This window comes from Erythranthe guttata, chromosome 6 (genome assembly GCF_056151865.1).
Source record: "Erythranthe guttata isolate IM_541 chromosome 6, IM_541, whole genome shotgun sequence".
Classification (NCBI taxonomy): Eukaryota; Viridiplantae; Streptophyta; class Magnoliopsida; order Lamiales; family Phrymaceae; genus Erythranthe; species Erythranthe guttata.
Genome location: NC_142538.1, coordinates 12686290 through 12758378, shown reverse-complemented (window position 1 = coordinate 12758378; position 72089 = coordinate 12686290). Strand labels below are relative to the sequence as shown.

The 72089-nt window shown below is 33.6% G+C and overlaps 2 protein-coding genes, 1 long non-coding RNA gene and 1 other non-coding gene across 5 annotated transcripts; 3 read left to right on the top strand and 1 right to left on the bottom strand.

The window, feature by feature from the left end:
- The first annotated feature begins 17153 nt into the window (after positions 1–17153).
- Positions 17154–17226, top strand: TRNAK-UUU (transfer RNA lysine (anticodon UUU)). The gene has a single exon. It is a non-coding gene; the product is annotated as a tRNA-Lys (tRNA).
- A 4167-nt stretch (positions 17227–21393) lies between these two features.
- Positions 21394–24570, top strand: LOC105962586 (ternary complex factor MIP1 leucine-zipper protein (Protein of unknown function, DUF547)). 2 transcript variants are annotated; one of them, XM_012986899.2, is made up of 9 exons: positions 21394–21552; positions 21719–21844; positions 22318–22654; positions 22736–23123; positions 23216–23315; positions 23425–23484; positions 23603–23686; positions 23791–23904; positions 23983–24570. In XM_012986899.2, exons 1-9 carry the CDS (start codon positions 21484–21486, stop codon positions 24316–24318), a joined length of 1614 nt encoding a protein of 537 aa, XP_012842353.1. In that variant the 5' UTR covers positions 21394–21483; the 3' UTR covers positions 24319–24570. The 2 variants fall into 2 exon arrangements, with proteins under 2 accessions (XP_012842353.1, XP_012842352.1); XM_012986898.2 differs by having other exon boundaries at positions 23779–23904.
- On the bottom strand, positions 24371–33960 carry PAT2 (protein affected trafficking 2). The gene is made up of 11 exons (XM_012986897.2): positions 33539–33960; positions 33363–33439; positions 33028–33277; positions 31178–31804; positions 30340–30513; positions 28973–29099; positions 28777–28886; positions 27687–27887; positions 25999–26984; positions 25505–25774; positions 24371–24944 (listed from the first exon to the last, which is right to left on the bottom strand). The coding sequence occupies exons 1-11, from the start codon at positions 33752–33754 to the stop codon at positions 24590–24592; spliced, it is 3393 nt and encodes a 1130-aa protein (XP_012842351.1). The 5' UTR covers positions 33755–33960; the 3' UTR covers positions 24371–24589.
- Positions 33961–57559: 23599 nt separating this feature from the next.
- LOC148770185 (uncharacterized) lies at positions 57560–59586 on the top strand. The gene is made up of 4 exons (XR_016031564.1): positions 57560–57682; positions 58247–58301; positions 58404–58576; positions 59132–59586. It is a non-coding gene; the product is annotated as an uncharacterized LOC148770185 (long non-coding RNA).
- The last annotated feature ends 12503 nt before the right edge of the window (positions 59587–72089 follow it).

The window sequence follows — 72089 nt, the reverse complement described above, 5'->3', positions numbered from 1 at the left end:
TAAATTAATTAAATAAGAAAAACTATGCTTGAATCTTCGTTGATCTTCTTTGCTCTTGAATTTGCGTAAAAAGATGGATCCCCAATTGTGTGCTTGGCTTGGTCTTATATAGGGTGAAGAACTTGGGGAAGAAGGCAGTTTCCTTGTGCAATTAAAATTCCTTTACTGCGCAGCTTCGGATTCTCGGACGGGGGTCCCACGATTTGCACTAAAACTGGGACGGGGGTCCGCGCTTTACTCTTCAAAATTTTGATTTTTTCACTTTTGGCCCATATTTTCTCCAAAATTGCAGTTTTGACCCCATACTTTTCCAATTCTTCAATTTGTACCTAAAATACAATAAATCAACTTTTTAAGCACCAATTATCATTAAAACACACCAAAAGCGCAAATAAAAAGGTACGATAAAGTGTAAAAATATACACTTAACATTGGTATCATTGGGAAAATGTGTCATATGACGAGGCACATGTGATGAAGATAGCGTGGATAGTGGAAATCTTAAATTAAAATTTAAAACTGATTCACTAGAATAGATATCCATAATATAATGATAATATGGTGTAAATTAAAATATTCACCGGTGATACGAACCTCGTAAAAGTTCTTACGAGACCAAAGTATCATACGCCGACGTAAGAACGGAATATTGACCCCATACCTATAGAGAGCTAGGAACCAATATTATCAAGGTGAAAGTATTGGCCCCGTGATTATTGTAAATCGGGAAACCATTACTACATCACTAAGAATAGTTCACAATCCCGAAGAGTTGTTGAAGAACAACGACGGAGAATTTTAATCTCTCAAATTAATGCTTAAAAATGTCCAATTTTAATAAGGAAATAACCAAATAAAATAAATCTAGTCCAAATCAGACTCTAATTAGCAAGAAATAAATTGTTCGATAATAAAATAAGAAAATTAATAGTAATCATCTTTTTCAAGTCACGTCTTCTCGGTTGGATGACTTGACAGGCTCAAGTCCTTGAGCTCGGCTTGCTTGACAGTTTGGCCCGATAATTCGCTCCAATTATGTTCAGATGGGATCGAACTAGACTTCGTCAATTCTTCCTTTCGGAGCTCATGTTCCACTAAGTTAAGCATGATTGCTTTAATACGCTTGTCCCGAGCTCGCGTAATCAGTCCTCTGGGCACATGCAGCTCGTCCGAGTCATCAGCTGCTTCATGCTTCAATGTGGTTGGCCAGAGCACGCGTAATCGGTCCTCTATGCACATGTAGCTCATCCGAGTCATCAACTTCTTCATCCAGCTCTGCACTAGCTCGCATAATTGGCTGGATCGTATCATCCTACCCCTCTTGAAAATGTTTAGTCCTCGAATCTAAACCTACATTGAACGGAGATAGGTCAGAAACATTAAATGTCGAACTGACTTGATACTCGCTTGGAAGGTCGATCTTATAGGCATTGTCCTTAATATTTTCCAGCACTTGGAATGGTCCATCTCCTCGCGGCTTAAGTTTTGAACTCCGCTGATTGGGAAATCTTTCTTTGTGGAAGTGAACCCAAACCCAATCTCCTTGCCCAAATGTAAGTTGTTTTCCCCCCTAATTAGCTTTGTTCGCAACTTGCTCATTCTTCGTCACAATGTGCTCCCGTGCTTCTTCATGAATTTTCTTCACTAACACAGCCTTACGCTTCCCATCAAGACTAGAAATTTTATTAACAGGTAAAGGTAACAAATCCAAATGAGCTAGAGGATTAAAACCATAAACAATCGCAAAAGGTGAAAGTTTCTGGAAGAGTGCACGATCGAACTCAATAAACAGAATACATTCCTCCCATGACTGTAGGTTTCTTTTAAGCACAACTCGCAATAACATACCTAAAGTTCGATTAAGTACCTCGGTTTGACCATTGGTTTGTGGATGACAAGTAGTAGAAAAGAGTAGAGGCGTTCCCAAATTACCCCACAAAACACACCAAAAATGACTAAGGAATGTAACATCCATATAATTAACAATAGTTACCCCATGCAATCGCACTACTTCGCTAAAGAATATTGCTACATGCTTTAGCATCATAGTTTTATGACATGGAATGAAGTGTGCCATTTTCGAAAAACAATCTACCACAACAGAAATCTAATCTTCACTTTTACTAGACCTCGGCAACCCTAAAACAAAATCCATTAATACATCCGTCCAAGGATGATCATGAACAGGTAAGGGCATATATAATACATGTGGTTTAACCCTAGATTTAGCTCGCCTACATGTTAGACACTTCAAAAAAACCCTCTCAACATCTCATTTTATATGTGGCCCAAAGAAATGTTCTTTTAAAATATTGAATGTTTTAGAAACACCAAAATTCCCCATTAAACCCCCTCTATGTGATTCTCGCAGAAGTATTTCACTAAGAGAACAATTATGCATGCAAAGTTTGTTCTCCCTAAACAAATAACCATCATACTTGTTCTCCCTAAACAAATAACCATCTTCGACACGAGAACATATCTGGGAGATAGTGCATCGGCCACTACATTATCTTTACCTTGTTTGCACTGTATCAGAAAAGGACACATCTCGATAAACTCCACCCACCGAGCATGTCTTCGGTTCAACTTGCCTTGGCCCATAAGATGCTCTAGCGATTCGTCATCCGTGTGGATTACGAATTCCTCATACCACAGGTAATGTTACCAAGTCTGCAATGTTCGCACTAACGCATAGAGTTCTTTGTCATAAGTCGAGTATTTCAAGGTTGCGCCATTGATCTTCTCGCTAAAATAAATGATATGTCGCTTTTCTTGCATAAGAACTGCACAAATACCAATTCCAGAAGCATCATATTCGATTTCGAAAGTTATAGAAAAATCTGGTAAAAGTAATAAAGGAGTGAACTTAGCTTATCTTGCACAGTGCGAAATCCATTATCTTGCCCCTCGCCCCACGTGATGCCAACCTCCTTCATGATCACCTCATTCAAAGGTGTTGCGATTGTGCTGAAGTTCGGCACAAATCTCCTATGGAATCCAGCTAAGCATAGAAGCTTTGCACCTCGGATGCGTTCTCGGGTGTTGGCCATTCTTGAATAGCTTTAACCTTTTCTTCTCCACTTCAACGCCCCTAGAACTCACAACAAAACCAAGAAAAACAATCATATATAGGCAGAAATCACACTTCTATAAATTTGCATATAGTTGTTCTCGCAGTAAGGACTCCAAGATACACCTCAAGTGCTCAATTGTGCAAATTATTGCTATATACTAAGATATTATCAAAGTAAACAACAATAAATTTTCCTATGAAAGCTCAAAGAACATGATTCATAAGTTGCATAAATGTACTTGGTGTATTAGTGAAACCAAAAGTCATCACTAACAATTCATACAATCCATGCTTAGTCTTAAATGCAGTTAATTTTCCACTCATCTCCCTCTTTCATGCGAATTTGGTGATAACCACTTTTCAAATTAATTATAGTGTCATCTAATCAAAGAATGGGGCGTCGATACTTTACCGTAATTTTGTAGATGGCTCGATAATCAACACACATTCTCCAACTCCCATCCTTCTTCGGTACTAGTAAAACATGCACTGCAGAAGGACTCATGTTTTCTCGAACATTCCCTTTAGCTAACAGTTCATCCACTTGCCGTGGTTACTCTTTCGTCTCCTCGGGCATACTTCAGTAAGGTGGTTTATTCGAAATTTGCGACCCTGGAATAAAACAAATTGGTGCTCGATACCAAATTGGGGGCAGCCTCGTTGGCATCTCGTCCCGAAAGACATCATCAAACTCATGCAAAACAGCAATAAAAACACAAGGCAAAGAAGAATTAAGGTTAGCATTAGAAAAATAGGACTCCTTAGACACTAACAACATCATTGTTCTCTCACCCTTACATGCACTCTTAATCTCTCTTTCGTTTTCATAAAATCTCACTTTTCTCTCATCTCTCTTTATTAAGGATGTACTCTCTTCTTTTTATTTTCTCACTTCGGCTAACCTCTCTTGTTTTACCTCTCCACTATTACTAACATGTTCATTCTCATTTTGTTTTGATCTTGCATCAATGGACTTCTTGATGTGATTTTGCTCCTCAAACACCTAGCGTGGTGGTAAAGGTTTCAGTGTAACTCGTCTGCCATCCTTAGTAAAAGTATAGCAATTTTTGTAACCATCATGGTCACTTCGTCGATCAAATTGCCAAGATCGCCCAAGTAAAATATGACTTGCTTTCATGGGCACAACAACACACATCACCTCATCTTTTTACTGTCCAATACTAAAGGAAACCATGACTTGTTTCGTCACTCTCAACTCGCCACTTTCATTCAGCCATTGAAGTTTGTAAGGTCTCTGATGTTTGGTGACTTCCAGCCCTAGCTTGTCTACCATTAGCTTGCTCGACACATTCACAAAACTTCCTCCATCAATAATCAATCCACATGCTCGGTTTTGAACGTCGCATCGTGTATAGAATGTTCTCTCGTTGTATTATGTCACCATATTTTTCTACATGCACGTGTAGAGTTCGAAGTACAACAAGTGCGAGTCCATCAACAGCTTGTACCATGTCACCTTCCTCATGTGATGTTTTTTAATTTGACTCTTATTCTTCCTTCTCGGACTCAAGCTCGCCATTCTCAAATTAAATCATAGCTCGCCGGTTACACTTGTGGCGATATGACCAGCTCCATGACACCTATAGCATTTAATATCACATTTTCATTGAGGTTGTGATGAAGTATTACCTTTCTCGGGTGGTGCTCGGCTGATTGGATTTTCATTGGAAGGTTTCGGTGCCGATTTCTCCTTGGGTTTTGAAGTAGGATTCCATCGTGGTTTCCAACTTGATATCTCAGCCTGAGCCGTAGTTCTACCTCCTCGCTTAAACGGCCTCTTAACATTCATGGCCATGTGAACGACCTCCTCAATCTCAATGTAGTGTTGCAATTCCACTACATTAGCAATCTCCCAGTTCAGGCTGCATATAAATCTTGCCATCGTGGCCTCTCTATCCTCCTCATTATTGGCTCAAATCATTGCAATCCCCATCTCCTTATGGTACTCCTTGAATGATTTAGTACCTTGCTTCAAGCTTTGTAATTTCAGATGTACATCTCTATAATAATGTGAGGGCTCAAACCTCCGTCTCAGAAGTCCTTTCATAGACTCCCAATCGACAATTGCTCGTTCGCGAGTTCTGCATCTAGTCACAACCAATTCATCCCACCAAATGATAACGTAAGCGGTGAACTCTATAGCTGCAAGCTTCACCTTCTTTTCTTCCGAATAATTGTGACAATAAAAAACGAGCTCAACCCTTATTTCCCATTCTATGTATGCCTCAAGATCACTCTTCCCTTGGAAAGACTGTATAGTCAATTTGATCGAGTTCAGGTTTCGATCAACTCCCTCTCTTTCCCATCCCACATTATCTCGCATCAATCTTTCAAATATTTCCCCTATGTTCCCACGTCCTCTATTCAGTCGTCTGAAAGTATTAGACTCCGCCTCAGATTCTTCATCGAAAACTTCCTCATCAAATTCCTCTTTGTCACGATGATGTACATTCGGTTGATGGATAGGTTGCCGCATTGGTGGCACCGGTGGAAGTCTTTCCTTACACAACTCATCTATTTGATCTATCATTTCTCGAAGGGTTATATTAGCCGTTGAAAGTGCTGCTCTATCGCCCTCACCATAAACTGCTCGTCCCTTTCATCCCCACTCCGTCTTAGACATGGTGTACGAATTGCACAAGAATGTTAAAGAAACATTTTTTTCCTCACCACTCGCCTCAAGTGTATCACTCAAGATGATGTCCAACCAATTTCACTCGTGTTTCACACAATTCATCTTTTACCCTCTTTTGATCTCACACTTACTTGCCTTTTTGCACTCGTAAATTCCCTTCGAAGTTATACATAAACTAATTGAGAAAATATTAAGTGAATTTTGGTTTTTTTTTCAAAGCTAAATAGTATTTGATGAATTGAGAAATTATTTGGAGGAAAATGAAAGGAATTTCTAATTTAATGGTCAAAATAATCAATAGGGGTAGGAAACAAATAAATAACGTAGAATTCAATTAGTAGAGAAGCAAAAAAGAAAACAAGATCGTGATGGACTAGGAAACTAGTTTTATCATTCCTTACTTGATTTGTGTTTCCCAAATCTATTAAACTTCACAGAAGAAATTTCCATTGGCTGAATTTCGAATTTTGCTTTTTTGTTTTTAATTTTTTTATGTTTTTTTTTCTTTTTTACCAGCGAACTCTTACTTGGGCTGGAAGGAGCTTTAAAAAAATACAAAACTCGAATTTGTTTTTTTTACGACACTAGAGAACACAACTCAAGAAAAGATGAGATAGACTAGAAGACATAACAATAACAGACACGAAACAAATCGAATAAAGAAAACAAAAAAAGACACGAAAATAAGATAGGTGAAACCTGTTTTGGGGATTGGCTCTAGTTACCAACTAATATGAACCTCGTAGGACTTGTTACGAGACCCAAATATTTTAAGCGAAAGCTAGAACAGAACGTCCAAAGAAAGGATTCAATTGGTGGAATTCGGAATATTGACCTCGTAGCTATAGAGATGTAGAAACCAATATTATCAAGGTGAAAGTATTGACCTCGTGATTATTATGAATCAGAAACCAATACTATGTCGCTAAGAGTAGTTCACAAGAATCCACTCGCAAAATATCCCGAAGAGTTGTTGAAGAATAACGAAGGAGAATTTATTATGTCAAATTAATGCTTAAAAATGTCCAACTAATAATGACCCTAAAACAATATAAGTCTCAAAGGAACCTATTCTAACATGGAAAATCAACTAAATCTAGTCCAAATCGGACTCTAATAGTAAGAAATAAATTCTTCAATAATAAAATATGAAAATTAATAATAATCATCTTTTCCAAGTCACGTCTTCTCGGCTGACTAGACTGCCTCTAGTCTTTGAGCTCGGCTGGCTTCACAATCCGGCCTGATCATTCGCTCCAATTAAGTTCAGTTGGCATCGAACTAGACTTCATCAATTCTTCCTTTCGGAGCTCATGTTCCACTAAGTTAAGCATGACTGATTCAATGCGCTCAGTCCGAGCTCGTGTAATGGGTCCCCTGGACACATGTAGCTCGTCCGAGTTATCAACAACTTCATCCATCTCGACAGTAGCTCGCATAGTTGGTTGGACCGTATCAACAGATAATCCTAATTGTAGCAAGAATTTTGACATCATCAGAAGGAAATTTATGCTCGGCTCTATATGTGTATGATGAATGAGTTGTATTGTCATCAAATATGGGATGAGTTGGTACTTAAGCCTCCTAAATGTTTGTTTTCCTAATTGGCTTACATCCCTGAATATATTTGGGTATTTGGGGCCATCTATGGCCTCTAAGAAATGTCAAACATCGATGCACGTTCAAGTCTATACCGCAACATATCAACAACCCTATCAAGGCCCGGTAAATATACGCACTACCTACAACCGGGTGTGATTTAATAGACATGACCATGCATTCAAGTCGTTCAGCTTGAAATAAAAAGATATTATAAGCTCGGCTTGTATATTCGATACAACAAATATTAAAAAATATAATAAGTTTGTTTGTGTACGAGCCTAATTGGATACATATCTATTTATAAGAAAATAAAATCAAGTTATTACCAAAATGTACTATGGCAACATATTCTAATAACAAATTGATTTAATTTTTATCTTATTCACTAATCATATAAAAGCAATATTATTTCAAGGGCACTTTACAAATACGCCCATCAATGAGACTTATTCCTAAATGGGTGCAGACAACAAAAATCTTTACAAAAAAATCCACACATTGTCCAGAGGTTTGTAAAAGACTAAAACAGCCCCTCATATAATAATATGCTCCAATTTCATCATTTAATTTAATATAACCCCGATTTGACCCTAAATTTCACAAATTATTCGATTTGACTTAATACACAATTTTATGGACAGTTTCATCTGTCGCCGTCATTAACCGCTGGTTTCCGGCGTTGACTTTTATATACTTTTTTCCTTTAACATCTTTTTACACCAACCCCCCCCCCCCCCCCCCCCCCCCCCCCCCCCCCCCCGTTTTAAACAGCAATATTGTTGTGGTTGACAGTAATATTAACTATATTATTGTTAAACACAGTAAAATTAACTATACTACAGTTAAACACAGTAATATTGTTATATTAATCTCTAGCACAGTAATATTAACACAACAAAAGTCATTATTATTGTGTAATAGAGTAATATTAATATGTTGAGCATTCAAAAAAGGTAAAAATAATAAAAAGCCAAAAGAATTAATATTACTGTGGTTGATGGTAATATTATTGTTGTTAGTACTGTAACTACAGTAATATTACCGTCAACCATAGTAATATTATTGTGTTTACAGTAATATTGGAATAGTAGACAATAATATTATTATGTTACTCAGTCAACAACTCAAACACAACAAAAGGCCCAAAAAAATAATAATATTGATGTGGTTGACATATATATTATTGTGTTTACAGTTATTTTATTGTCAATGACAGTAAATTACGTTGACTTGTCAACAAATCAAACAAAAAAAACCCAAAACATTAATAATATTGACAGTACAATTACATAAATGTACTGTCAACGACAATACAATTTCGTTAATACTGTCAACGACAGTATAATTACGTTAATTTACAATCTGTGACAGTATAATTAATGTTAATGACAGTACAATTTCGGTCAACGTTTAGCGGCAAGCGTAAGAAACAGATAAAAAATTTATGACAAAAAAAAATCGCGAGATTCCACGAAGAACATTCAACTGTCTACTCCTAAGTGCTAGAATCTCACAACTATGTTCAAGCCACCCTACGCAGTCTAATTAAAGATTATCTATCCTATATTATAAACTAAGCTGAATTAAAGAGATCAAATTAAAAGGCAAGAAAGCTAATAAAAAATGAAAATTATCAAATTAAACAAACCTAGGATTTTATCACCCCTCTATGTGATTATTAATTCCCCAATTCTATCAATTATGCAAGTGATTAACCCGAATTATTAACATGAGATGCTAAATTAATCATAACCCGCTTCCGCGTGTATTATGATTCTAATATTCTAGGTTCAATTATTGTACTCCTACGCAATTAGATCTACAACATAGCATTAAGCATATATCTCAACAATGGCTACCTAAGAGGTTAACTATATTCCTATGATAGCACAACAAAGGTTCTTCTACCAAAGTTCTAATTAATAAACCGATCTTCTGATTCATACGTTTAACAATAACAGAAAAGCACATAAAGTGGCCAGTTTCATGCACTTAATAAAATAAGTAGAAGAAATAACCCGAAATTAAAACTTGCATAAAATTATAAAAAAGGGTTCATAAATCTCACATAGGGTTTCGAATAAAATCCTAGAAGAAAAGAGTTTACTCATAATTCTTATGATAAACAAACTAGAATAAATAAAATAAATAAGAAAAATTGTGCTTGAATTTTCGTTGATCTTCGTTCTTCGCTTTTTGTGGTGTAAAATTTCGTTCTTGGATGCAATGGAATTGTGTATATATAGTGGTTAAGACTTGATCAAAAGGAAAGAGCTTCCTTGTGCAATTAAAACTTCCAAACTGTGTAGAATCGAGGTCTCGGACGGCCGTCGGAGTTTGCAGACCATTTTGAGACGGTCGTCTCAATTTTCGTAGCCTACTACTCAACTTTGCATGATCGATCGTCCCTTATTTTAGTACAAAATTGAGACAGCCGTCCGAAGCTTTTTCTGCACTTCGGCCGGTTTTGAATCCGATTTTGACCATCTTTGAGTTCGAATTTTGGAATTTTTCGTGAAATACAAATTGTAGCCCTGTAAGTAAGCTTTCCAATGCCGCTTGAATCAGGTGCTCGAAATGGTGGACACTGCCAAAGCTATTGCGAGATTCCTTCTTCCAATTAGATTTACTTCCTTATTTGCAACGTTTTCCTTTCTTTTTGATCATTTGTCCTTCATTGACACGTAATTCTCGTTTTTCACCTATAAAACACAAAATCAATCAATTAAATCACAAATATAATTAAACCTAAACAAAAGATCCACGTAAAGTAAACGTATTGGGTGTAAAATCTACACTCAACAATCATAGACGAGAACTGTGAATGTAGTGATGCATTTTCTGAGAATGTTGTGTTTGATGTTTAGAGGATTTTTATGTTATACCGGCCATATGATTTTTTGCTCTAGAACTCACCGTAAGACTCTTCGAAGCGAAGTAGTGAATGACTTAACAATTAGTTTGAAAAATACTTTTTAAGAGTGACCTTTTGCTACACTTGTAGGGATGATTATTAGATGTTATGTGCATTTAAAATTAAAAGTTGTTAAATCCAAATTGGTCAGCGTTAAGTTCAAAACATTTTTTATTCGAGTAACTAAGCTTGTTGGGTGTTCTATACCTAGTCCATAAAACCATCTGGTCTGGAAGTCATTGGTCGAAAATTCATTTCATTGATCAATTATAAAAATCAGTGAACTACACATTGCACGGCAATAAAAAAGATTTAATCCCAACAAAAACAAAAAAAAATTAATAAAGGGCGAAGTGCCAATAATAAGCCAAAGGCTTTATGTATTTGTAAGCTTTTGAGAAGAGACATTGTATATTGTTAGTATTACGTGCTATTGGACTTGTGTTCGATTTCGAAAGTTAGGTTCTTCCATATTAGCAGAAGAGGGAAATTCGGTGAGCCTATTGAGTAGATGGTTATTGTGAAAGTATAAACTTCCTCCGATTTTAATTACAATGCTTGATAATTGAAGTAATAACAAGTTTTGTAATTCTTGGCATTGATGAACACTGGAGCTTTTTAAGTTGTAAGTTCGTGAAAATTTGGTCGTGATTGTGACGAAAGGAAATTTCTAAAAACGTTAAAGTTGGTCACTATTTTGTGTATTTTGCATGAGTCATTTTTGTTTTTATTTTGCTCGAGGACGAGTAAAAGTTCGTGTTTGGGGGGTGTTGAGTGAAGAAATTACACCCAATATATTTACTTTTACGATGATTTTTGTTCAGATTGATTTGTATATGTGCTCTAATTAGATGTTCATGAGCAAGAAAAGGGTCAAAAAGAAAGACAAAATACAAGTTTCGAAGTACAATCAACGTTTCGACGAAGAACTCCCTCATCAGCTTTGGTAGTGTGCACGAGTTTGGTCATAAGTTTCTCATAAAACTCCACATGACCTGATGTCATCATCAATGCAAAGCTAACTGGAAGTTCTACAACTTCAATTGTTGAAACATTGTCTAAATTCGGAGCCTAAGTCGGTCAAAACAAGGTCTAACATCGAATGATGCGCAACAAAGCTCATATGTCCATTCAAGAACGCTGTCCTACATAAGTCTTGTTTATGGGACCACGTTCCTGAAATTAAAACAACATAAGGTTCTAATGCATGAAGGAGGGTTTTTTTCTTCTACATCAAGTCTTGATTCTATATAAGAAACATCCAACACATTTTTCTACACATAAATTACACCCGAAAAAGAGTAGACGGAGCATCAGCAAGGCGTAGGCGTGACGAACTTCCACTTTAGTTTGTATTTCCTTTCTCTTTTACTTAACTAATGTTATTCAGTATCTTAATTTGTTTTTCATAAACTAGTTTTCTTATCTAGGATTTTATTCAAACCTTATGTGGGATTTGTGAACCCAATTTTCCCAATTTATGGAAGTCTTTTAATTCTAGATTATTACTTCTACATGCATGAATATGGCCAATTTATGTTCTTTGTTTTTATTATTTAATTTGCATCAGAAAATGATGCAGAAACTATGGTAGAAGAACCGAATATGTTCTTAAATAATTAGATCAGTTTAACCAGATATATGTTTTATTTAGCATGTGGTATCATAGGAATGTGGACAACACCTCAAACTTGTGTTAAATAATTTATTCTTACTTGAATTGCATAGGAATACAGTGATATGGTTTTGAATACTAAAATTGTAATTCACACGGAAACAGGTTATAATTAATCTAGAGTCTCATTTTAATAACCGTGATAATTTGCATACATAATTGAGTGATATTTGGGTGATCAATAAATACATAGGGAAAGAATAAAATCCTAAGCTAATTTTTATTTGATAAATTTCTTGTTGAATCCGGTTTCTTGGTAAATCAATTTCATTCGGGTGGTTAGGATCATAAGTTGAGAGAATTTAGAACTTAGAATTGAATTGTTTTGATATATCACGTGGGTTCGACATTCGACTCTTCTGAATCTAGTTTATCGTTTGTTATGATACACTTGCATATGTGTTTTTCGACTAACCTTTTTGATAGGTTTTGTTTTTGGGCACTTGCTATGTTTAGCATGTTAGAATAGGTGACCGGCAAGTCAACATGAAGTTGCGGTTTCTCCTCTACTTTACCAATGCCCCTTGTTTTATCGGGACATACGCGTTGAAGAGATCATATTGTACATTAACTACGTCAAACGATTCTTGCATACACTTCATTTTTATCTAGGGAATCATGATGCATAGTTATTAGACTCCAATCTTGATTCGTTGGGCACTCACCGATTTGATCGGTGGTTAATTTAAAATGAGTTTTATGTGAATATGGACTCTAGAGATGAGTCCGTATAAGAACAATGTGTTGTTAGAAGCACGAGGAGTTGTGAGTCCACGGCTAGCATACACCTGAACCATTGAGGGTAACACTTCTCGTGTACTAGAGATCCTTACATACAATTAGTTGAGATTAAGTTGTCAATCTCTACAAATTTGGAGGTCAATATGATTGAATCTAACGTTCATAATTGTTGATTACGGATTGAAATAAATAGAGAGAAAAAGATTCTGCAGAAATTTGGTGTACTTTATAAATTGCCGAAATTTCCCGATTTAGCAGGTGTAATGAATTGGGAGTTTCCAATTTACGTAATTGGAAAATTTCAAGTGGCACTCGTATCGACGATAATTCTATGATGGTCGCAAATATGTAATTTTTATAACTTTCTGAGCAATCGTTTATTACAAACGAGGCATGGCAGAGAGAGAGCCTAATAACTTAATGGACCCGATCCACTTAAGTCCAATAGGATTCTTAGATAACCCAGTGTAAAAGGGAGCTTTTTGTGAATTGAGAGATAATTCAACCCCAAGAAGCCCTAGTTGTCCCACATTCTCTCACTCGGGTTGCATACCAGTCGCCTCTACCTTGAGCCGCCGAGATGTCATCGATTCTTCTCCCTTCGTTCCCTCATGTTTAATTCCCATTGTATTTAACCTTTTTTATATATCTAATGCTACAGATTAAGTGCACAAAATTATACGAGTTGAAACCTATTTGGAGGAGGAGACGAACGAGCCATCGACGTCCGCACGAGCCACCGCAGCCCGTTGCATGCGTCTTCGTTGTCTCTGCCCCCGTGTCTCTTCAGTTAAAGACTCCGTCCCGAAGTCTCACACTTCGAATGTAGGATTCAAAAACCCCATAGATATTAATCATTAATACGATTGTATGATTTTATGTTTGGGATAAATTGTTTATGTGTATTTATTATATGAAGTCCATTGGAAGAGGTAGGTTAGATTTATGTTTAAATTCTAATTTTGTTTTGCGCAATTATTTATTCGTTCCTTCTTTGATAAAAACTTAATTTCTATTCATGTTTTGGATAAGAAAGATTACTCTTCGTAAGTTCGATTTTGCGTTGTTTATGAGGTAACACTATTATTACTCAAAGAGAATACACTAACAATCTATATCAACTAGACCTAAATGAAATTTGAATTCACTCAAACTCAACAATAAAATGAAATGTTGATAGTTTAAACCCAGCACGTATGTGGGCTGCTAGACTAGGTCATATGTCCTTACGACGGATGAATGAGTTAGCTCGTGAGAGATTGTTCAGCTCCACTAACATAAACTCACTACCAACTTGTGACTCATGTCTCAAAAAGAAAAATATGACTAAGTTGTCTTCTAAGGGGCAAATGGAATATGCCAAAGGTGTATTGTATTTGATCCATACAGACGTTTATGGCACACTATGTGTTAGTGCCAAGGGTGGTATCAATTTCTTCATAACCTTTACGGATGATTATTCAATATATGATTATTTTTACTTAATGAAGCACAAGCATGAAGTTTTTCAAAATTTCAAAGAGTTTAGGCAAGAAGTTGAAAAACAATTAGGGCTAAGTATTAAAAAATTGTGATTATGGGATTATCTCCCGGTGTATCCCCCCTGAAATTACTCAATTAAATGGAGTATCAAAGCGTCATAATCGAACTATGTTGGACATTAGCAAAAGGTTTGCAAACTCCAACGATCCATTTCTAGATTGAAACAAGCATCCCGAAATTGGAACATCTGATTTGATTCTACCATCAAAGACTTTGGTTTTGTAAAGAATCCGGAAGAGCCTTATGTTTACAAAAATGTTAGTGGGAGTTGTGTGACGTTTTTAGTATTGTACGTTGATGATATACTACTCGTCAGGAATGATATAGGGATGTTGCAGTCAATGAACGTATGGTTAATTATCCACTCGTTTCTCAATGAAGGATATGGGAGAAGCATCCTAAGTATTGGGAATATTGATCTATAGAGATAGATATTGCTCGTTGTATCTCAATTTATACACTAGGCGTGATATAATTTATGTAGTGAAGTGTCACTAGCAGATATCACTCTAACCCCAGCCCAAATTGTTGGAAGACTATGAAGGACAGTCTTAAGTACTTGTGAATTACTACGAACTTGTTCAAAGTCTATGGGGTGCCGAATTGAAGAGATCGTGGATAACTCAAAGTCGACGTCGCGATATATATTCATGCTAATTGACGGGGTGCCATGTGTTGGAAGAGTTTCAAGCAAAACACGATGAGAGATTCCACCATCGAAGTTGAATATATCACAACATTGGATGCTACAAATGTAGATGTTTGGATAAAAAACTTCATTCAAGAGTTTACTGTTGTTCAGATATCTCATCAGAAATTCAAGCACATATTGAATAAGTATTATTGAAATATAATTTTAAAAGGTGAACTTTAGATCAAGAGAGTTGTCTCGGTAGAGAACACATTAAATTAGTTTTTAGTCAATGGGTTACGTCAATAATTAGGATAATGTCCTTTCCCATTTGAGACTAACACTTTTTATGTCAGATAGTAGAGACACTAGCATACATTAGTGGATGCCCATAGTCGATGAGCTCACTGAACTCCCTCGTCCTAGAATCTCTAAGTGGTTGCAAATAATTGAGTAGAGGTTCTACGGTTATAATTGTACATTATTAGTCATTAAGACCCAATAAATCAATGCGACTTCACTAGAGGACCGCTCCGAGGGCAAAATCTTGCATAATTCAAAATTTAGTGGGAGTCTGTGTATTGTAGTTAGGGATTTGGCCGCTTGCTTTATTGCATGGATGTGCTATGTGTTCTTTCAGTTTATAGTCCAAGGAATCTTCAGCGGAAATAGAAAGTGGGGTGATTAGAGAAAAGGGTTTCTCTTAATCACACACGAAACATTCACATAGTTAGCCAGTAACATTAAAGGTCTGAATGGACCAACACCTCTAGCTCGATCGGGACATATGTTTATCAAATGGACCGTAGTGTAAGTCAGTGATAATTTAAGGTTGTTGCAGGCACTTCATTTGTATATGGGGAATCATGACGCGTAGTTGCTAGACGCCAATCATGATTCATTAGGCATTGAGCGATATGATCGGTGATTGAAATTAGAATATATTTTAATCTAAATTGGGACACTTAGGACAAGTCCGTAATCGAATAAAGAGTTACTCGAGTCACAGAGAGTTGTGGACCTACGACTAGTTTACCCCAGAACCATTGAGAGTCACACTTCTTGTTGAGAGGATTCTTTAACATGGTGAACTAAGAGTATTTAGTTAATCTTAGCTAGATCGGAGTTCATTATGATTGAATTTTGAAGTTCATAATAGTCGATTACGAATTAGAACAAAAAAAGGAAAGCATTTTTATAGATTTTAAGTGGAATTTATAAATTGAGATTTTTTATCAATTTAGCAGGTGCCCTTGAAATAAATGTTTCCAAAAGTAGAAAACTGGAAAATCCAATACGGTGCTTGAACTGGCAAGGAGATTATAATCATCGTAAATCTGTAATTGTTATATTTTCCGAAGTTACCATTTGGAAGATATTTAGGAATTAATTGATTAGATTTAATTATTGGTTGGGTTGGATCTCTTACTTGTACGACAAGTAGGATTCTTGTACTGTAAATTCAAAGTGCTAGAGATCCAAAAGATGCAACAACTTCATGAGCCCTAGTAGCCAAAGATTCTTTCTCTGAGAAAATTCGGCAGCTCCCTTCTCTTATTTGTCATCGTCGCGCCGCCGCCTGCCACCGCATCATCGGTCCTCTTTGATTCTTCCTTCGTTCTCTTTCATCTATTAACCCATATTTTTTTAGTGCAATCCCTTTCGTGGAAAAATCTCTGCAAGGTGAAACCTTATTCTGGAAAAAAAATTGGCGTGGATTGCTCTAGCAAGGACTTCGGTGAGACCACAAAAATCGAAGAAGGCAATTCGCAAAAACAAGTAATTGAATCTCATTTTAATATTTTCAATTGCATGCTATATAATTGTTATTAGATTAATTTAAACACGTGATAATTAATGCTAGTTGATTAAGAAAATTGATGAACTTAAATTCATAGAAACTCCCATGATAGAAAAATTCTAATTTCCTTTGCGTGTAAACATGTTGAATCCCAACAAAACCACCCCACAACCGTCCAAGCAACCGGCTCCTCCTTGGTCTATTCCGGTTTGTATTTTTTCACTGTTGGAGCCAGCGGTTCTGACCCGTCAACCGTGGGCATGTCTAAAATCTCATCCATACTTGGCAGCATTAATTATTAACCAAATAGGAAATTTAATCCAAGATAAAATAAAACATAAGGGTGAATACAACGGAATTTGGTACAAATTTATCTAACATAATTAATGGGTCTGAAGTCTTAACATAAGGGGTTTAATGTTGTTTGCCCACCAACTTCATTACTAAGTTTGCCATTAATACAAAAGTGAGGGATTTATTTATGTCTAAATATGTTTGCATTTTTTGAATCGAAGGCCGTCTTAGCTCAGCTGGTAGAGCGCATGGCTTTTAACCATGTGGTCGTGGGTTCGATTCCCACAGACGGCGTAGTTTGTAAGTTTTTTAATCCCACTTTATTTATACTCTTGAAATATATTATTTTGGCTTGCACCCTCGAAACATTTTCATTTTGCACCATGAATTGAATTTTTAAACTTAAGAAGGGTAATTTCAATTTGTATTGGTATTTTATTTCCGGGGTGCAAAATAACAATTTAAATTATTATTTTTTTCCACGTCCGACATAAATTCGAGAATACAAAATGCAAAAGAAAAGGAAATCGAGACGAATAACTGAACAATATGATAATTTATTTCCAAAAAAAATTTATCACTAAATTATTTGATTTATGGGTCTTTTATTATAATTAGTGAAAATATTTAGTAGAAATATTTAGATGAAAATATAATTTTCAAATAATTTAATAACAAAATAGCCGCAGAATGTTTGTTCTTTTTATTTTTTGTAGATTTTTTTTGTGAAAAAAAACAATTACATATAATGATTATATGTATTTTTCGCACATTTAGTTTCATGAATAAAAAAAATGATTTGACATTTGGCATCTTAAAAAATACAACTAAAAATATTAAATTATCTTCATTAGCTTTAAAAATTAATTTAGGGTGCATTATGCTTAATTTATTGTACTTCAACAGTGTAAAGTGCTATAAAGTTTTTGGGATTATTTTGTAAACCCCCTCATTTCCAAATTATATAGAACTAACTACAAAGTGGATTACACTCTAGGGGAAACCCCCCTCATTTCGAAAATATTTTGACATACCCCCTGGGCCACCCTGAAGTCCCTATAATACCCTTTTAAAATCAGCTTTAAACCCTAGCCACTACAATCGTCTCTCTCTTTCTCTCCCAGATTCAAAATTCCGCATCCACAAACCTCTCTCCGGCGAAATTGCTTCCCGGAGTCATAACTCTCTCCGGTGGTCGGAATTCAATGGTTTAACTACCGTTGGATTCCTCTCGTCGAGCTCTTTCTTTTTTTGGTGATTTCATTCAGTTTGGAGCACTGATCTATTTCTGCAATTTTTTTTCATTCAACGACGGTGGTCTTGCCGGAGGTGTATTTGGTGTTCCACCGGTCGAAATTTGATGGGCTACCCACCGTTGGATTCCTCTCGTCGAGATCTATATTTTGATGGTAATTTCGTTTATTTCTATATTTTTCAGATTTATTTCTATATTTTTTGCATTTGTGGGTGTGCGGAACCGTGGGTGGTTATTAACGGCGGCTAGGGATTTGGTAGGAGGCGAGGGGGTGAGGAGTCACTGTCTGTTTGATTTAAAATCTGTAGCATTTCCCAACAATAACCTCTCTCTATCTCTCGATCTCTTAGTGTTTGTTGATTTAGAGTATTTTGATGTTTCTTCAAATTTGGTTGATTTGCACTAAAGTAGTTTTTTTTTTTTTTTTTTTGTCTTGATTTTGCAATTGCAGCTTAATGAAAGCCATTGATCCTCCCCTTGAAGGTCTCAAAAATTTGGTTGAAGTTACACCTGCTTCAAGTTACAGTGTTCAACAGACTGTATACATTACTATACATATAGTTGCATGTGCCTATTTTTTCTGTATTTTCGATTTGTATTTTTATTGGTTCTGAGGTTATTTATATTAAAACTATTGATTTTTGTAAATTTTTGTTGGGCTTTATATATATTTTTTTTGTATAAGCCAGTATTCGTGTGTATACAATTGATCGACTAAAAATATGGGGTAAAAAAACGAACATAACTACGAATTACTACAGGTACTATAGTTACATGTAGTTATTTTCAATACAGTAAACATATTGTTTGGAAAATTAAACAAAAAAATTAATTTTTTTTTAAATTAAAAAAAAATTAATTTTTTTTTAAATTAAAAAAATTAAAAAAATTGAAAAAAATAAATATATATATAAATTTAACAAACAAGTTTATTAATTATTATAATAATAATAATAATAATAATAATAATAATAATAATAATAATAATAATAATAATAATAATAATAATAATAATAATAATAATAATAATAATAATAATAATAATAATAATAATAATAATAATAATAATAATAATAATAATAATAATAATAATAATAATAATAATAATAATAATAATAATAATAATAATAATAATAATAATAATAATAATAATAATAATAATAATAATAATAATAATAATAATAATAATAATAATAATAATAATAATAATAATAATAATAATAATAATAATAATAATAATAATAATAATAATAATAATAATAATAATAATAATAATAAATAAATCAGCGAAAATGATAAATGCAGGACCAGAAATGTTGAATGCAGTTTCGTCGAAAATTGCATATAAGGGTAGTATAGTACTTTCGCTTCTCGATGGGGGTATGTCAAATGATGATTTGGGCTTGGGTTTATCCCTAGTTTATTTGGTGGCTAGGGAGGTATGTAAAATAACCCCTAATTTTTTTCGACGCTGCAAAGTGCCAAAAAACTATGTTTCAAGGATGCAAAATAGGATTAAGCATTACTTTATGGGGTAATATGCTATGAGCCCCTTAAATCAAACTTAATTTGAACTAAATGACAAGTTTAAATCCAATATTTTACTTAAATCCTTAGTTTAAAATAATATATGACTCACATCCTTACTTTTCTTATATCTCTATTTTGCCCTTATTTAAATCATATAACTTCACGTATCTCAACTCAAATTTATTTATTTTCTTTAGTCTTCTCTCTCGTCTTTTCTCCTTCCCCTTCTCTCTCGTTTTCTTTCTGTCAATTTCCTCTCTTTTTTTTTCTCTCTCTCACCTCGCTACCTCTATCTCGCTCTATCCGGTAAGCACAAAGGCCAGGGGCGACAGGGAAGTGGTGGTGGCGGCGGCGGCGGCGGCTGCGTGGCGAAGGGAGCAGGGTTTTTTTTTTCTTCTTCTTTATATATATATATATATATATATATATATATATATATATATATATAGATTTGCTATTTCTTCATTTTTTGTATAGATCTGCTATTGATAGTATATTTTGATTAATTGCATATGATTTTGTTGACTTTTAAGAGATTTTGTTTGGTTTGTATCTGATTTGCTATTTTATTTGACTTGTTGCAGGTCATTGAGAACGTTCTTAGGGCGAGATGATTGCGGGCCGGCATACGTTGGGGTTCAACATGGTAGATCTAGGGTTTTCAAAAAGAGGTAGGTGACTATGGATGCGGCGGCTGCGTTGTTGGCTGCTGGGGTTTCACGGTGGCTCCGTTGATGGTTAGGGTTGGTGACGGCTGGGAGTTGTTGGCTGCTAGGGTTTGGAATAGTATATTATAGTAAACCATAGTAGACCGTAGTATACCATAGTAAACCGTAGTATACCATAGTACACCGTAGTAAAGTTTTTGTTTTGTATATGAACAACCATATGGTGTGCGATAAAATAAAATTCAAGTTTTAGATGTCGGCAAGCACGATAGTGACTACGATGACTATATATAACTACATTTTTTGATAGAAGATAAAATTAAAATTAAAAAAAGATAAATAACATGTTTTTTTATTTTTTGTAATTTTCAATGTTATGTAGAAAAAAAAAAAAAAAAAAAAGGTATTTTTTAATATAATAGTATATAAAATGATAAAATCACGAAAGGAAAAACAAACAAACCAGTATTCTGTAAAAAAAAACGTATGGAAAAATGGAAAAGTTAAATGCATCATAATAAAATGATAAATGCAGTTTGAATTTACTTAATGCAAATTTTGAATTTTGTACTGGAGAGGCATTTTTGGAATGAATTTTACGAAAAATGTGAAGCAAAGGTTTAGTTGGACTTGTTATTTAGTTCTAATAAATTTTGTCATTAGGAACCTACCGATATCTTAAGGCCCCTTACTTTATAGTGTTGGTTGACACTTTAGTTAGTTAATTATTTATAATCAAATCATTAATATACTCTAATGGAAAAAGTTGGACCCGTGAAAAGATTCAAGTAGTCGTCCACAATATATATGTATGTTCTCAGTCTTATTTATTTATGTTTTAAAAATAAAAGAAAAAAGACAGGTTGTGAATTGTTAGGATTTTTGGTAATGAAGAAGTAAGAAAGAAACAGTTGAAAGTTTTAAAACCAATCATGGGATTCACGTCTCTCTATAACCTCTCATTCTTTTCATTTCTCATCAACTTATAACTTAATTAGCTGCGGTGCTGACTCACGTTCTCTTTCATCTCCACCAATATATACATACATACATACATACATATACACACAAACACATTTGTGGATTAATTTGTCAAGTATGAAACTGGAAGATTTATTGATGCAGCCACGTGAGGATAAACGAACTAAACTTCAACTCCAACAACAGGTTCGATGGATTTTCGTGTTCTTGATGGATCAATAGTTTTTATTAGTTTCAATCATCTATATATATATATATATATATATATATATATATATATATATATATATATATATATATATATATGTATATATATTATATATATAATTTGCATTGATTTAATTAATAAAAGGTTGAAGGATTGGAGGAAGAGTTGGAAGAGGAGCTTCAAGTGAAAAGGGTTCTCAAATGCGCAATGAAGGGACCAATTGGCTGCTGCGGATCATGTTCTTCTCTAACTCCATTGCTCCCATTCAAGGTACCTTTCTTATTTTATATATATATACTATATTTTGTGTTTAGTGTGTGTTATTCTTTCACCAAGTTCCAAACATATCAATATTTATATACTGGAGATATACAATTAAGGGATGGCCTAGCGCGGTTGGGGCAAGTAAGTCTGTCACACAGACGCGCTAGGTGGAGTATCACACATAGTTAGCCAAGTGTGGTTTACCTTTCTCGTATGGTTTGCAAACTATTATACGAGAGTGTAGGTTTACCCAGTGCACCTATATGGCTGACTGCAGGTTCTTTCATTCCCCAAAAAAAAAAAGTTCACTTCGAATTAGTTTGCAAGCTATCAAGAGTGTAGGCTTACCCAGTGCACCTATGGTTTTGTTTAAGAAAAATGAGGATAATAAATTCAAATTTTGTAAGAAACTGCAACAAGGAAATAGCAAAATTGATTTCTTGAAAACTGAAAAGAGTATTATGATCATAAAAATGCAGGTTCAAATGCTATTAGGAGAAGTAGCAGTAGTGGAAGAAGAGATAGATTGGTTAGAGAGAAAGATCAATGAACTCAAGTTAGATATATACCAAGAGAAGAAACATATCAAAGAATGGGAAATACTCCAATTCAAAGGATTATTACATTTACACCAACAACAACATTGTGATCAACAACAAATCCAAAAGCTACGATCTCGACGACCAACTCAAATCGAAGAAAACAATTATACTGAAACACCATTACTTTCAACATCACATAACAACAAACAAAGGAGATACCGATTTTCAAGACAAAGAAGATCCTCTTTCAGTTCCTCCATCGAACTCGAATACAGTACGGTAGAACTTTGCTTTTTAAGTAGAATTTATACCTAAAAACGACAACATTACAATGAACTTTTTTTTTGTTTGGCAGTTGGAGAAACCGAAGAGGAAATTGAAAAATCGAGATGGTCTGAAAGTAAAGTTGTGGAGCCGAATAAGATCTCGGTAGAACTTATAAAGTGCTTGATAGGCATATTTGTGAAACTTAACCAAACAACACTTGTAAACACAAAGGAAACAAGGATATCAAAAGCCACTACATTCAGCGGTTGCACGACGCCCGTTGTATTATTTCCATTCAATAATCACAATAGTGAATCATCATCTCATGATATTGATCCATACGAAATATTGCCTGAATTACCTGATGTAATTAACAACAGAGATGTGGGACCATACAAGAATTTCATACAAATCACGACAAGTACATTGGATCCAACCCGTCTTTCGGAATGTTTACCAGCAATGCGCAGACTCAGGTGAGCTACTGAGTGAGTGACTATCTACCTAATTCCGTTTAATTTTGTAGATATTGGATTTATTGAATAGTGTTTTTTTTTTTTCTTTTCAGGGTTTTGATGCAGAAACTCAGCAAAATAAACATAAATTGTTTTTCACACAAGCAGAAATTGGCATTCTGGATCAATGTTTATAATGCCTCAATAATGAATGTACATACTACTACTACAACAACATATTCTTATGCCAATTTAATTTATTTATTTTTTTTATTTATTGAAGTACTATACTCATATAAATAATAATTGTCCCACATTGCAGGCATTTCTGAAACAGGGACTACCGTCCGCGCCGGAGAAAGTACAAGCACTTGTGAACAAGGTAACAACATCATCATAATAACAAGTTTTCTTTCTCATTCATCGTTTTTACCTAAAAAAAAGAAAGAAAAAAAAATAAACGAAAAACGAAATAGTAATGGTGTGTTGTGGTGGTCCAGGCAGCCATAAATGTTGGTGGTTTAATATTTAAGGCGTCAACTATCGAAAACTTGATCCTCCGCCATCCAACTGAAGTCAAACAAGTGAGTACTCAAGATCAAACATCTAATTAAAAGCATAACATAGTGTATATATATATATATATATATATATATATATATATGACAAACAATAGTTTAAAGTACAGGAGACGAGTAGAGAAGAGAAGGAGATGCTTATAAGGCGCAATACTAGTGGTCTCGACTATCCGGAACCCAATGTTGCCTTTGCTCTATGCAGAGGCACCTGGTCTTCCCCAGCAGTAAGTGCTGCCTGCATATATTATAAACTAATTACATTTGACGAATAATTAATTAATTAATTAATTAATATAATGCAGTTGAGGTTCTATACGGCGGATGAAGTGATGAATGAGCTAGAGAGAGCAAAAGTAGAGTATTTGGAAGCTGCAGTCGGAATAGTTACAACGAGAAAGAAGATTTTGGTGCCGAAGTTGATGCAATTGCACATGAAAGACTTTGCGGACGACATGGAATCTCTTGTGGAATGGATATACAGCCAACTGCCTTACAACAACTCTTTGAAAAGGTTGATGATACAATGCCTCAACGGAGGAGATAATATTACTAATTATGAATCTTCGTCGTCGTCATCGCTAAATAGAATTGAAATCCAGCCTTATGCCTCTGATTTTCGCTACTTGATTCCCGTATAATATTCTTTTTAATCAGAACGTGACATCTTATATTTCTTGCTACACTTCTTAATTTCTTCCATCGTTGGATATCCAAGAACTTGTAATTTCATGATTAGAGTTGGTCGTGGAAACGAAGATTTTACGCTTAGATCAATACGAAATCTTTGGTATATTTATTACATTACACAAGGCAAGAGAGATTAGCTAACATCAAGAAAAATGTACTGTAACAAACAAATTAGCACAATAAGCTCGGTTTTTTTTTTTTTTTCTGAAAACTGTAAAATCATTACAGGGTCGGCTCAGCCAAGAAATTTACAATCCTATTCAAAAGATTTAAACCAAAAACAGTTTCTTCGCAGTTCATCTTCACCGAAACCTCAAGTGGTTGAAAGCAAGAACCTTTAAGGGTAAGTGTGATTAAACAAGGAATGGAGTTACTCAACATCTCTCCACTTAACCGTAAGCATAAACCAGACACGTCGTTTGGTTTAGCTGCAACAGGCATGTCGACAGAAACGAGAAATAAATTTGCATTGCTTAGCATCTTTAATGCGAGTTTCTCACATATCACCAGGAATTTGTCTTTCGTCACCAACTGTTCTTTGTCAATCAGCTGGCTAATGTGATCGTTAAAAGTACACCTGTTGTTTACGGCAGGGAACATATTTAAGTGCATAATTCTTACACAATAAAAACCAAGAAGAAACATTTTGGAAACAGAAACTTATATTTAGAAACAGCATATTAACAGATACACAAATGTCTAAAGCTAACGAATTGGCAGCTAAAAAGAGCTCTCGGACAATCAGCATGAAAAAGGGAAGTAATTGCACAGTTAGTAAATTGATTCTCCAAGGACTCGAGAAAGGGAGCGACTAAAACGAATACCGTTTTTTTCTCACTTCAATGCCACCAACATAAAAAATAAAAAATAAATAGATAATAAATAGTTAATGACATTATTACCCTTATTGAAAATCAATACCACACACAAAATTTGTGTGGTATTGATTTTATGAAGGGTATTAATATCATTACCTATTATTTTATATTTTTTATGTTGGTGGTATTGAAGTCAGAAAGAAATGGTATTTGTTTTAGCCGTCCCCCTCGAGAAACTCAAAACTTGTGAAAAAAAATTATGTATTCAACGTGTGATAGCAGGAAGTTGTATGTGCATAAGCTAATTTACGTAACTGACCTTCTTATGTACTCAAACATCCCAGGAAGTTCAGATTCCTTCTTAACAAATGCTTCGATATCCATCGGAAGAGGCTTTATAAAGTAGCCTATGTCGGGTCGTAACTTGACTGTTTGCTTTCTGCCATTACACCATAAAACCAGCTTCAAAGGCAACAGATGATGTTCAAACCGAACATGGAGGATTCTGTTTGTTGTCTGATCAGGGTTGAGGCTGCCAATCTCTTCCATGGGAGCTAACGTTGCCACTTCTCCATGAGACGCCGAGAAACTGTAAATAAGGAAATAAAGATAACGAAAGCATCAATCCCGATTGTTTTGGAGACCATTAGACAATTATTAGACAAAGAACTGAATATATATAGTAAAAGACAATGATAAAGGGATGCTGATGGAAACACACATATATAATCAAGAAAGATAAGCTAATGGGATATGATGCTAACTCAAATTACAAAGCTCTAGCTCAAATTACAAAGCTCTAGCTCAAAATACCTTTCACTTGATGACACTGATTTTTCAGAAGAATCGGGACCTTGGTTTAATTCCTCTTCAGTAAGTACAATATTTGACATAGGCTCTGTGGAATTGTTCATGAAGGAAACCTGTAAACATACCAGTCGTGGAGATATGTTTGACACCTCCGATGAAAATCTATAATCCACACTTAACCCATTCCCGTTTGCAGGATCGAGAAGTGTATATAACTTGGGTTTAACCAGCTGACCAATTTCCTTAATTGAGATTCTGGCCAATGATCTCTGAACATGACCAAGATCAGACGAATTCTGGCTCGAACCAGGATTTTCATCCAACCACGACTCCAAAGCTCTTTTCGACATCAATTCACCAAAATCCGTCAAGCCAGAGGAACTATTCTCTAATGAACCTTCGATATGATTTCTGTAAGCAGGAGCATTATCTGAAAGATGAATCAATGAACCACCAGCTTCTTCGTCTACATCACCATCAGATGCACTATCATAACCACCACCAGCAGAACCAGAATCGGAACCCTGAGAACTGTAATCAGACGTGTTTTCTTCACCTAGAGATTCTGACATGGCATCGGAATCGCCGATTTCATTTGGTTCACTATCACTGACACTAACTCCCCCAGTCTTAGTTTCATCATCAACTAAGCTACAAGGTTCTGGGAGAGGTTCGTATCCTGGAGCAGCATGAAGTACAATCTGCGAAAGAGAACCGGGAAGATAAAACCGATAACTAAATGATTCGGACGGCACTTTTGTTTGTCTCCCGAATATGTATTCAGCAAGTACGTATGTCAGGTCTTTCAATTCTGTATGGTCCTTTACTTCTTCCAAATCCTGTGGTCCGATAGAGTGTGATAGAAAATTCTTCAGGACACGAGCACGGTCACGAACATCATAATTCAAGTCACACTTGGCTAGTTCGAGCATATACCCAACAGTTACTCGCAGTTCAGAAATATCTTTCCCTTTGGCACGTAGCAGGACCTAGAAAAAATGAAAACAGATAGAAGATTAATCAAGAACAAAATAATAAAATACATATACTTTAGTATATTAGATAGGACAAATTTATTCCAAGTCCTGGAGTGGCAAATAATAGGTAGTGAGATTGTTATGCTTTCCTTTCCCCACCCTCTCTCCTTCAATTGTATCAAATAAGAGAAGAATTTCAAACCCCTCGCCCTACTCTCCTCCATTCAACTCTTCCAAACTCAGTCGCAATGTAAACCGAGAAAGTAGAGGCTTAATCAATGAAGATCACAAGCAGAAGAATCCATGACGGATAAATTAGTAGTGCCCACCACAGAGTTTGAGTTCAAACATCATTTGAGATACTGTAACTTATCAACCCCAATACATTGTTAGGAATGATTAGAAATGTTTGCACGAACAGATAAAAGAGCTGTTTCATTGTTTGTTTGCCGGAAAGGAAAAGGCAAAACTGTGATGTGGACTACATGAGTCCACACATATAGGAAGGAGGAAAATTTAGGAATGCAACTCTAACGGGCAAATCCAGGTTTTTCGAGTATAAAAAGGAAAAATGCACCAGTGAAGAAGAACTTCTTCATAATCTTACGAAGCTAACGCCCTTGCAGAATTCAGTGAAAGATACAATTAAGTGATAGAGGAATCATAAAAATATAATAAATAAAATAAAATAAAAAGGTTACTGCTATAAACTACCTTGATGCAAGCATTAACAATTTGCAGCTTTGTTTCAACCGCCTCCATGGCAAAGCGCTGGGCAAGATACTGAAATATTGTGGGAATCATCTTTGAAATGAGACCCCCGATGTTGCTGTACTCACCCATCATCCATATCACCATTGCACGAGCTGCTGGTGCAGACATTGAATCCAATCTTCGCACCAAATGAACAATTACCTTCAATTAATGGTGAGTTTTAGAAAATCACTTGAATATAGAACTGCTACTAAAAAATAGTGACGTTCATTCAATTTGTACAAATAAATGAGGTCAAATAGTGAAAAGGAAGGCGGGCAACGACCTCAAGTAAAGACAGATGCGAATCAAGCTTAGAGATGAATAGGCTGAGACCATGTAACTGAAGAGCTCTAAACATGCATAACGACGACATACTAAAACATATAGCTCTTATAGACTGTTTAAAAGCATAAATGTCACTTCTAATTGAAATATAGATAAATTCAGAATCTTTCCTACTAAAGGAAGCCCACAAAGTAAGAAAGCACTTGGAACTATATTATTCCCATTGTTATTGCCTATTTTTTCTCAACAATTCTCCATTTTATACTCTATTCAATCAGTCGGGTTGTGAATATATTATATAGAAACACTAAGCTATCAACAAAGCATGAAAAGACAATATCCACCTAAAATCCAATATTAAGCATGACAAACATTTTCCGAGTCATGTCCACCTTCTATGAAGTTACTTCAACCAAGTCGGCACCAGGACTAACAATCAATCCTTTGATTTCAATCAATTTTAGGGTCCATTTGGATGGAGGGATTTGAAGGGGGATTTGATTTGGCGAAGGGATTTGAAATGACAACAATTTGGAGTCATTTAAATCCCCACCATAATTGCTCAAAAAACAAGGTATTTTAAAGTAAAACTGCTAAAAGTCTTTTGGGTGATTTACCATGTTTCACAGCACAGTGTGAAACATTAGAATGCGCTGATCTTTCTCAATTCTCAAATGTAAATACACACACGGTAGGGACTGAAGAAATAAGAAAGAAAATGAGCGTAAAAATCGACCAAAGAAAAAAGAGATGACAAACTTACTCTTTCATGAATAGGAGGATCTTGCTTTATGATTGCCATGATAGACTTAATTACTTGAACCAATACAATTTCTTCGTCACGCAAAGATGCAACGTCCCGATTTGAAGAATCTGAAAGGTGGACAAGGAAAATAAAGGGAAGTCTTATATAAAAACAATCTTCAATGGAAGTCATATGCAAAAAGAATGGCAATTACCAGTTAAAGCCAGAAACAATAGCCCTTCTAAACATGTGTTGGCGACATCAGGCAGTCTTTGGGCACATAAACCCATTGCAGCCACAGTATCGGCAGCAAACCTCCTGTCGGGATCTCTTATATAATCCTGAGAATTCACTAAAAGATAAGCTTTCACTTAACAAGAATTACATCAAGAATACCAAAACAATCTTTACAAATCGACAGCCACCAAGACATATTTTGAAGAAACAAAATATTGACTGGTAGACTAATCCTATTAGGACAAGATTTAACTAAGATGAACACGGAACGGAATGAACCAGCTAAAGAACAAAAAAATAATTCTATATATCAAAATGGAATTTAATAAAGGGAAATTTGTTGAAGGCAAGCAATAATTTGAATTGGCAAATAATACAAAATTCATTAACCATAAGCATGTTAGTACACCGAAGGCTATGTTACAGTTTTGTAATGAAAGGTGTGGGCCATCTAGGGGTGCATTTAGATTTACAACTTTAAATACAGTACATATCCATATTTTTATTCCATGATTTTGGACCACGACAAAATTCATTTACAAGCAAAAATCACAAATTTCAAGTCCTCAGCAATATTTGTTTTATAAGCAAGGAATTCAAACTAACTAACTTGATTCATCCAAATATTTCAATCAAAATGCAGTATGATAGATAGTTGAACCACTGTAAACAATCGAAGATAGTCGTAAATGTTAATATTTTGATGACAAGAAAACAGTTTGAATATCTTATTTTCTTTTTTGGTTTAAATAAATTTCTTAATCATCCGAATGAAGGAGCTCATAGATGGATTAGGTTGCACCACAGTTTGAAAACTGAAACCATTACTCAACCCAAAAATTTGACCAGGCTACAGATCATTAGTTCAATACCCTCTCTTATGTTTCATATTATTTCTCAACTTCTACACCAACAATATTTTAGTCTTGTTTATTTTACTTCTCGTAGTAACAGCCGCAAATGTTGCCGGTGCTCAACATTCTTTCTTGTTTTTCTTTCTATCATTTTATTCTCCATTTTGGTCTGAATTTTCACCAAAAAGATGTTTCAATGCCAAAAACTATTTAAATTTTATAAATCCAGAATCATTTTAGCAACCTATTTTGCTTCGACTTAAACAACTGTTGGGTCGAACAATTCATTACTAAATCGACTGTTTTATTGCTTGATTTTTTTATCTACTGGCCTTGCCCAGAAAAGCAGTCGGTATGCTGGTTCAAGCTGGACTTTCAAACCCTGAATTGGACAGATCGCCACTAAGTAACACCTTTGTGTCTAAGCAGCCAAATCATCTAGATTGTATTTCATAAAAAGAAGAAAAAATAAACTACAAGATAAAAGTACCTGAAACTCCAGAAAAACTGCAGAAATTGAAGAGGATGTGGCTATAGAGGAAAGTATCTCGAGCTTAAGCGTTTTTATTTGATATGAATCTGAGGAGCTGATGAAGAAATCTTCAAAATATGGACAAAATAGAGAGGGCACTGCTTTGGCAAAGACCTGAATGTTGCAAAGTACCTGCACACTCGAAATTGTGGAAAGGTCAACTAAAGGAAGCGAACTGAAATATGATGAACACAATATAACTGCAGTAATTCGAAAATGAGGTTAATCCATATCTTATGAACGACATAGATAACTGGACCTGATGCTGAAGACCTCAACAGAAAGAAAACTATTTCAAATCATGAAACTCTATGCTAAGATGCCTAAGTTTCTGTAAGAGTTAAAGCCACCAACATAAACAACAAAATACAAGAAACAGATTATGAAGAGAGATTCCTGACCTACTAAGTAAACAATATAATGGTCAACAGCACCAGCAGCCTAGCAGATATATTAAGGTAAAGGACCACATTTTTAATGCAATAAAATTAGGAATACTTTACTAAAACCAATATGTTCAGTAGCTTTCATAGCCATCTGACAGATCGTGTTACAGTTCCAGGCATATAAGTAAAGAAAAAAGAATACAATATTTCAGATAGCTAACACTGAAACACCATCAGACCAACCATACTCATATCGAGTATACATATACCAATAATTTATCACTAACCTCTTTGCAGTAATATTTTATATGTACAGTACAAACTGAAACAAGTGGAAGGAACTAGAATCAGAGAAAGCTCTATGATGAGGTTTTGTTATACTAATATCACAAAATAAAGGGGTACTTTACCACATATTTTGAGGAACTAGATGACCTCAAGAGAAAGAGCAGAGGCTTAACAATCTTTACAATATCCTCCTTCGGCGCCATAATCCAGTGAACCCCAGCAGCAGCCAGCACTACAGCACTGTTATAACTCCATAATAATGGCAATGTACACTGCAACAAGATCTTCACGTCATCATTGCTTTTAACCGATGTCACGCAGGAACCATCCAATCCAAGGGAATCTCGATTTACATGACCTAACTGAGATAAGTATTTATCTGGTCCTTCAAGATAACTTCGACAGACTATATTTACAATCTCAGTACATATGTCTAAGCTGGTCTCATCCGCGAGCTTTCTTACAGAAAGATGAGGCTCCGGATCCTCCTTTTCTGAACTATGCTTCGCTAAAGCATCAGAAAACAACATCAGGGATTCTCCAACTAGCCCATGTTTTGCAATTACATACCGTAGAAGAATACCAATCAAGACAATCTGCCCCCATTCTTCCACATCAGGAAGAGTCTCGCACAGTCTTTTGTAATTTCTTCCAATCAAAGTAAAATTATTGGGACATATTGAAGCAAAAGCACCGGCAGCAGCACCAACTACTCCAGGAGAATTGTCCTTCAACAACATTCCAATAATCTGCAAGATATAAATAATCAATTAGCAACTATAGCCTATTAAAAGAAAATACCAAGAGAACGAGCTAAACTAAACTCCCTATACAAAGTGATAAAAATCACTTTTAATAAATGAGTCAATTTCATCAAATCATATCCTCAACAGCATTTCCCATACTTGTCTGTGATATAATACATGATAAAAATATAGCAAGTAGAGTATGTACAGATATTTTTTTTTTAAATGAGTAGCATAGCAGATGCTGGAGTTCAGAATACTTATTTTCTTTAATTTCACAGATATAGAACTTTATTGCAAGTGTGGAAAATCTCTTCATGGACACAAGATGGATTAAATATTAAGAGTCACTACGCAAGTACGCATGCGCAAAGAAAAAGTTGTTTATTTTTTCATGTGGAATCAAAGCCCCTTCCTGAACTGTACGAGCTTCGAAATCATGTGGCTTCGTAGATTGTGATGGAAGTATGACATGGGCTGACATCTACATGAATTTTTATATGTTGAATCACTCTCTGGTATGATCTCATACATCCTAGGTGTTCCCTTTCCGTTATCTCGCACATTTTCTTGATATGGCGATCAGACTGTTTGACATAAAATAAAATGGATACTTCCACATTTTATGGGTATTAGTTAATAATTCGATGTAGTAAAGTAAAATATTAACAGATCTTTTACTCAAATTTGGCAGTCAGAAGGAAGTTAAAGAAATGCAATTTCAAGCATAAATACATGTTTACTTAAATGTGATAGAAATACAAAGAACAATCAAGAATTCAACTTGTAAGAAACCTACCCTGAAAAAGAGAGAGAGAAGGAATGATGTCAGAGAAGCAATATGAAAAAAAGAACCGAACATTGATTGACCATCACAAAGAATGGTATCACTTCCGCTCGGATAAACCTCACTCTTGATGATAATCAGAACTAATTAGTTGGATATAAATGAAAGGATTCATTATCTTAGGCTTTTCTTTTGAATTGGTTTCTTATGAAAGCTTTTTCTTTTGAATTGACTGTTTATACAATTAGTTGTTGTCTGACGGCTTTCAACTCATGCATCAACTTAATGAAACTCAGAGATCAAAGACATGAAAAATCATATTTGCTACATGAAATATTTTTCTTAGTACATTACGGGTAGGATGAAAGCTAATACACCACAAAAACAATAGAAACTTAAAAGCAAAAAAGGATTGAACGGAAGCCATTATTAAACCGACCTCTTCAATTGCAGATGTGTGTTCGTCCAAGCGCAAATCATGCAACTTGGGCAGCGCAGTAGCAGTGCACTTTCTAACATACACAGACGGGTCCCGAGCACATTTTCCCACAGCCACCAAAACAAGCGGTGCAATAACATGCAAGCGAATTCCCGCCATTGTACGAAGCGCCCGCGCCCTGACCAAAGGGTTCGGATCACCTAAATCCTTCTGAAAGTAATTAATCGACAGCAAGGCTTCGTTCGGGCGCCTACGAACACAGAGAAATCTCCATCATTCAATTGAAACAGAGAAACCGCAACTGAAAAAAAAAAAAAAAAAAAACTAGGGCATACTTTTCAGCATAATGCAGCAAGTACAAGTAGACAAGCTTCTTAACTTCCAGTGAGTGTGATGCCACATTTTTAACTACCTGTGATCCGAAGAAAAAATGAATTCATAAAGTGAAGAAAGAAAGACGAAATTCAAAAAAAAAATCAGCTGAAAAATTGGAAAAATTGGGGGTGGTGACCTGAGGGAAGTAAGTGGAGACATCGAAACCCTGGGCGATGAGGGCGAGGAGGCGCTTGAGGGCTTCGCATTTTTCGGAGTCGAATTTGCTGTCGAGAAGAGGGGAGATGCTGACGTCATCTGGATCGTCGTAGAGATGGGCGTCTGTGCCGATACGGAACACCATCGTCGACGCCTTACTCAGCGACTCCGCCGTAGCCCCGAATTGCGTCAGCATACTTTTGTATCTGCCGTCTGCCTCAAATCTGATCGGAGATGTATGGGGGGATGGGATGGGTCCTTTTTGTTTCACAGGGCAGCCAAAATGAATAATTGATTTACCCAATTTCTGTTAATTAACACGAAAGAGCAACTCCGATCTTGGACTTAAAAATTGAGTTATGAAATACTAAATTGATACTTAAAGCTAATAATTTAGGGGGCGAATGGCAAAAGGACCATCGCATGGAACTTAAATGCACATTGGTCTAAAAAAAACAGTCTCTCAATTAAATTTATTCCATGTCTTTAGTCTAAAATATTTTCCATAATATAATTCTTATCAATTTCATCCATTATGCGCTAACTTTCTCAATATTACACATTGACCCCGGATTTTAAACAAATATATCATATTAACCCCCAAAATATTTTTTTTTTCAGAAAATAATTTTTTTTCTGAATTTTTTTTTTCCGGCCAGATTCCGGCGCTGACCGCCGGTCTCCGACATTGACTATTTTTTTTGTTTTCCTTAAATTCTTTTCCGGTATGTCAACCACCGTTGACCGCCGGTCTCCGGCATTGACTTTTTTTTTGAATTTTTTTCTTACAAAAAAATATTTTAATTAATATTATTGTCTTGGCTACTAAATTACTGTCTCAGACTGTAATATTACTGTTTGGGACAGTAATATTATGAATATTATTTTCCCGAACAGTAATATTATTAATATTATTGTCTAAGACAGTTAAATTACTATTGGAGACAGTAATTTAGCAGCCAAGGCAGTAATATAAATTAAAATAATTTTTTTTTACGAAAAACAATTTCAAAAAAAAAAGTCAATTAATAGTTAAATAACTGCTGGAGACAGTAATTTAGCAGCGAAGACAGTAATATTAATTAAAATATTTTTGAAGAAAAAAAAATTCAATTAACAGTTAAATTACTATCTCCGACAGTTAAATTACTACTGGAGTAATTTAGCAGCCAAAACAGTAATATTAATTAAAATATTTTTTTTAAGAAAAAAAAATCAACGCCGGAGACCTGGCGGTCAACGGCAGTTGACCTACTAGAAAAAAAAATCAAAAAAAAAAAAAAAAGTCAACGCCGGAGACCGGCGGTTTCCGGTTGCGGCGGGTCAAAATTGGGGTCAAAATTGAAATTAGGGTTAAAATTGGTTAATTGATGAAATTGGGCTAAATGGGGGTGTAAATCATGAAATTGGAGTTGAATTGGGTTTCAATGAATTGGGGGTAATTTTGGTATATATAAAAGGATTTTCCTTATTTACAAATAAGTTTGAATGGGCTGGATTTATTTGAAAGACAAAAAAGTTGGATTTCCCTCTTTAATTAAGTGTCCTTATCATGGGCATATTTGTCATTTGTCCAATATTTTGATAGTGATTTATTATTCATTTACTCCAACTATTGTTATTAAGCTAATTATTAATTAAAAGTTTATGGATGTTTTATTTGTAATTGTTATGTGTCAACTTGTGATTGGATGTTTACATGGTTAAATTTTTGATAATTCAATTTCTAGCAGGTGTATTTACATTCAAAGAGGTGAATTATCAGGTCATTTGATGACCAACTATCACAGGGGGTTTTTTTACTCAAGAAAATTTTGCTCGTGCAGCCTAATCTCCACAGAAGATCAGTAAGCCTTCCTCTCAATTCTTTTCGCACAAATACAAAGTTTTTAGGCCAACCAAACGTAAACAAGAGTATGCAGCGGAAAACAACACACAAATACGTTTACGGGCAATGCTCAATCTTTATATTGATCTCCCAACAAAGAATACAAATGAGACAAGGTGCACACACAAAATCCTCTCTTAAAATGCCCACAATTGCAATTTGCTTTGTAATGCTAGATGGGCCAGATTTGTCCACTCATAACCCTATAAATACAAGGAATAAGGTAATTTATACATTAAACTACCTAGGGACACTTGGCGGCACACATGCCTAACACTTGGCTAGCTATTACAAGTAATAAGGGGAAGTTTCGCATACTTTCTAGGCCTTAACCGCTCCGCAACTTCCCTCCAAACTTCCCACATAGTCGGTTGTCGGGCGCTTGCCTTGCTCAGACGCGCACGAGCGCCAAATGGCCCAACAACCCGGCCGGTTGCTAGGCAGCCCGTCTGTCTTGCCTTGTCCGCACACTTTGCTTGCCTTGTCAATCACTTGCTAGTTCTTTCCCCACACAGTCATTAGCATACCCGCTCATTGGGCTACCTTCCTTGACTTGCCAACCGGTCGTGCCAACTTGCCCACACTTGTCAAGTCGTGGTCGATTCCCTCCGAAGGCTTGTTCGCCCAAGTTCTCGCCCACATGTCGATTACTCATGCTTGTCCTGATTGGCTGTCGAGCAGCGCCCGTGCCGGCCACAAGTCTTGCCAAGTATTAATCATATCATTTGCCGAGACAAGCTCGTGCGAAACGCCAATAATTGTCGATACTCACTTGTTCCAACAGCCAAGTAATTTCGATCACCGTCCCACTTGAATCAAGTCGTTCCTTGCTTTCTCGGACAAACACCTCAAATGCTAACTCAATACTCGACCACTCATTGGCCGATTGTGGGACTGTCTTGTGTCAACCCTCGCTTGACACAATTTCTCGGCCATGACTCACCACACTTGAGTCATAGATGATGTCACCGACTAAGGGGTTAACAGACCTCCCCCACCAACGGTGTTCGACTCCCTCGTCGAACCGAAAACATCAGCTTATGCCTTTGAATTCAACACTTGCCTCACCTCGTCTGCCCACGGCCATCAGTTTACATCGGAAACCCAAGAAATCAGCCAACCGCGTATGTCTTTCCTTGAGTTGTGCTTGATCAACAGCACGCTCTGTTGAGAGTCGGGCACGTGTACATAACGAAAAACAAAAATTTATATGAAAAACGTTTTAACATATAAACACGTGCACAATATAGCAATTAATGAGTACCTTATTGCTTCCACTGCAAATTAAAACATACATAAATAATATTAATTTGCTATTGATAAAACAAACATGCTCGCAAAATCATTCGAGTAATAATCATACGACAAAAAATCAACATATAAATTAATCATATTAATTAATATATTAATTTATAAACGGATCCGATTTTACCTCTTGAAGCGTGCGAAAAACTTTCGGATTCGTAGCAAACTGCCACGGAAACCAAGTCGTGCAGTCGGGAGAAGCGGCAAACGCATTGCAAAAAAAAAACTCAATTATCATAATATGAAATTGATCATTAAATAAATAAAGCAAAGAAGAATTAGAGAAAATAAACTGAAAAATAGGAAATAAAAAATAATTATAACAAATAAACATCAATGTGAAAGTAATTAGAGAAAAATGTCTGCAATATAGGAGATAATATATATATATATCATTAGAGTTTCTTAGATTGTCCTAACGTTTCTTTCTTTTATATATAAAAATTTAATTATAATATATTCACATTTTCCTTCGTTTTGCAATGCTACCCCCATCGCATGTGTAGAAGTGCTAGGTTGCTATAATGACTAAGCATGTATATATTTATATGTCACCAGTAGAATAAAATTTTCTTCCCTTTCTAACTTTGTCAGTGTACATATGTATTCTGTTTGCGTCATATTTCGTTTATTGAAGATTGATGAAATTCGACAGGTTTTGGAATTAAACATTGCCAAAACTTTATTTCCATGTTATTATTTTAGGAAATGATTTAAGTCATATTTTGTATAGTTTTAATTAGTTAGGACTTTGATTATTTACATATATTTATTTCAGATTAAATATCTTTTGATACTTATCTTAAATAGATATCGTGTAGGATTGTGTTTCCTACTACACGATTTCTTTAAGTTCAAGAAAAGTGTTTTGGAGGCTGATTTCGTGCATATATTAGTCTCGCAAGCCATTGAAGAACGACATCACTTTTATTAGAGAAGAACAACTCATCATATTGAAGTTGTGCAGAGCAGTCTGTGAAGCAGTACAATGCCCTCGTTGATGTGTGCTACCATATACAAAGTTGTTGTATAGATCTCGGGAGGGTTCATTCGCGTTCTGAAGGAAGCTTAGGCTTGAAGAAAGTTCAAGAATCGAGAAAGAGGAGATGCGGTGAAGAAACACGAAGTTCGAATTGTGTACAAGAACGACATAAAGTTTAAAGAGGGAGTATTTTATATTTTTATTAATTCCTGTTAATTTACACTGTAAATCTGAATTAGTGAAATCGTCTTTGCACGTCCTCCTGGATGTTGGACACATTTGGGTCTGAACCACATTAATTTATTGTGTTTATTATATGTTTTTAATAGTTAACTACCGAGCACCACATCCGTTGCATGTGATTACGTATGATTTTACTTAATATATAACTTTAATTAATAAAAGTTACATAGTATATTTTACAAAAAAAAATATTTTTAAATAAAATCTATATAATATATAAATTGAAGCCCTCATAGTCTAGCATTAACACACGTGTCATCCATGTTACCATTCACGTAAGCATCCTAATCATGATCCATATGTCACTACATATAATATCTATTTAATCATAAGTTTACATAATATAATATAAGATTATATTATATTCTTAATACCAAAATGCCATAGATGACATATTTTATAAGAATTACATATTTCCGTAATATCATATAGATTATTATGGTAACCATTAATTATTGATTTAATAACAATATCGTATATATTCTATGTATAATTGAAAACCTCATAGTCTATATAATATCTATATAATTGAAACCCTCATGTATAATCGTAATATATATATAATGGTAAAAATGCCCATCACATGGGACTTAAATGCATTTTGGTCCAAAAAAAAAACAGTCTCTCAATTAAACACATCCCTATGTCTATAGTCATCTAAAATACCCTCCATAATATAATTTTTATCAATTCCATCCATTATGCTCTAACTTTCTTATTATTACACATTGACCCCAGATTTAAACAAATATATCATATTAACCTCATATTTTTTTTTCAGAAAAATAATTTTTTTTCTGAAATTTTTTTTCCCGCCAGATTCCGGCGCTAACCGCCGGTCTCCGGTGTTGACTTTTTTTTTTTTTTTTTCTTAGAAAAAAATATTGTAATTAATATTATTGTCTTAGACAGTAATATTACTGTTTGGGACAGTAATATTATGAATATTATTTTACCGAACAGTAATATTATTAATATTATTGTCTAAGACAATTAAATTACTGTTGGAGACAGTAATTTAGCAGCCAAGGCAGTAATATTATTAATTAAAATATTTTTTTAAAGAAAAAAAAATGTCAATTAACAGTTAAATAACTGCTGGAGACAGTAATTTAACAACGAATACAGTAATATTAATTAAAAATATTTCTTTTAAGAATAAAAAAATCAATTAACAGTTAAATTACTATCTCCGACAGTTAAATAACTGCTGGGGACAGTAATTTAGCAACGAATACAGTAATATTAATGAAAATATTTTTGAAAAAAAAAGAAAAAAAAAAGTCAATTAACAGTTAAATTACTGTCTCCGACAGTTAAATAACTGTCGGAGACAGTAATTTAGCAGCCAAGACAGTAATATTAATTAAAATATTTTTTTAAGAAAAAACAAAATTATTAAAAAAAAAAAGAAAAAAAAAGTCAAAGCCGTAGACCCGGCGGTCAACGGCAGTTGACCGGCAAAAAAAAAATTCATGGGAAAAAAAAGTTTTTCAAAAAAAAAAAAATCAACGCCGGTCAACGGCGGCGGCCGGCGGTTTTACAAATGACATATTATGTAATATCATATATATTTTATGGTAATCATTGAATGACATTTTTTTAACTATATATGGTTAATTTGTAAATATCACACCATTTTAGTAACAAGATATTCCTCAATTCATAATTAATTCAATTACTATTCTTACATACTATAAAGATTTTTTTTTAATTGTATCAATTTAATACATATAATTTATTTTCTTAAAGATATATATTATTTACCTTTTATTACATAAAAAATTAGTATAAATACCTCACTCCACATTCATTATTCCCCATTCATATAACAAAGCACACGAGAAGAAAAAAAAGTTTCTATACCCTAAGCCTATTCTTTCATTTATTTGAGTTAATTTTCGATTTTTTTTATATATTATTGTTTATACCCTAAAAATGTATTTTTTTTATTTTTGTATGGTTTTCCGTTTATTGTTTACCAATTTTCTGTATCTTTGATAATTAGTTGTTATGTTTATTTTTTATCAGATGTTCGAATAGTAGTTTATATACCCTAATCCTATTCTTTCATTTATTTGAGTTAATTAGTTGTTATGTTTATTTTTTATGAAATTACTAATTACTCGCATAATTTCATATTCATGTCCATATTTATAATTACCTATCATGTATCTATAAAAGAAAGAAACGCTATGACAATCTAAGAAATCCTAATGTTATATTTGTAAGAATATATATATATATATATATATATATATATATATATATATATATATATATATATATATATATATATATATATATATATATATATATATATATATATATATATATTTATATATATATATATATATTTCAAGGTTGTAAAAATCGGTAATCGGGTCCGACTCGGTCAGGCACCGACTCACGATTAATCGGTGCGGCGGTGATTAATCGGTGATAAATCGGAAATAAATCGGTTTTTAAAATTTAATATAATATATTTGTAGATATTATTTATAAATACTCAAAACATAGATAAAAAATATTTAAACATAGTTATATCTCCATCATGTATATATTCTAATAACATAATAGAAGTTTAATAATAATAAGATCATAATACATAAATATCCTTATAAAATATAAATAAAAAGGCAATTTTTTTTGAATTTACATACATTCTTGGCATACATCATTAGTTCTTTAACAATAATAATTAACATAAACAAAATAAAGCATAAAATCCTTTTTTTTATTTAAATTCCAACTTTTATTTTGATTTATAAAAAAAAAAAAAAAAAAAAAAAAAAAAAAAACCGATTTTTGACCGATTTTTTGCCGATTTTTTCCACCGAAGTTTGACCCGCCTTAAAGGTTTGACCGCCTCGAACCGCCTCAGACCGCCTCGGACCGCCTCAGACCGCCTCGGACCGCCTCAAACCGCCTCAAACCGCCTCACAGGCAAAAACCCGATTTTTCAAACCTTTACACTAAAATCGTAAAGGTTTTGGAACGCCTCCGCCTAGGCGACCGATTAATCGGCCGCCTCGGCCGATTTTTAGAACACTAATATATATATATATATATATATATATATATATATATTTTCTATTTCGCAACCAATTTTTCTAGTTATTTTCACATCAAATCTCGTCTAGCACAATCATAATCCACTACTTCTATATCTTTTTAATTGTTCTTATTATTTTTATTACTTACTTTCCAACTTATTTTCTCTAATTTTTATTTGTTTCATTTATTTATAATCGATTTGATATTATGAGAATTAAGTTTATATAATTTTTTTTCGAAATCAGTTTATATTATTAAATTTGTATAACTATTGATGTTCTTATCAATATCATAAATAAATTTTATTATAATTGTTATTGTCAGATATTTTTACGTTTGAAATGATATCCCCTGCATCGCACGGGGAAAAAAAATCTAGTTTATATTGGAATCAAATCAATCATTTCCAAATTGATCTTGCATTTACCATATTATATGATTTCATTACCATATACAAATTATTAAGTTCCATTTTTTTTTATCTATATTAGCGTATAGTTAATAATTGGTAAATATTTTCCATAAAATAATGATCTCATAATGTAAAATAATTTCTTCAAATAGATTAAAAAATAAAATATTTCTTAAGAAAACATAAAACTAAATATGCGAATAAAATTTAATCGATTTTTAGTAATTATTTTTTAATCCACCAATAAAAATGCACGAATTGGCCATGTGAGCAATTAAAATTGAGAGTGGAAAGCAATCAACTAATGAAAGTGCATAATTTGTCCACGTATAAAATATGGATTTTATTACTTTTTTGTATGTAAGGGTGATTTGCCGCATGGTAAATATCAACCAATTAAAATACACAAAATGATGATTATTTACATTTAAAATCATTATTTTCAATATTTATATCAAGAAAATTATAACTAACCCAAGCATATGAATTGAGTGAGTAGCTTCCTTCATTTCCGCAACAAGGAAAAATAATCAAATTTTGGATAATTATACAAATATACATAAATAAAACAAATTAAAAAAATTACTACAAACTATTATATATAAAAATCAAAATTGAAATATTAGTTAATAATAAAACAAACAAATGCACATAAAAAATTATATACATACCGTATCGAAGTAGTGCGTATGACCAAAGTGTTGTGAACAATGTCTGCAAGAAATACATTAAGAAAAAAACATTAGCATAATTCATTAATCAAAATAAAACTATTGAACGGAATCAAACGTCTAAAACATATGAATAAATAAACATATATACAGAACAATAATTTTAATACGATAAATGCATGAAATCAATTGAATTTTTTTTGAATGAAATGTCTCAAGAAGGATAAGATCAATGAAGGAAATGGTCAGCTGAAGAAAATTGTTGGGGTTTATATAGTTTATTTTATGATACACTAATTTTAAAGAAAAAAAATGAATTCAAATTTCAAATAATCTTCATATCAATTTGAATGATTTGATTTGTCTTGATTATGCATTAATATGAAGAATATTAAACAATAATTAAGATCGATTAGATATTTTCCATAAAATAATCATATCAATTAAGTCCAATCATCTTAAATAGGTTAAAAAATAGAATCATATACCATAAAATCGTAAAATTGATTTGGAATTGATGGCAATAAAAAAATCAAAACTTAAAATTAATTTATAATCCAATAATTAATGATTATTTTATATATATATATATATATATATATATATATATATATATATATATATATATATATATATATATATATATATATATATATATATATATATATAAGTTTGTAAGTTAATCAAATATAATTTATTGAACTCATATTCAGAATAAGCAATTTAAAATCAATATAAACAAAAATAATTGTATATTTATAAAATAATACAATGTAAAATAGAAATATATAAATGTTATAAATTAATCAAATATAATTTTTGGATGGATAAATACATTAAAAAAAACCATAAACGAATCAAATGTAAATTTAAGTTAAAACTTTATTAACTTAACTATTTAAGTTACAAATTTATATAATATAATACAAAAAAGACATATATGTGGTAATGTTTAAATGCGTGAAATATTATATATATGTGGTAACGTATAAATGAGTGTGGAAATGTTAAGTAGGAAAGAATTTAAAAAGATATCAAAATAAAAATGCCAACTAAGCAATTGAGTATTACATCATCAATTGAGTGCCAACAATGCAACTGGAGCATATGACATAAGCAATTATGTGTCAATAGGTGTTCACATGGATCAAAATGAACCAATGAAAATGAATATTTCATCCATGTATGCAATTGAAAAAAAGGGAATTTAATCAACCAATCAAAAGAAACGATTTTGACACATAGGCAAGATACATTTTGAAATTGAATATAAGGAAAGTAATTAAATTCGGACATGGCAATAAAATTAAGAATATGGGTGTTTATGGTAAGTGGGGGGTTTTGCAAATAATATATACTTGTTGGACTCAATGTCCTCAATTAGAAAAATTTGATTGTGTATTTTAGGTTTATATATAATATAGATTACTTTTAGAAGAGAAAAGCTGAAAGCCCAATGGGCTTCATTTCTTCAGGTGGCTACCCTAACTGAAACCCTAGCTATTATATTCGCCTCACTTTCCTAGGTTTACTTGTCAGATAAAATTACTATAAAACGCAGTGCAACTGTGTCCCAATTCAGACATCAAATGGAATTCTGACTGCTGATGTATCCATCTTCGTCGTCCTTTGAAGATGTCCACCGCCCACAGCCTCCTCCCGAACCTCCGCCGCCACCATTTTTGTCTAGACGTTTATCCATATCTGTCTCAACGAAATGCATGATGGTCTAATGGTATTTCTTTTTTCATCTCTCATCTCTTTGATTTGTTTGTTTGCTGCTAAATCCAATTTTATTTGTTTGATTTTCAATTCCACATTTCACACACACACACACACACACACATTTATATATATATATATATATATATATATATATATATATATATATATATATATATATATATATATATATATATACACACACACGATGTGGCCAAATGGATTTAAGATGTTTTATTATTTGCATGTTTGGTTTGTCGATTCAAATTAATCATTTATTGTAAGAAAATTTTGGATTTTCTGAAACTATTAAAATGATGATTTTCGTGTTTTTATGCGTACATAGATTTTAAGATCCAGTAACTAAATTTTGTAAGTACTTTTGGATTTGCATTTATTGAATGTGAATTATATATCGTATCTAACACTCAAGTGCTATATCTTGGGATCTCGTTTGAATATACTAATTTGGATTTTCCAGTGAATGCTTGTAAACACTGATTTCCTTGTCTTTAATTACGTGAACCTTTTCTTATGAATGAAGTTTACGAAATCTCACTCATTATTTCTTTTTTGGACAGACATACAGTGTTGCAACAAATTTTATAAAGTCTTCTATTTAATTTTTTCTTGACCAACCGATGAATTTTTGGTAGAGATAGTCTCAAACAATATTCTTGATAGTGGCACAACAATGGCAATACCAAGTTCCATGTGGCACAGTGGCAAGGGGCAGACGCAAGTAGTATGAGTGATACTCTGCATCGTACACTCTACATAAATGAGAAACCTCTTATTTTTCCTTTTCATGATCAATCTATCCACGCATTTGAGAACAAAAACATATTCGAGATCCTTCTTTGAATCCGCATGTTTGGAATAAGGCCACACATTTATATCCTTACATTTGAAAGAGGTACATATTTTCTATGTATCTATCACTTGAACATGTGCATATATGAGTTTTTTGAACCTAGTATGGTTATTTTTGCTTTACTCACATAGCCCTTGCTTTGTTTTTGGATTTTTTGTTTCGCAAAAAAGTTTATTTAAGTTAATTGTCTACAACATAAATTATAAAATCACTACCAATCAGAGTCACCAGATGTGAATTCTAAGAAAGATATTGTACCATGGGATAAGAAGGTTCTACTTTGCGAAAAAAGTGATGATACTGTTTGCGTCCGCCCGTTGCCAGTGTGTGCCTCAAGGAAGTTGTTTTTGCTCTTGTTGTGCCGCTAACAAGAATATTGTCTGAGATTCTCCTTCTACCAAAATATCGGTTGGTCAAGAGGAAAATAAACTGAAGAGAGATTCCATCAACTTTTTTATATTAGTTCGATCAATAATGTCGGCTCATAAGTTTGTTGGACAAATAATGTTTTTATGGAAAATTTATCTATTATACATTTTTTAGTCCAATTAAAATACAATTAAATTATTTGTTGTACAAATATCCATTTATTAATATATGAGCTTTCGTACAATGTTAGCGAACAAAAACCAAACAAAAATGCACAAAGAAAAATTGTTCTCCAATTACTACTTGGAACACACATTATATGGTATATCAGTGCATAGGACCATAATCATATATTACATAATGAAATAAACTGCGCGGTTTTGTAATATTTGATCAGCACAAGCAAGAAATATTGGCAAACAAAAAAAAAAACATTTCTGGTATTCACACAGTTGCACTCTACGTCCTTATTCTTCGCGCAGACCCCATTAACCAGGTCTACGAGCTTCGATATTAGAGACTCTCACGTATACTTCAACTTGCAATCTTTTGGCTTGTTTTTTATTTTGATCTCATTTTTATACTAAAAAAATTCAATTTCATATAATCTGAATTGTGAGTTATTTGCAATTAGTACCTATGTGTAATCTCGAACTGTAAGAAAAGTCCATGTGATAAAAATTGGCTACCATACATTTTTTTTTAAATAACATACTCAATCCATTTGACGTTTCCAAGGGTTTTTTTTTTTTGCAATTGAAAAGGTATATAGTTTTTTTTTATTTAACTATTATTTTTTAATTTATATTATGTTATGTATTTAATTAGAAATTTCCCTTGGGTTTTAGCAATTATAACATAATCGGTTTTAGTTTTATATTTTAATTTTAAACACATAAAATGTGTAAATATATATTAAATAAAAATAAATTCATTAAAAACAAACAGAAAAGGAAAAAAAGAAGAAGATGAATTTGTCCTTTTTCCTCGTCAAATTCATGCCAACATCTTCATCGCATGTGCTCCCCATTGGCATTATTTATAAGTTCCGATCTTGTCCAATGCCGCTGCAAATTTGTGATCCGGCGACCTCCGCTTCACCGGATTCTCTGACGAAAAGCAAAATCAAACGCAAACCGCTCTCCAAATTGTCATTTTCACCCGCAAATGGCTAACCAAGACTCGTCGGGAACCACCACCCGTATAGTGTATCAACATTCTTCAATAACTCGGACGCCTTCTCGATTTACAAGATTAGGAGGATTGATTAGATGTTGGGTTGGAGGAAGATGGTGAGTGATTAAGGTTTTTCTTTCTTTCTAAATTATAGATATTGCCATGCAATTAGGTCCCTAGATATAAGATTATTTACACTTAATGAAATGAGTAGAAGGGTATTATTGTCATTTTACATCAATAATCCCATCATCAGTAGCATAATCTACGAGTTCGCAACACAAATTCGAGCTAGAGGAGAAAGTGTCTTTTGACAAAAACTCATAGAGGGAGTTTGAGTGATCGAAATTTTTATCACAATTAACTTTTCCAGTGTAGTTCAAGGTTACACATGGGTACTATTTGCAAACTCTCTTAATCGTAGAAGTTGTTAAAGGCAAAAAAACTCATTTCCAGTTGTTCTAATTATTTTCCCACCGAACTTCATATCATAATAAAACTACCATAGATCGTCTAATCCAGTTTGGCATATGTTATCGTACACGCCATAGTAGTTAAACTCGCGAGATACCGCGATATATATCGCGACACGGTACGGTCCGAATCAGAACGATGCAACTCATAATATGTAGCGGATATGCATAAATACCGTTAAATATCGCGAGATATCGTATCGTATCGCCATATCACGATACGATACGGTATTTACGATATTAGTCAAAATATTAAAAAAAATTAAAAAAATATAAAAAATATAAAAAATCAAAAAATAAAAGAAAAAAAAGAAGAAAACAAAATATTCACATTATCAGAGCCTGAAAACGAATTTCAATATTATTTAATTTTTTTTACAAATATTATAGATCCAAGAAATTTACACGCCAAGTTTTATATTGATAAGAGAAAATAGGAAAAGACCAAAGTTGGAGTTATGAAGTTGAGGAGATTGATGAACATGAGGATGAAGACACTCGTTTGAAATTGGTGGATGAAAAAAATTTAAGTTACATTGATCTTGGAGATTATGAGTGATATATTCGTTTTTTTACAAATTATAGATCAAAATTTGAACTTTGTTAATGTTATTTTTATGAGCAGTTATGACTTCTTCTGTCATATTTTATGATATATTTTATGATAGATTATTTTTTTTAAGAAATTAGGAATGAGTGGTTTGACTTTAAAATATTACATTTTACATTTTTAAAGTATTTTTATTATGTAGATATATATATATTTTATTATTTTTAATAGTTTGTTAAATTTCGTACGATACGATACGATACGATAAACGGAGGAAAACGATACGCCGATATTTTCCGATTCGATAACCATGGTTCACGCTGATAAATTTACTCATATTGAATATATTCATTTCACAATATTAATAATGAGTTCATCTCCACATCGACATTGTTACTGTAAAAATGTATGCATATGTTAAAGTAGCAAACTACAAAATTATATTTGTGAAAAACGAAAGTGTCACGTATTTGAACAGACATAGAATCTTATCTTATAAATGAAATATATTACTTTACTTATATATCTTAGATGTAAAAACGTTGTCCAACTAAATTTGGGGGCGCACAAATATTTCTCTACCTCGTCTGCAGGTATGTTTGGATGCAGTGGCATTTTTTATTTTTCAAAATACATCTTACATTTAAAACATAAATCTTTTTCTTTTACGATAAAATCTTGTCTTTCAAGACGTAAAGTAATCATGCCCTTGCGGAAGTTTCGCTCTTGGATTATATCATTTTAGCACATGAAGACCAGCCCTATCCAACAAAAATTCAGCCAAAAAGGGAAAAAAAAAAAAAAAAAAGGAAAAAAAAAATTGACGAATATTTAAAGGATAGTAGACTAACACCTCTCTTGTCATTTAAATGTTAATTTTAGAATAATATTACTTTTATATTTAGAATGAAATGAGTAGAAGAGAAAAGATTAAAGCCCAATGGGCTTCATGTCTTCAGGTGACAACCCTAACTGAAACCCTAGATATTATATCAGCCTGACTTTCCTAGGTGTAGTTGTCAGGTAAAATTACTATAAAAATGAGTGCATATGTGTCTGAATTCAGACATCAAATGAATGATTTGTCTCTGCTGATGTATCCATCTTCGTCGCTCTTTGAAGATCTCCACCGCCCACTGCCTCCTCTCGAACCTCCGCCGCTACCACCATTTTTGTCTAGACGTTTATCCGTATCTGTCTCAAAGAAATGAATGATGTTCTACAGGTAGCTTTCTTTTTCATCTCTCATCTCTTGATTAATTTGATTGGGGCTAAATCAAATCTAATTTGTTTGATTTTTAATTCCATATATATATATATATATATATATATATATATATATATATATATATATATATATATATATATATATATATATATATATATATATATATATATATATATATATATATATATATATATATATATATATATATATATATATATATGTAACACCCCGCATTTTCGGTAAAATAATTTTTACCACCTTTATGTGCATATTTGTGAAATTAGAATTTATAATAATTCTTGCATGATTAGTATTTACGTGAATTAGGTAATTATGCAATTATTATGTGAAATATGTGATTATGTGAATTATGTGATTATGTGAAATTATGTGATTATGTGATTATGTGAAATTATGTGATTATGTGAAATATGTGCTTAGGGAAATATTTCGAAATAGTATGTCGAAATAAATTATTTTCATGAATTAGGATTTTTGCATATGAATTTAAATGAGCATTTCATCATATTTATGCATGCACAAAATTTTAGAAAAATGAATTTTCTCATGCATTTTAGGATTTTTAATTTATTTAAAAAAAAATTTGAAAATCCTCCCCACATTTTCTTGAATTTTCGGACACCACACACACACACACATGATTTTTAAATTCTTGCATATTAATTGGTAGAAAAACATGCATTGGTGTGGTTGTACTTTGAGCATAGAAAGAAATACCTAAAAGCCTAGTTCCCTACTCTATAGACTAGGCATGCCTTTTTTTTTTTCACTCCTTTAAGTAAGACCAAAGGTCTTCTTCTTCTCCTCCCTTCCCCTTCATTTTTCGGCAGCCACCACCACCACCATAACCACCACCTTCTCAAGCTTGAACCACCCTAGAACCACCACCACCTCATATTTTCGGAAATTGCAAAATCACCCCCACAAAAAATGTATTTCCCTTTCTTCTCCATTGGCTTTGAAGTCTCCAAAAACTCTATAATTACCACCCATGCCCAAGATCAAAATTCACTCTCAAACTCCACTCTTACAATCCTTAAGTTCAAAGTCTCCTTCTATTTCAACAAGAGGAGAATTTTCGGCCAAGCTTAGGAGTAAGCTTCTCCTCCCTCTTCTTCCTTCTTCTTTCCCGAAAGAGCAAAGCTCTTTCTCCTCCTCTTCCTTTTGTTTTTCTTCTTATTTTATTAATGCTTAATCTAACTCTTAATCTCTTCTTGTATTAGAGAGAGAAGAGCTAACAAGCCCTTCCCCTAAAGAGTATAGGTGAGAATTCTTGAATTCTTGCTCAAACCTACAACACCACTAGTATTTTCGGTTTTTATGTGTTTTCATTGTTGATTCTTGCATATTATGTGATTATGTGTTTTAGATGATGATTGCATGTTAGTATTTTGAAAAGATAGCTTTATTCTTGAAATTTTATGATTTTTCGAAAATTGGGGAAAAATGTTTTAAATGGCTTATTTGGTTTAATTAGTGCATTGCATGTGTTGATCTAGTGTTTGATTGTTGATTTTGAAAAGAAAATGAATTTTTGGCCTAGCCATGAAACTTTCGGATTTTTGGGGAAAAATTGTTTTAAAATGCTTATTTGGTTTCATTAGTGTCTTGCATGTGTTAATCTAGTGTTTGATTGTTGATTTTTGAAAAGAAAATGAATTTTTGACTTGACTAAGGAACTTTCGAATTTTTGAGATAAAATGCTTGAAATTGATTATGTGGTTTATTTTGTGTTTCGCATGTGTTGATCTTGTGTTGATTGTTGTTTTAAGGCCTTGCATGTTAAGATTGGTGATTGATTGTTGATCTAAGGTCTTGCATGTTAAGATCTAGTGATTAATGGTTGATCTAAAGTCTTGAATGTTAAGATCTAGTGTTTTCTATGAAAAATGGTTTAAGAACTAAGAGTTTGTGCTAACTTGATTTAAAATACTCTTGCATGTGGAGATCTAGTGTATTTGCTTGAATAAATGTAAAGATGGAAGTCTTGAATTTTATTCTTGAAAAATGCTAGATCTAGTGAACTTTGTTGTTAGATTGTTTTTGCATGTTAGGATTTCGGTTATTTCTATGTTTTTATGGCTAAATGATTTTGTGAAGCTTTATGTGTATTTTCTATGTGCTCCTATGTGCTCTGGCTTGCTTATGTGAATCATTGGGTGTAAGGATGAGAGAAGGGTAAGTAGAAAGGGTGCATGGGTGGGTGCATTAGTGTCATGAATTTTAAAAAAGATAAAACTATGTTGGAAGGTCTTTTGAGGTTACGGTAAATTTCTCGGGTACGGCGAGCCGGTACCGTAGGGCCTAGGGGTGGTTTGATCCCACGTAGTTAGTCATGGTTCGAATTACATGGGGTTATTTATCCGTAACTTAGATTGACTCTTCCGAGGGATTCCCGACAATTTTTCATGTCATGCATGTTGCATTATGGTGTTGTTGATATAGGTGGGAAAATCTCACTCTATGGTCTTGGGATCATAGGGTTATAAAGGTGGGAAATTCCTCCTATAATCTTCAATACGTGTCATGGCATAGGGTTATAAAGGTGGGATATTCTCACTCTATGGTCTTGGGATCATAGGGTTATAAAGGTGGGAATTATCTCACTCTATGCGTGGTGGCAATTATGTGAATGAAGATCGCCGACGAAAAAGGGAACTATATGATTGTTTTACTTCATGTTGTATGTTCATGTATAAGATATATGTATGTATATATATGTATAGATATATGTATGCTCTATGTGCTATGTGTATTCGATATTAATTCAAGATTCTCATTGAGTCCTCAAAGACTCATATAGGTGTTGTATGTTTGTAGGTATACCCGATTTAGGGCCCGAGGAGTGAAGTTGGGAATCGAGCTCGAGAATCGGAAGGGGATCGTATGGAGGGGTTGTGGATTGTGTTGGCTCTTAATTTGGTTATGTGGTTCTATTTGTATAATATGCTTGTAAAAACGTTTGATACGGTTTTAGGTATTTTCTACCGATCGCTTCCTCCGATCGGTGGAAATTATTAAAAGACGATATGTGTAATAGTAATTAGGATTACCCTATTTTGGATAATTAATCGGTAATCCGTAGCCTTTTGTAAGCGAAAGCAAATTTTCACTATTTATATGCATGCATGCTTTCGGCTAGAAATTTCTTCGTGTTTTGCCTCCATGTTCTAAAATTATTTTCATATAGGTGTTCTGCTTAGAAAATCATGAAATTTTAGAAGTCTCTGCATCTCTCTGTTTTCATCATATTGATACGTCTTGTGCATGATTTGGGTAAGTATTTATTTAGTTATGATTTGTTTCTCACCACTGCAAACAGGGTCATTCGGGTGTTTTCTGGTATAACTGGAGTTTTACTCACTCAAATGCCTTTTTTCCACTTGGAAAATGTTTTAAACTTACCTTTCTACCTAGGGGTAAAATTTGGTAGTTTTTGGGTCAGTGAGGAATTTATTATGAATTTTTAAAACTCCCTCCCCTGTTCTGGATTTTTAAACTGAGGGACTGTGCCATTTTATTTATTTCTCCTAAATGGCCATGCATCTTTCAAAACTGTTTTAATTGAGTGATCTAGACCCGTGTTAGATGGTATGGTATAATTTTGGGGTTATTTGCATGAGTAGTTTAAGAGGAATTAAATTTTAAAGCTTCTGCATTGAATCTGTCCGCATTTGCATTAAGTTCATCATGCCTAGTTAATTTCTAGTCTTGCATGTAGTATGCATTTGTGTTAAATATTTGATTAGGGTTTAGCAAGTTGTGCCCTCTCTCCCTCTGATTTAAAAAGAAAAATTTTTACGTAAATTTTATATCCACAAAAATCATGTTTTCAAAAGTCTTCCGCTGAGATTACATATAATAAGGGTAATCGAGAGAGGGGTGTCACAATTAGGGGTGGGAACGAGCCGAGCTCGCCTCTTTTGGCTGGCTCGAGCTCGAGCTCGAGTCTATTTTGTCGAGCTCGAGCTCGAGCTCGAGCTCGTCGAGTTCTTCTTTTTTTGGCTCGAGCTCGAGCTCGTGTTAATTTTGTCGAGCTCGAGCTCGAGCTCGAGCCCAATCTCTTTTTTTTTTTTTTTTTTTAAATATTTTTTAATTATTATTTTATTATTAAAAATTATTTTAAAAAAATAAAAAATAAAAACTAAATTAAGATTATATATTTTTTTAATATTTGTATTTATTTCTATAATATTTTATATTATTATACATTATTTAAATAAAAATAACATATAAAAAAAATAATAAAAAATAAAAAATAAAAAAATAATAATAAATCCGGCTCGCGAGCTGATGAACAACTAAAATCCGGCTCGAGCTCGGCTCGTTAGAAAGCTCGAGCTCGCGAGCTCGAGCTCGAGCTCGAAAACCTCGAGTCCGAGTTCGAGCTTTTTACGAGCCGACTCGTCGAGCTCACGAGTCGGCTCGGCTTGTTTACCACCCCTAGTCACAATATATATATATATATATATATATATATATATATATATATATGTATATATATATATATATATATATGTATATATATATATATATATATATATATATATATATATATATATATATATATATATATATATATATATATATATATATATATATATATATATATATATATATATATATATATATATATATATATATATATATATATGTATGTATATATATATATACACACACACGCCAATGGATTTAAGATTTTTTATGATTTGCATGTTTGGTTCGTCGCGTCGTCGATCTAAATTATTTATTGTTATGTACCAAAGAAAGTTAGGGTTTTCCAAAATAACTAAAATGATGATTTTCATGTTTTTATTCGTATGTACTTAGATTTTAAGATCTCGGCAACTAAATTTTGTAAAGTACTTTCGGATTTGTATTAGGAAATGTGAATTATATATCGTATCTAACGATCAAGTGCTATAGTTTTCGATGATAGATGTGTAATGTGTTGCCATTTTACGTTACATCTATACTGATGAAAACTTATGGAACCCTAGAAGATTTTCCCTCTTTGATTTGATGCATTTTTTTCGGAGCCAACTTATATATGAGATCATTACTTAACAAGAAAAGAATGAAAGAACAAGAATGTATATATTTTTAAGCTTGTGATTTCGTTTGAATATACTTATTTGGATTTTCTAGTGAATGCATGTAAACACCGATTTCCTTGTCTTTAATTATGTGAACCTTTTCTTTTGAACGAAGTTTATGAAATCTCACTCTTTGTTTCTTTTTTGGACAGACATACGGTATTCGACAAAGTTCATAAAGCCTCTTTTCTATTTAATTTATGCTTGACCTACTGATGAAGTTTTGGTATAGGAGAGTCTTAAACAATATTCTTGACAGCGGTACAACAATGGCAATACCAACTTCCATGTGGCACAGTGGCGAGGGGCAGACTCAAGCAATATGAGTGATACCCTGCATCGTACACTCTACGTAAATGAGAACCCTCTTATTTTTCCTTTCTTTCTCAATACCGTATCTATAACTAGTAGAAAAAATGGCTTTTTACTACAATCATTAATAATTACTTTTCCTGCAGTTCAAGGTTGCACAGGAGTACTATTTGCAAACTCTCTTCATCGTAGAAGTTGTAAAAAGCAAGAAAAAAAAAACGCATTTCCAACCGTTCCATTTATTTTTCCACGGAACTTTATAACATGATAAAACTACCATAGATCATCTAATCTAGCTTGGTATATGTTATCATTCACGTTGATAAATTTAAGGATATTGAAAAATATTCATGTCACGATATTAATTATGAGTTTATTTCCATACCAACATTGTTACTGTAAAAATGTATGCATATGTTGAAGTAGCAAACTACAAATTATATTTATGAAAAAACGAAAGTGTCACATATTTGAAAAGATGTAGAATCTTATCTTACAAATATCTTACTATTAATTTTATTTCTATATCTTAGATGTAGAAACATTGTCCAATTAATTTAGGGGACGCACAAACATTTCTCTATCTCGTCTGCAAGTATATTTGTACGCAATCGCATTCTTTATTAATAAAGAATACATTTAAAAGATAAATCTTTTTCTTTTACGATAAAATCTTGTCTTTCAAGATGTAAAGTAATTGTGTCCTTGCGGAAGTTTCACTCTTGGATTATCTCATTTTAGCACATGAATAACAATTATATCCAACAAAAACTCAGCCAAAAAGGAAAAAAAAGAAAAAAAAAAGGAAAAATAAAATTGACGAACATTTAGAGGTGGTAGACAAACATCTCTCTTGTCATTCAAACATTATTTTTAGAATAATATTACTTTTAGAAGAGAAAAGATGAAAACCCAATGGGCTTCATTTCTTCAGGTGACTACCCTAACTGAAACTCTAACTATTATTATGTCCGTCTTACTTTCCTAGGTTTAGTAGTCATAAAATTACTTTAAAAAGGAGTGCAGCTGTATCCCAATTCATACATTAAATGGAATTCTCTCCATCGTCCTTTGCAGATCTCCACCGCCCACCGCCTCCTCCCGAACTTCCGCCGCCACCATTTTTGTCTGGATGATGGTCTACAGGTAGGTCTTATTTTTTTTTTTTTTTTAACTCTCATCTCTTGATTTGTTAATTTCTTTCATGCAAAATCCTATTCTATTTGTTTGATTTTTATAATTCTAGATTTGACATATATATATATATATATATATACACACACACACACGTGTTTGGTTTGTCGATCCAAATCATTTATTGTTAACAAATTTAGGATTTTCTCAAACTATTAAAATGAGGATTTTCGTGTTTTTATCCGTACATATATAGATATAGATTTTAAGATCTCAATAACTAAATATTGTAACTACTTTCGGATTTGTATTTACGGAATGTGAATTATATATCGTATCTTACGATCAAGTGCTATAGTTTTCCATGATAGATTTGTAATGTGTTGCCATTTTACGTTACATCTATATTGATGAAAATGTATGAAACCCTAGAAGATTTTTCCCTTTTTGATTTGATGCATTTTTTTCGGAGCTGACTTATATATGAGATCATTACTTGAGAAGGAAAGAATGAAAGAACAAGAATGTATATATTTTTAAGCTTGTGATTTCGTTTGAATATACTTATTTGGATTTTCTAGTGAATGCATGTAAACACCGATTTCCTTGTCTTTAATTATGTGAACCTTTTCTTTTGAACAAAGTTTATGAAATCTCACTCTTTGTTTCTTTTTTGGACAGATATACGGTATTCGACAAAGTTCATAAAGCCTCTTTTCTATTTAATTTATTCTTGACCTACTGATGAAGTTTTGGTAGAGGAGAGTCTTAAACAATATTCTTGACAGCGGTACAACAATGGCAATACCAACTTCCATGTGGCACAGTGGCGAGGGGCAGACTCAAGCAGTATGAGTGATACCCTGCATCGTACACTCTACGTAAATGAGAACCCTCTTATTTTTCCTTTCTTTCTCAATACCGTATCTATAACTAGTAGAAAAAATGGCTTTTTACTACAATCATTAACCGTAGAAAAAGGTATCAAATTCGTACTAAAAAGGCTTTTGCTACGAATTTGCCCCGTAGCATATACGGACGTGACAAAAGCTTTGCTACGGTAAATGGCCGTACCAATACTTTTTTGCTACGGTAAATCCTAGTATTTACTACGACTTCAAAATTGTTCTGTAATAAAAAGTACCTTTTATTACGGCTTTTTATTGTAGCAAAAAATTTCGTTGTAATAAGCAAATTTTCTACTAGTGTATGCACACGCATTTGAGAACGAAAACATATTCGAGATCCTTCTTTAAATCCGCATGTCTGGAATAATGACACACATTTGAATCCCTACATTTGAAAGAGGTACACATTTTCTATGTATATATCACTTGAATTTGTGCGTATATACGTTTTTTGAACATAGTATGGTTATTATTGCTTTACTCACATAACCCTTGTTTGGTTTTTTTTTCATTTAAAAAAAATATTTAGGTTGATTGTCTACATCAGAAATTATAAAATTGCTACCAATCAGAGTCACCAGATGCAAATTCTAAGAAAGATACTTATGATGTTGCAATTCCGAAAGCACCATTGGATAAAAAGGTTCGACCTTGCGACAGAAGTGATGGAGAGTATCACACATACATTTTGCGTCCGCCTGTTGCCACTGTGCCTCAAGGAAGTTGGTGTTACCCTTGTTGTGCCGCTGACAAGAATATTGTTTGAGATTCACGTTCAACCAAAATATCGGTTGATCAAAAGAAAATTAAATAAACGGAAGAGAGATTCCATTAACTTTTGTATATTAGTTCAATAATTTTTTAAGTCGGCCCATAAATTTGTTGGAAAAAATGAGGTTTTATCTTCATTTATGGAAAATTTACATATTATACTTTTATTAGTCCAATTAAAATACAGTTAAATTATTTATTGTACAAATATCCATTTATCATAATATGAGCTTTTGTACAACGTTAGCGAACAAAAACAAAACAAAAATGCACAAGGCAAATTTGATTCTAAATTAATTTCACATTATAAATTCTTGGCACATGCTTTCACACAATTACTACTTGGAAACACATTATATGGTATATCAGTGCATAATTACACAATAATATGTTACAAATTGAAATAAACAACAAAGTTTTGTAATATTTGATCTACACAAGCAAGAAATATTGGCCAAAAAAAAAACAAAAAACATTTATGGCATTCACACAGTTGCTCTAAGTGCTTATGTACTCAAAATTTTCAAAAACTGCAAGAAAACAATCTATGTGATAAATATTGTCAGCCATACAATATTACAATAATTTATAAATAACATACTCAAGCAATTATAAGATTGGTTTTAGCAATTATAACATAATTGTTTTTAATTTTATTAATATTATGTATTTCCTTTTTTTGCAATTTTTAAAAATAAATAAAAAAGGAATATATGTCTCTGCGCTAATATAACTGCTGCCTCACTTTCCTCGGTTTTTTCGTCAGAGAAAATTACTATAAAAAGGAATATATGTCTCTGCGCTGCTATGTTGGAATTCTGACATAAATGGAATTCTCTGTGCTGATTTCAGTCGTTCTTTCAAGATCTCCACCGCCCAACGCCTCCTAGCTCCCGAACCGCCGCCACGATTTTTGGCTTGATTATTCATAGGTAGTTTTTTCTTGTTTTTTTTGGGTGGCATCTTTCTTCTCTTTGTTTGCATGCGAGATCAATTTTTATTTATTTTATTTTTAATTTCCTGATTTGATATATATGATGTGGCCGATGATATTAACTTGATGTTTTCTGGAACTATTAAAATGTGGATTTGGGTGGTTTTTTGTGTGTTTTTAAATCTTAATTGAGATCTTAGTAACTGCATTTTGTGATGAAAATCTATGAAAGAAGGTTCTGTTCTTTTTGATCTGACGCAGTTTTTCGGATTTAATTACGAATGAGCTAGAACATAGAATATCCTTTTTTTAAGCCCGGGATTCCGTTTGAATATACTTATATTGATTTTCCAGTGAATGCATGTAAACACCGAACATTTTTTTTTATCATTAAATGTTGAAATAATTTTTTTGTTTCATCACGCTTGCGGCCATAAATTTGTAACTTTGAAGATATAAACATTATTTCTAGTTTACCGATTTCCTTGTCTTTAATAATTTATCGTGTCAATTTTTTTGTAACTCTCTCTTTTTGTTATTCTCTCTCTTTTTTTTGGGACAGACAGACGGACGGTTTTGCGCTAGTAGAGTATCTTGAACAATGTTATTGTGGGCACGTGCGCAAAACCAGTTTCTCTTAGCGAAAGCCAACAAAGTTAATTTTTTCTTGTATCTCTTCTATTTATTTTGTTCTTGACCGTCGGATTATGTTTTGCCAGAGGGAGCATCTCGAACGATATTCTTGTTAGGGACACAAAAAGGGCGAAACCCAATTTCCTAGAGACACAATGGCAAGGGGCAGACTCAAGGAGTAGGAGTATGAGTGATACTCTGCATCGTAAACCCTTTCAACCTAAATGTTGAAAGAAAGGCTAGGATTTGGCTTATCAAGGTTTATCGATCTTTGTCTTTTTTATTTTCCGTTATTTTTTTCATATTGTGATAGAGGATTATGTTATATATACACGCCGTGCATATCCACTTTTAATCTCATTTTTGTTCGATGACTAGAATGAATTATTATGAAGAGCTTTGGCCAGTCTTCATCTAAATAAAACATCTAAATAAATCTGGCTTAAAATTTTTAATGGTAGCTATAATTCAGTTACACGTGTTATTTTTGGAAAAAAAAACCTAGTAGGAGGATTTATTTATGGTGGTCACATACAATCTCGTGATAATAAAATCGACCCGAGTTTACAAGAGGTAAACCTTTTTGTGATAGCTTTTGAAAACCCTATTATATGGAGAATATTTTCAGAAAGCTCTCTTTGATAATTCATAGATATGTACTTGCATTTTTATGGAAATGCTAATATGCATATCCGGAGTTTTTTTAACCTAGCTAGTTTCAATCACTAATGGTTATTCATGTTTTTTTTGTTTTTTATTTTTCTTATTTATGTTGTTCCTTTACACCATAAACTCGAAAATCACTACAAACCAGAGTCGTTAGATACGGATTCCAAGAAGGGTATTGATGATAATGCTGATGTTGTAATTCCGAAAGCACCTTGGGGTGAAGGGGCACGCAAAGTTTGTGGTGTTGATGGAAAGAGTAAGAAAATTCTACTTCGCGACAACAGTGATGCAGAGTATCACACATATTGTTTGCGTCCGCCCGTTGCCAGTGTGCATCAAGAAAGTTGGTTTTACCCTTGTTGTGTCACTGACAAGAATATTGTTCGAGATTCTTCTTCTACCGAAAATATTGGTTGGTCAAGAGCGAAAGAATGTTATGGTCTAATAAATGTATTTAGTTAGAACTTTTTATGTTGTCACAATTAGGAAATCAGAAATCAATAGTGTCATTTTTTTGTTGTAGTCAAATGCAGCCCAAGTTCTCGTGCATGTACTTTGAGTTCGTTAAAGTTTCTCACAGTATATCATTTATAGCCGAAATATTTCCATAGTAAATCATAGGGTGTATTTTGCAAATAAAATAAAACGGGGTATATTTTTAGCATTTCGAGATAACGCAGGAGTACTAATTGCAATAAACTCGGTGTTGTATTCATTATCAATCGAATTATTGGAGTAGTAATCGCGAGTCCTTACGCAAATAGGGATTTTACCGGTACACAAAAATTTGATAATTTTAAATGATCTTTTAAAAATATTTCTCATTTTTCGGTTTAAAAGTCCTACTCCAAAACAATGTTGGAAGTGTTTTTTGGCTTGTTTTAATTTCATTTCATTTTTATACTTGAATCTCAATTCCACTTAATCTTTGATCGTAGAACACGCGAAAGATTAAAAGATTAAAAATAATAAAAACATTTCCAACTGTTCTGATTAATTATTTTCCGACTCTTCTTGTCACTTTTTTTCCAATCAAAGGGTCGAATTGTGATAACACGATAAAAATGCCATAGATCGTCTTATCTGGTTTGGCATGCGTTATTTATTATTCACGTAACTCATATATTTAGTGATATCGAAAAATACTAATTATGAGTTTATTGGCATACGTTCGAATATGAGCACACTATAAATTATTTTCGTTAAAAACGAAAGTTTCACGTGCTGAGATGCAAAAACGTTGTCGAGTTAATTTTGGGGACGCACAAACAATACTGTAGTTCCCGTCTGTAAGTAAATTTGAATGCAGCTGCAGTCTCTATTTTTTTCAACATATATATATAATACATTCAAAACATAAATCCTGTTTTTTTTTAAATGATAAATCTTGTATTCGAAGACGTAGAGTAATGGAGTCCAATAAATTTAATTCTTGGATTCTCTCATTTATGAATACAACCCCCTATCCAATTAAATTCAGCCCAAAAAAAAAGATAGAAAATTGAACTAGAAAATGACGAACATATATATATATATATATATATATATATATATATATATATATATATATATATATATATATATATATATATATATATATATATATATATACTATTTTGCATAGGGGAAACTACAGATAAATCCCTAATCCAAAACTCAAAACACAGATCAGTCCCTAGGTAGTTTCTTGATACGATCCGCACAAGCTCCAAGACAAAGCATTGGAAGAAGAGAAAGCGAGTGAGATTAATGGAGCTGTTCGTGTTGAAGTTGAAGTGTAAAGGCTTGAATCAGGCCTTTGAAGAGTCTATGGTTTGGAATTGGAAGAAAAGAAAGAGAAGAATTCGTTGGACAAGTCGAATTCCATGCATCCGAGATTCTCGCCTATTCTGGCAGAGTTCACCATTCGAGTTATAACTCTCGCATCTGAAGTCCATTTAAGCTAATTCAAAATGATTCGGAAAGCTAACTGAAAGATCTACAACTTTCATGTTTTGAGCGAAGAGATATTCGAAGTGGAACAATGTCGAAATTGAGCTTTAATTGCATGCACGTGCACAGCCCAATGTCGCGAGTTAAGAAGGGTGATCGAGAAGTCGACTTGAAGATCAAGTTATCTTATTTAATTATGCACGTTTTTAATTTAGGTTTTATTATGTTTTTATTATTTTAGAGTCCTTTATGGTTAGGATTTGCTTATTTATTTATTTCCTTATTATAGTTTAGGTATGAGTCCTTTTCCTTGTGAAAAAGGAGTCTTTTTAGACCTTATAAATAGGTTGCCAATTTGGCTTATTTTATAAGACCAATTTTAAAGAATAATTGAGTATTTTGAGAGTTAATTCTCCTTCGCTGTTCTACAGCATTCTTCGGGATTTTACAAGTGGATTCTTGTAACTTTCTTAGCGACATAATATTGGTTTCTGGTTCTTTATAACCACGGGGTCAATATTCCACCTTGATAATAATGGTTTCTAGCTCTTTATAGCTACGGGGTCATTGTTCCGTGCTTCCGCCAAACTTGAATCTTTGTTTTTGGGTGTTTTCGATCTTGCTTCCGCGTAGGGTATTGGGTCTCGTAACAAGTTCTACGGGGTTCGTATCAGTTGGTAACCAGAGCCAGCATCCAAAACAGGTTTCGCCTATCCTTTATCTTAATTGTTGAGTCAGTCCTTTCTTTCGTGTCTTCGTTTTGTTTTTCGTTTCGTATCAGTTGGTAACCAGAGCCAACATCCAAAACAGGTTTCACCTATCTTTATCTTTATTTTTTTGTCAGTCTTGTTCGTGTCATCGTAGTTTTCTTTTGTCTTTTGTCGAGTCTTCTAGTCCTCTTTTCTCTTATTCTTCGTTCGGTTGTTTAGGTCAAAAATAAAAATAAATCGAATTTTTGGTTATTTGTTTTGAGTTTCTTTGAGTCTAAGTTAGGGTTTGTTCGTGTCAAAAAAAAAAAAAAAATGGAAATTTATTTTTGTTGAAGCTTCTTAGAGTCTAAGTTAGAGTTTGTTAGTGTCTCAAAAAAAAAAAAAAAAAAAAATATATTGCTTTGATCATGTCCGAGAAGACCGGTTATTACGGAGAAAGAATTGAGCAGCGTAGGATGTCGCCAATGGATATACGCTTCCAAGAACTCCAAGATCGGATGGAAGGAATTATTACCCAACTAAAGGAACTACGCAAAGATCAACATGTTCGAGGGCCATACGTACGACGTGATGTTCACCAACCAGTTATACATTATCCTGATAAAGAGGTAGATCGTGATGGACATTTTGGTGTGAACGCTACAAAATCAAGGAGGGAGAGTATGGGACGAGGTTCTGGAATGGATAGATCGGGCCGAGGATATTTTGTTCGAGAAAGAGATGGCGTAGATCAAAACTTCAGCTCACTCAAGTTGACAATACCATCTTTCCAAGGCAAGAGTGATCCTGATGCGTACATTCAATGGGAAAGAAAGCTTGAGCTCGTATTCGATTGTCATTATTATTCCGAAAAGAAGAAGGTGAAGCTCGCCGTCGAAGCATTCATTGACTATGCAATTAGTTGGTGGGACCAATATGTCTTAACTAGGCGGCGCTGTGGTGAACCACCAATTGAAGATTGGGAGTCCATGAAGGCAGTTATGAGAAAGAGGTTTGTTCCTGCCCATTATTATAGGGAATTGAAGATGCAAAGCTTGAGGCAAGTTACTAAGTCAAAAGAACGGAGTTCATCGATTTGGTTATCACATAGGAGATCTTCAACGAGGCAAACGAGGGAACCATTACAAAAACTCAAAGCAGAGGCAATTCTACGAGAAAAAGGAGACTACGAGGAATTGAAGAGAAAGGGTGATTCTTTATCACCACTTGAAAAGGAAGATACTCGTCATGCTTTTGAGAATCAGAACATTGTAGGGGATTCAGCAAGTGAAAAACCGCTGCTTGAGGAAAAGTTAAGTGAGAATGTTGAGGTCGAGTCCAAGGGGGAAGAAAATTGCAAGCCCGCGCCACCACTTGAAGAAAAAGAAGGTTCGGATTCGAGGACGAATCCTTTTGAAGAGGTGGAGAATGATATGAGCCAGCCATGCATCGAAGTTAATGCCGAGCTAAGCAAAGTGCAAACTCTTAGTGTGAATGTTGATGAGATGGCGGTGCCTAGAGAGATGCTTCAATCATTCTCTATACAGAGGTTGAACGCATTGGAACTTCAAGCTACAAAATACTCGCGTTCATATCCACTTCAATGGATGCTAGATAGTGTGTTTGGCGATGTGGTGCTGAGATGTGTAAGTTCGGTACCAAACAGAGAGATCGATCTTGTTTATACTCCTTGTGATATTTGTTCGGATTCGAGGACGAATCCTTTTAAAGAGGGGGAGAATGATACGATCCGCACAAGCTCCAAGACAAAGCATTGGAAGAAGAGAAAGCGAGTGAGATTAATGGAGCTGTTCGTGTTGAAGTTGAAGTGTAAAGGCTTGAATCAGGCCTTTGAAGAGTCTATGGTTTGGAATTGGAAGAAAAGAAAGAGAAGAATTCGTTGGACAAGTCGAATTCCATGCATCCGAGATTCTCGCCTATTCTGGCAGAGTTCACCATTCGAGTTATAACTCTCGCATCTGAAGTCCATTTAAGCTAATTCAAAATGATTCGGAAAGCTAACTGAAAGATCTACAACTTTCATGTTTTGAGCGAAGAGATATTCGAAGTGGAACAATGTCGAAATTGAGCTTTAATTGCATGCACGTGCACAGCCCAATGTCGCGAGTTAAGAAGGGTGATCGAGAAGTCGACTTGAAGATCAAGTTATCTTATTTAATTATGCACGTTTTTAATTTAGGTTTTATTATGTTTTTATTATTTTAGAGTCCTTTATGGTTAGGATTTGCTTATTTATTTATTTCCTTATTATAGTTTAGGTATGAGTCCTTTTCCTTGTGAAAAAGGAGTCTTTTTAGACCTTATAAATAGGTTGCCAATTTGGCTTATTTTATAAGACCAATTTTAAAGAATAATTGAGTATTTTGAGAGTTAATTCTCCTTCGCTGTTCTACAGCATTCTTCGGGATTTTACAAGTGGATTCTTGTAACTTTCTTAGCGACATAATATTGGTTTCTGGTTCTTTATAACCACGGGGTCAATATTCCACCTTGATAATAATGGTTTCTAGCTCTTTATAGCTACGGGGTCATTGTTCCGTGCTTCCGCCAAACTTGAATCTTTGTTTTTGGGTGTTTTCGATCTTGCTTCCGCGTAGGGTATTGGGTCTCGTAACAAGTTCTACGGGGTTCGTATCATTTCTCAAAGCAAATCAGTCCATATTCACGCGTCTGACATGCAGATCAGTCTCTAAGGTAAATTTAATATATTTTATTATATTCTTTCTCTTCTTTTTCACTCTCACCCTTTTCTCTCTCCTCATTTTCTCTCTCTGCATTTTCTCTCTCTTCATCTTCTCTTTCTTTCTTCTCTTTCTTCATTTCTATCTGCTCTTTTTCTTCTCTATTTCTTCTCTCTTTCTCTCCTCTGGTTTCCTCTTTTTTCCGACGAAAGAGGGTTCGCACCGATGGCTGGTAGGTCTCCTTATTTTTCTGTACTGCTGAAATGCATTTCTTTATGGTTGTTAATTATTGTGATACATAGTATAAAATATGGCACGTAATAGTATCATGCTAATATAAATATGGTATGGACGTATGGTACTTACAGTACGTAATCGTTATTCGTATAGTATGCGTGATAGGTAAATTTGGTACTGTTGGTGGGAAAACATAGTATCATATAATGGGGAAGATAGTACGTAACCTTCATCTGAATAGTATGGGTGATAGGTAAATTTGGTACTGTTGGTGGGAAAACATAGTATCATATAATGGGGAAGATAGTATGGAACCAGTGCATTGTTATGATATTTTCATGTACATTGTTATTTGGATTCCACTCTATTGTAATCCATTTTTTTAATTTTTTTAAACCAAAAGCGGCGATCAATCGATGGAAATCGAGGGTAATCCGCTTAGAAATTCAATTGATGCATGGAGACATTGCATCCGTGGGGAGAATCAGTTTTTTAAAGATCCTGATGATTTTAGGCATATGCTGAAAAACTATTCTATTGCTAATAATCGATCATTTAAGCACATGAAAAATGATCAACAAAAGAACATAGCAGTATGCATTGACGAAAACTGCAAATGGAGGGTTTATGCATAATTGTACAAGTCAGATAAGTTATTTAGCATTCGTAAATGCAATCTTGAGCACACTTGTGGTGATGCTACTCTTCGAGTAGCACCACTCAAATGAGTGGGTTAAAATACAAAAAAGGGAAATGCAAGCGTCTTGATTGTGGGAAGAAAACAATTATCATGGTTTCAGAAACTATTTTGAATCCCGGAAGGTTATTTTACTGTTGCCCACACCATGGCTACTCCCATTGGTGTGAACCATTTGAAGTTGGGCAAACTTTTTCCAACTCAAATCGTGAAGAAAATGAAGCTACAAGTGCGTCGATGAACCAAGTTCATCAAGAAAGTGAAGTGAAGAATTGCAATTCTGAAGGTGGAGTAGTTCATAGTTTAATAGTGTTGAATCTAGTAATATTTGCAGTCTACATGCTATGTAAAACCTATGTACTGTTGTTTAATTAGTGAGCATAAGAGTACAATGTATAAGCTGGTAAAGTTAGGGTTATTCGTGAATATAGTACGCTTTGTTCACCAAATAAGTACAATGTATAAGCTGGTAAAGTTCGGTTTATTCGTGAATATAGTACGCTTTGTTCACCAAAAAAGTACAATGTATAAGCTGGTAAAGTTCGGGTTATTCGTGAATATAGTACGCTTTGTTCACAAAATAAGTACAATGTATAAGCTGGTAAAGTTCGGTTTATTCGTGAATATAGTACGCTTTGTTCACCAAATAAGTACAATGTATAAGCCGGTAAAGTTCGGGTTATTCGTGAATATAGTACGCTTTATTCACCAAATAATTACAATGTATAAGCTGGTAAAGTTTGGGTTATTCGTGAATATAGTACGCTTTATTCACCAAATAAGTACAATATATAAGCCGGTAAAGTTTGGGTTATTCGTCAATATAGTACGCTTTGTTCATCAAGTAAGTACAATGACTACACATGTGACGTACAAGTGATTCGTGACTATAGTACGCTTTGTTCACTGATGAAGTATATGTTTGCCATTCATATAGTATTGTTACACTCTATATATTATTGTGGGGCCAATGCATCCATATGATCGCATTTCAAGACACAACTCTTCATTTTAAGACTATTAAGAATGGATGGAGACAATGTGGGAGTCGATCAATATCGATTATGGTAAGAATTGAGGAAAATATTAGTTTCACACTTGAGCATTGTAGACTTGTATGAATATATTGTATAGTATATGAGTATCATGTATGAAATTCAACATATTTATGGGATCTTGTATTCCAAACGCAACAATAATGCTCACCTACCTTAAAATAATCATCTAAAACATAATTTATGCATCTCCCGTACTTATTGATCATTAAAGCGTCAATGAAATTGGTACAATTCAATTCATCAAAAAATATGGTACGCTTTGTTCATCAAGTAAGTACAATGAATACACATGTGAAGTACAAGTGATTCGTGACTATAGTACGCTTTGTCCACTGATGAAGTATATGTTTGCCATTCATATAGTATTGTTACACTCTATATATTATTGTGGGGCCAATGCATCCATATGATCGCATTTTAAGACACAACTCTTCATTTTAAGACTATTAAGAATGGATGGAGACAATGTGGGAGTCGATCAATATCGATTATGATAAGAATTGAGGAAAATATTAGTTTTATACTTGAGCATTGTAGACTTGTATGAATATATTGTATAGTATATGAGTATCATGTATGAAATTCAACATATTTATGGGATCTTGTATTCCAAACGCAACAATAATGCTCACCTACCTTAAAATAATCATCTAAAACATAATTTATGCATCTCCCGTACTTATTGATCATTAAAGCGTCAATGAAATTGGTACAATTCAATTCATCAAAAAATATGGTACGCTTTGTTCATCAAGTAAGTACAATGAATACACATGTGAAGTACAAGTGATTCGTGACTATAGTACGCTTTGTTCACTGATGAAGTATATGTTTGCCATTCATATAGTATTGTTACACTCTATATATTATTGTGGGGCCAATGCATCCATATGATCGCATTTTAAGACACAACTCTTCATTTTAAGACTATTAAGAATGGATGGAGACAATGTGGGAGTCGATCAATATCGATTATGATAAGAATTGAGGAAAATATTAGTTTTATACTTGAGCATTGTAGACTTGTATGAATATATTGTATAGTATATGAGTATCATGTATGAAATTCAACATATTTATGGGATCTTGTATTCCAAACGCAACAATAATGCTCACCTACCTTAAAATAATCATCTAAAACATAATTTATGCATCTCCCGTACTTATTGATCATTAAAGCGTCAATGAAATTGGTACAATTCAATTCATCAAAAAATATGGTACGCTTTGTTCATCAAGTAAGTACAATGAATACACATGGAAGTACAAGTGATTCGTGACTATAGTACGTTTTGTTCACTGATGAAGTATATGTTTGCCATTCATATAGTATTGTTACACTCTATATATTATTGTGGGGCCAATGCATCCATATGATCGCATTTTAAGACACAACTCTTCATTTTAAGACTATTAAGAATGAATGGAGACAATGTGGGAGTCGATCAATATCGATTATGGTAAGAATTGAGGAAAATATTAGTTTTACACTTGAGCATTGTAGACTTGTATGAATATATTGTATAGTATATGATGAGCATCATGTATGAAATTCAACATATTTATGGGATCTTGTATTCGAAACGCAATAATAATGCTCACCTACCTTAAAATAATCATCTAAAACATAATTTATGCATCTCCCGTACTTATTGATCATTAAAGCGTCAATGTAATTGGTACAATTCAATTCATCAAAAAATATGGTACGCTTTGTTCATCAAGTAAGTACAATGAATACACATGTGAAGTACAAGTGATTCGTGACTATAGTACGCTTTGTTCACTGATGAAGTATATGTTTGCCATTCATATAGTATTGTTACACTCTATATATTATTGTGGGGCCAATGCATCCATATGATCGCATTTTAAGACACAACTCTTCATTTTAAGACTATTAAGAATGAATGGAGACAATGTGGGAGTCGATCAATATCGATTATGGTAAGAATTGAGGAAAATATTAGTTTTACACTTGAGCATTGTAGACTTGTATGAATATATTGTATAGTATATGTTGAGCATCATGTATGAAATTCAACATATTTATGGGATCTTGTATTCCAAACGCAACAATAATGCTCACCTACCTTAAAATAATCATCTAAAACATAATTTATGCATCTCCCGTACTTATTGATCATTAAAGCGTCAATGAAATTGGTACAATTCAATTCATCAAAAAATATGGTACGCTTTGTTCATCAAGTAAGTACAATGAATACACATGTGAAGTACAAGTGATTCGTGACTATAGTACGCTTTGTTCACTGATAAAGTATATGTTTGCCATTCATATAGTATTTTTACAATCTATATATTATTGTGGGGCCAATGCATCCATATGATCGCATTTTAAGACATAACTCTTCATTTTAAGACTATTAAGAATGAATAGACACAATTCTTCAGTTTATGGTAAGTTTTTCGTGAATACACATGTGAAGTACGCTTTGTTCATCAAGTAAGTACAAGTCTAGTGTTGACAAGGTATCTTCGAATAGACTAGAAAGTATTTGTTGCTCATTTTTATGGTACGCTTATATTCTTTATACAAACTAATTATCGCAAAATAAAGTACCATGTGTTCAAAAGGTAAGTACATTTCATCGAAACATATAGTACAATGGATACAATGGAAAAGTACGAAGAGAGCTAATCAATAGTATTATTAGCTCTACAACAAAAGGACAGATTGTTTATGGCACAAAAACACATTCATCTGTTCATTAATTACAAAAAAACACAAAAACCCCACAACACTTCCAAGTGTATAGTATTTTCCCCAAACCAGAAGGCCCGATCTTTTACATTGTACGCTTGCATGAGAGACGCAACCCTATGGAAGCTGTCGTTTATTTTAGGCATGTCCATGTAGTGATAGAAGGGATTTTTCTTCAGTACTTCATAATGTTGTTTCTTCATCACTTTTTTCACACCTTCCATAGTTGTTTGAAAAGCGATCGGTGAGCACCTGCAGCCTATTCATAGCTTGTTGCAATCTTCTTTTACATCAATTCCTACAATTACATACACATAAAACTACAATTATAACAAATACAACGTACTATAAAGTTCCACTACTAGTACTTCCAGTAATTTTGTTCAATACCATCCAAATGTACTAGCAATACCATTGTTGCATATGACACATACTACATTACAATCAAACATTATACTTCCAGTACCCTTTGTCGATACTATTCGAATGCACTAGCAATACCATTCAACGGAGCAATACCATTGTGGCATATGACACATACTACATTACAATCAAACATTATACTTCCAGTACCCTTTGTCGATACTATTCGAATGCACTAGCAATACCATTCAACGGCACTAGCAATACTATTGTGGCATATGACACATACTACAGGACCATCAAACATTATACTTCCAGTACCATGTGTCAATACCATCCAAAGTCACTAGCAATGCCATTCAAAGGCACTAGTAATACTATTGTGGCATATGACACATACTACAAAACCATCAAACTTATACTTCCAGTACCATGTGTCAATACAATCCAAAGTCACTAGCAATGCCATTCAAAGGCACTAGCAATACTATTGTGGCATATGACACATACTACATAACCATCAAAGATTATACTTCCAGTACCCTGTGTTAATACCGTCCGAAGTCAAGAGGAATACCATTATTACATATGACATATACCCTTGTTAGGACTAAATGGTTTCGGGACAGTACTTCGAGTACCTTGTGTCAATACCATCTAAATGCACTATTAATACCATTACTGCGCATGACACATACTATACAACCAGTACGAAAAATACAATAAGCCTCTTTCCCATATCCTATATGAAACCCTTATTAGGACTCAAAATGCTTTGGGGACATGCTAATGTCACCGAAGAATAATACCCATGAGAAAACTGTTACAAAATCATGAAATTCGACAACAAATAAATGATCTTTGCAAACCCAAACAACAGAACAACAGATATTGGAACCGATTTAATGATTAGGGGAAACCAAATAAAGTCAAAGCATAATACCCATGAGTTGATATGTTCAAAATCATGCAATTCTACAACAAATAAACCTTTTTGCAAGCTTAAGCAACACCCAAAATGGTCTGTTTCCAAGAAAATGAAAAAAAAAAAAAATCAAACCTTGTTGTTTGCCCTGCTTCACCATTGTCTAGAAATGGGTTTGTTTATTTTTATTTTTCCTTTCGCTTTATTATTTTTCTGCGTTTTGTTGATTCTTCGTGCTTCGTTGTTTCTTCCTTCTTTGTTGTTTCTTTGTTCTTCGTTTCTTCTCTGTTTCTTCTTTGTCAGAAAATGGGTATAAACTGAACGGTGGTTTTTTTCTGCGCCTTTTTAGCTTCTTTCTTGTTGTTTAATTTTTGAAATGTGACGGGCAAAGAGCGTGTAACACAAACGGCGCGTTGGAAGTTGAAAAGAAGTTATGTAAAATTAGGATAAAGTAAAGGGTATTTTAGTATTTGCACATTTTGTTAGGGACTGATCTGCATGTTAGGCGCGTGAGTAGGGACTGATTTGCTTGGGGAAACTACCTAGGGACTGATCTGTGTTTTGAGTTTTGGATTAGGGATTTATCTGTAGTTTCCCCTTTTGCGTATCTCATTTAAATATTATTTTTAGATTGACACAAAGAAGTCCAGTGGACTTCATTTCTTCAGGTGGCAACTAGGGGTGGAAATCGGACGGATCGGATCGGAAAACACCTTTTCGGAAAATTTCCGATTTTTTTCGGAAGTGTTTTATAAGTTCTGATTCCGATTCCGATTTTTTCGGAATCTAAAAATGAAGTACGATTCCAATTTTTTCGGAAATTTCGGAAATTCGGATAATTTTGGAATTTTGTTTTTTAGCATTTTTCTGGACTTTTCTCGGAAATTTCCGACGAACTGAACTAAATTTTGTATCCAAAACCTTGGCACCAACAACCAAAGAAATTGAAAATCCTCTAATCCATATCCTAAAAGGTTAGGCCGAAATTGAAAAGGATAGAAAAAAGAAAAGAAAAAAGATACCAAATCATATCCGGAAAGAAAGGAAGATGTAGAAGAAATATAATGAAATTTATTTTTTTGTTGGAGGAAATTGTTTTCTACGCCGCCGCTACGCTGTGAAGGGGGCTGAGACGAGAATAAATAGGGTTGGGTCCGCCGTGAAAGCCTTGTTCTGCCGTCGCCGTCGGTTCATAAAGGAGATAGAGGAGAAGAAACAGAGGGTGTTGCTGCTCCAACTATTTTCATCCGCCGCTTCTTGAACGAGAAATGAGGAAGAATAGGGTTTGGTCTATTTGCATTTTGCTTAAGTGGGCCTCTGGGGCTTCTAATGGGCTGCTGCAAATAAAATGTAAAATATAGAAGGTCTTCCCCAAGTCCAGAATGTATTGATTGCAAAAACAAAATCCATAAAATATGTAATAATTAATAAATAGTAATAACTTTCGGAAATTTTCGGAATTAAATGGAAATTTTTCGGAAATTTCGGAATTATTTTTGGATTGGAATTCGGAAATTCTGAATATTTTATATACAATTCCGATTCCGATCCGATTTTTTTCGGAAAAATCGGAAATCGGAATTTCAGAAATCAGACCATAAAAAATCGTTCCAAAATCGGAAATATTCGGATCGGAACCGGCGGAAATCGGAAATTCCCTTCCGATTTACACCCCTAGTGGCAACCCTAATAACCGAAACCCTGAAATATATGTTGCCTCACATTTCTAGGGTTTTTTGCATGAGAAATGGTCTATAAAAAGGAATATTTGTCTT

Bases quoted from the DNA above. Each gene is read 5' to 3' on its own strand.
- LOC105962586 (XM_012986898.2), top strand. From the start codon at position 21,484: ATGAAACTGGAAGATTTATTGATGCAGCCACGTGAGGATAAACGAACT. The intron at 23,124-23,215 runs GTGAGCTACTGA...TTTTCTTTTCAG, and splicing joins CCAGCAATGCGCAGACTCAG to GGTTTTGATGCAGAAACTCA. The intron at 23,485-23,602 runs GTAACAACATCA...GTGGTGGTCCAG, and splicing joins TACAAGCACTTGTGAACAAG to GCAGCCATAAATGTTGGTGG.
- PAT2 (XM_012986897.2), bottom strand. From the start codon at position 33,754: ATGCTGACGCAATTCGGGGCTACGGCGGAGTCGCTGAGTAAGGCGTCG. The intron at 26,985-27,686 runs GTAGTTTATAGC...CATTTTTTCTAG, and splicing joins TTGTTAATGCTTGCATCAAG to GTCCTGCTACGTGCCAAAGG. The intron at 25,775-25,998 runs GTATTTTGAGCT...CCTTATTTACAG, and splicing joins TCAGTGTCATCAAGTGAAAG to TTTCTCGGCGTCTCATGGAG.